The sequence below is a fragment of the Nicotiana sylvestris genome, chromosome 11, assembly GCF_000393655.2.
Source record: "Nicotiana sylvestris chromosome 11, ASM39365v2, whole genome shotgun sequence".
In the NCBI taxonomy this organism is placed as follows: Eukaryota; Viridiplantae; Streptophyta; class Magnoliopsida; order Solanales; family Solanaceae; genus Nicotiana; species Nicotiana sylvestris.
Window position 1 is genome coordinate 31,208,740 of NC_091067.1, and position 72,089 is coordinate 31,280,828.

Sequence of the window (72,089 nt, forward strand, 5' to 3'; positions counted from 1 at the left end):
CAACGGACGGATTCTGTTGATTCAAAAGTTAGGAGAAATCTGAATGTTGTGCGTTGAACGAGGTCTTTAAGTCGAGGTGGCAACATGATGCTTCAGTGGTATCATCGGACCGTTACGTTTGTTCAGAGCTGAATCGTTGCATCGATTCGAGGTATCATGGATACACATTATGCATCATTATGGAGCACATTTCCCAGGCATCATATCATTTCCTGTGCCATTTCAGTTTTTTGATTAGCGGCTCTTGGGTTTCCCGCTCAAGACATTTATGTTCCTATAAATAGGGTGAACCCACCATTCGATTGTTATGCTTTTCGATTTACCTGAGGAATTTTGCAAACTTCCACCTTCTTCAGTATTTCATACTTCTGCTTTCATCAGAATTTGACGTGACCATCCTCTCTTTTCCTTCATCACTCTTGTTTATTTCGATCAAGTTAGACAAATGGCTGGTACTTCTTCCCAGACTGACAGATTCGTCGAAGCTCCGGTGCCGGACACTGACGTATCTCCTCTTGGAGAGGGAGTAGAGGTGACGGAAGATGAGGAAGTTTCGACAGTGGCTGAGATACTACCCTGTCCGGGGAAATTATGAACTGACTTTAACAGCCCTGGCGGAGAATAACCGAAACATGTCCCTTCTACCATGGATAAAGCGGCGATTATGGCGCTCAAGACTAAGTGGGGAATTCCAAACCATATCGAAATGGTGCCGGCGACGGGGACAGACATTGTACACTTGCACCGCCTGAGGTATTGCGCATTTTACGAGTATCCTTTTATTGTCGAATATACGCTTCCTCTCCCCTCTCTAGTGGTAGACTTCTGCCGCTTCTATGAAGTGTGCCCGCCTCAGCTCTCACCGTACGCATACAAGCTTTTACTCATGCTCATCAAGTATGCGGAGCTCGCCGGTCGAGGGATTACTTTGGGGCACATGCTTCATATTTTTGCCCCACAATTTATTCGGGGCACAATGATCCACATGCGCCATCGAGGAACCAAGAGTTTGGTGGGGAATAAAGACGATAAGGCTAATTGCCACTTCTGGGAAACCTATGTTTATATGCGAACAGAGCACCTTGTGGAGGACTCGGAAGGGTTCCCTGAGACATGGAACTTCGCTTGTAAGTTTTCCTTTGTTTATTTTATGATTCCTCTCGAGGCGGTCGTTGATCGTTCTTCTTTAGGTGACATTGCTAATGACTTGTTTTTGCTTTTGCATCTAAGAGACTGCCTCCCCCGCCAACTGACGACATCCGTGAGTGGGTGAATGCAATTCTTCCCCATATAATGGGGTTCGCGAATGGGCATCCTTCTACGAGAAATATGGGCGTAAGCCTCTCACAGGTGAGTCGGCCCGCTGCAGTTCTCTTTTCTTTGCCTTACGGTTTGATCTTGTCATTATATGATCGTATTTCTTTGTACACAGTGAGGGTACGAAGGACGAGGGCTCCTCTATTCGCGTTTTGTCAACTAGCACCCCCTACCCGGCCTGCGTGAGGGCCACTACCCAGCCTGCATCGAGAACTACTACTCAATCTACGCCTGCGGCCGGAGCCGTGTGCGCGGAGGCTACTCCTCAACCCGAGACTCCGGTTTCTACCGTCCACTCAACGGGCGAATATTCCCCGGATGATAGTGGAGAGGCCTCATCAAAGAGACGACCAATGGTGTTAGAAGTGGATCCTCAAGCCAAAACATCTTCGATGGGCGACCTTCCCTTGGCGGTGCTCAAAATTGACGGTGGTGCCAACCCGACCGCAGAGGCTACGCCTGTTGTGAGCAGTCAACAGACTGATGTGGCGGAGAGATAGAGTCCCGAGGCTGTCGTTACTATCTTGGGAGGCCCTTCATCATCTCGGCCGAACCACACCTCTTCTTCGGTCGCAGAGAGGGAAAACGGCATCATGGCTGATGATTATGAGTCTGACTCCGATATCAATCCTGATGATGTTAGGATGTTCGAGGAGGGCTTTACCCGAACTGTGGTGAGAGCGGGAGGTCCTTCCCGAATACTCGAAATTCCATTGGACCTCAATCTTCTACGAGACACGGTGGATTTTGTGCCATAGTTCGACCTTCTATGCTCTGTCGCAGAAAATGGAGCTCTTCAGGACGTCAGTGATGCCGAATTATCGCGTGGTGTGGCCGCAATGGGCTTGAGGGTAAGTTTCTTTTCCTTGTTTGTTTTCCCCCCATTTTTCTTTTTGCGGTGTTGGCCTTTATCGACCTTTTTCTTTGTTTTTAGTCTTACATGCTGGAGATCGAGAGTGCTCGCAGGACCTAGACTTGGTCCAAGATTTTTCTGATGATGCTTAAAAAGTATCAGCGGTATCGCAACAAATGCCATGATATGCATGAGCAGCTCAGGCGCCCAATCCCTCGAAGAGGAGTTGGAGAAAAGGAACCAGGAGCTGATGCAGTCCATTCCAGGTGTAGTGAGATCGAGGAGCTACTCTGTGCCAAGGATGAGGAGCTTGAGTTGGGAAAGGGGGTCGCTGCAGAGTGTGAGCATCTTCAGGCGAAGGTGATGTCGTTGCAAGCCAAACTTGATCAGAATGTAGCCAGAGTTGAAGCTTTGAGTGCAGAATGGATAGGCAAGTTAGCCGAGCTGGAGAGAAAAGTAGTTAAGTTGGAGAATGCCGAGAACGCTTGGGTGTTGGCTTTGGCAAGAGCGGCGGCATTAGAGGACACTATCCACGTCATCCAATTTGAGTAGGAATCCGAGAGGGCAACGACAATGTTGAGGGAGGCGCGGCTCGATGAGTACATTGGCGAGATTGATCGGGAGGCTTCGAGCCTAGGTGATCGGGTCGTGGCGCTCGAGGCTGAGAGGGTGCAGTTGTTAGCTCAAGTTGAATCTGCCTCTGCCGCCGTTCCTCATCGCTTAAATGAGCTTTGGGTTCATGTCGAGGCTCAACGAGGCATATACAAGGGTTTGTGGGAGGCGAGCAATGTCTCTGAGGCTGCTTTTGAAGAAGCCCGGGCGAAGGCACGCGACGCTCGTATCAATTGCGGCTATAACCCTGTGACACCAGAGGCTGGCGAGGACGCTGATGTTGAGAAGGGGTTTCCTGAAGACAATGATGGGGAGAACGGTGGTAATGACGCCAAGTGAAAAGTTGTTGCTGCTTTAGTACTCTCTTTTCTGTGTTGTTCATTTTCATCTTCTTTTTTTTAGGCCTGTTTTGTCCTTTTGTAAGGTGCAGCTGTTGCGCGCGTATATTTAAGTAAAATAGTTGCTTTGCCTTTGTGTATTTTTCGATTCTCTTTTTCTTTTTCTGTGATGAGTCTCTAATCTTTTAGATCGGGATCCGGGCGAGGTTGACTTCCGACTCGCCGACTTAGGTGGAATCATCTTTGGTTCAAACGAGGTTGAATTTAGACCCATCATTTGGACGAAGTCATTTTTTATTTGAACACTCGAGTGGGATTGAATTTAGACTTACCTAGTTAGGCGGAGTCAACTTTTTCATACGCATTCGAGCGGGGTTGAACTTGGAATCGCCATCTCGGGCGAAGTTAATTTCTGACTTGTATTTGAACGAGGTCGAACTTGAAGTTGTAGTCTTGGGCGAAATCAGTTTTTGACTTGCGTTCGAACGAGGTCGAACTTGGAGTTACTGTTTTGGGCAATGCCAATTTCTGACTCGTATTTGAACGAGTTCGAACTCTCTACATTTTTTCTCCTCCTTTTGACGCTAGACGGCCGCCGTAAAGGTGTTATTCTGAGCGAGGTTGAATTGTATCCTGCTTGATTTGACGATAGCCAGCAGCCGTAAAGGTGTCAATTCGAGCAAGATCGAATTGTGACCTATTATGAGTTCGAGTGAGGTCGAACCCTTCTTCTAGCGACGGTCGTTGGTCGTAAGGGTGTTATTTCGAGCAAGATCAAAATAGTAACCCATTATAAGTTCGAGCAAGGTTGAACTCTTCTTTTGGCGATAGTCATTAGCCGTAGGGGTGTTATTTCGAGCAAGGTCGAAATAGTAACCCATTTGTAAATTCGAGCGAGGTCGAACCTTTCTTTTGGCGATGGTCGTTGGCCGTAGGGGTGTTATTTCGAGCAAGGTCGAAATAGTAACCCATTTGTAAGTTCGAGCGAGGTCGAACCCTTCTTCTGGCGACGGTCGTTTGCCATAGGGGTGTTATTTCGAGCAAGGTCGTAAATTTGAGCGAGGTCGAACCTTTCTTTTGGTGATGGCCATTGGCCGTAGGGGTGTTATTTCGAGCAAGATCGAAAGAGTAAACCATTATAAGTTCGAGCGAGGTCGAACTCTTCTTTTGGCGACGGTCGTTGGACATAAGGGTGTTATTTCGAGCAAGGTCAAAATAGTAACCCATTTGTAAGTTCGAGCAAGGTCGAACCCTTCTTCTGACGACAGTTGTTTGCCGTAGGGGTGTTATTTCGAGCAAGGTCGAAATAGCAACATATTTGTAAATTTGAGCGAGGTCGAACCTTTCTTTTGCCAATGGTCATTGGCCACAGGGTTGTTATTTCGAGCAAGGTTGAAATAGTAACCCGTTGTAAGTTCGAGCGAGGTCGAACTCTTCTTTTGGCGACGGTCATTGATCATAGGGGTGTTATTTCAAGCAAGGTCGAAATAGTAACCCGTTTGTAAGTTCGAGTGAGGTTGAACCCTTCTTCTAGAGACGGCCGTTTGTCGTAAGGGTGTTATTTTGAGCAAGGTCGAAATAGTAACCCGTTTGTAAATTCGAGCGAGGTCGAACTCTTCTTTTGGCGACGGTCGTTGGCCATAGGGGTGTTATTTCGAGCAAGGTCGAAATAGTAACCCATTTGTAAGTTCAAGTGAGGTCGAACCTTTCTTCTGGCAACGGCTGGTTGTTATTTCGATCAACGTCAAAATAGTAAACCGTTTGTAAATTTGAGCAAGGTCGAACCCTTCTTCTGGCAATGGCCGTTTGCTGTAGGGTGTTATTTTGAGCAAGGTTGAAATAGTAACCCGTTGTCAGTTCGAGCGAGGTCGAACTCTTTTTCTTGGTGACGGTCGTTGGCCGTAGGGGTGTTATTTCGAGCAAGGTCGAAATAGTAACCCATTGTATTATTATGTATATTTTTTGGAGAACTTTACGCATTGTCATATTGTTTATGCATATGTCGGGGTGAGCCCCGGTGTGCTCGGCTTTGTTTTTACTGAAGAATACAGGGCATTCCCTAGGTGAATCCTGGTTTGCTTAACTTCGCTTTCATTCGAGTATATTGTGCAATTTCTGGGTGAGTCCTAGTTCTCTTAACTTCGCTTTCATTGGAGTTTTTTTTATATTTTTTTATAGTTGTTCTGTATCGAGCCATTTTTATTATTCGTGATATGCTGCGGTTTGGGGGGTTTTTTGCTCGGTCATTACTTGCGGGGTGGTATGCTACGGAACCATCTCAGGGGTGTTTTGGAGGCGTTGGTCCCTCACTTGCTTACCCATGCGAGTGCTCGCATTCCTGTTTGAACCAATAAAAGAGTGAAGATAAACCAAAATGAAATTTTATGTTACCTCGACCCAACAAGTCAGTGAAAGAAGGAGTGACGTTGTAGGGTTACTCGCTCCGCCTGGTGATCGAATGGTGGTTTTAGATTTGGCGGCTGTGTTCGGCTCCATCATTAACAACGTCTAAGCTTCTCATGTGTTGGGCCCACCTCACTCGCTGAAGTGTTAAAATCGAGTCGCGGTCTGATCTCGTCCGATTTGCACCAACAACAAAGGAAACATGTCACACTTCATTCATAGACCATCCAATGTGTGGGGGAATGTGAAAATAGGGTAGGATGTGCCCACTCTTTCAAAAGATCGCATAATAAGCTGTCGTTCCCTCCCAAGGGGTGGGAATACGGGTCAATATATAAGGTAGATACGTCAAATAGGGATGTGGTCATGCCAGATGATCGTGATCCTATTTTGAACGTGCATATGTCGTGCCAAACCTATCATTACAGGTGAGACGTGGGTTTTGCATAAACATTGGTTATAACTTCTATTTTATGTAGCAGCCTGACCTAGATTGGTACGGTTGTCTCGAAGGCTTACCTACTGCTTTTTCGAGTAGGTGTTCGTGTCGAGATGGTGAGGCCATGATAGCCTGGTAGTGACGTTTCGCTGGTTCTAGATCTAAAGGAAACTAAAACAATTGGTTAAGAAATTCCCACAGACGACACCAAATTGTTTTACCAAAAAAGTATTAAACCCTTTTGTTAAACTAATTAACAGAGATATAGAAGGTAAATCTTAGCCAAACATAATTAACTCTAGATCCAAATATACTGAGTACAAAAATCGAAGAAGATCAAGAACATGTAATATTTCTTAAGATAATTATCGTACATCAAATGTGAATGATAGGCTTACATTTATGACAGGTTTGCACCATAATTGTGGAAGCAAAAGAGGAAAAGAGAGGGAACTGTTGATGACTAAGAGATTCCCCTTATAGATTCCATAGTGATAACTATCAAAAAAAAACCTTTTTAGATCCGGGCTCAGCTCCCCATATATATATTAACGATTTTCCCTTTTATCCAATGGTCTTTGACCAGCGTACTTTCTTATGATTGTATCCTTCATCACTTGCCCAAACCTTACGCTTGTTCTGCGATGTAAGCTTTCTGACGGTTTGGCCCTGGCAATGGCCGAGGTGCTCTTTGCTATCACGCCCCGTGGGCATGATTACGGCCTGGTCGACTCCTTATCGTTCCTTTTAAGAACAATCATCTTATGGTCAGATTTTGACCCATACAGCACTCATGTTAAAAAAATCCTAGATTCGTCTCTGATCATACACACACTTATACCTTGAATTTTTCTCTATTTTGCGGGAAACATTTGTTCAATGATTAAGCATGCCTTATTTTGGTTATGATAATATTACTCCAGTTTTAAACGGGCTTGCTTGCCTTTACAGGGGCCATCGAGTTTCACTTTTTAATATATTTACTTGTGAGATTATGGAGCTTTTTCCTTCTGGTGTATATATTAAAGGTCCTGGAATTTGGTATGCACTTGGTTTCGATCGTGTGGATAATGTGTACAAATTGCTTAAAGTTAGTCCGCAACTAGATTACAAGATCCTCACTCTGAATGCAAGTTCAAAATCGACATGGAAATGGAGAAGGAAAGATGTTCCACAAATAGTATCCATAATTTCTGCCAAGGATCAACGTTACTTTTGGAAATGTTGTAACTGGCGAGAAGAATTTATTATAGCTTTTGATGTCCACAAAGAAAATTTCACCACTATAAACCCTCCAACAAGCTTACCAATTAGAAGATTAGGTCAATTTGAGGGGCACCTAACACTATCTTATACACAGTGGAAGAACACTAATTCTTGGGTTTTAGACATTTGGGTGTTACAAAATCATCAAAATTCTATTTGGAATAAAATCACTATTGATTTGCTAGCTGAAGTAGATAAACACTTTTATATGGCTACATCTATTGGAAACTCCCCTCTGGTGAGTTGTTACTCTCTTGCTTTTGCTTTGCAAGTGTAATAATGGAGATGGACTACTTATTTTATACTTATGATCCTATCAAGAAAAAATTCACCAATTTGATGATCGAGCTTCCTGCATATGTGGATCGTCTATGTCCATATTGGGTTGGTCCGTAACCGGACTGGCCAATACCGGAAAAAACCTGACCGGCCCGGTACATAGGGGCTGGGTAGGAGGGGTAGAGGGGGTTGGTCCGTTTATTTTTTGGTAACGGTTAACCAAACCGGTCAAACCTGGTCCATGTGAACAGTATCGTGTACCGGTTTAACCGACCAGACCGGACCGGTACAACGGCTATAACTTTTTTTTTGTTTTTTTTAAATTTTTTGAATTAAGTGGGGCCCATTAATCATTGGCAACGGTCAGACCTGGAATTGATCCCTTGGCCAACGGGTCAATTGCATAAATAGCCTCTTTTTTAAAAGAAATTTAACCTTTTTTCAATTTACAAAATTAACCTTCTCTAAAACTATAAATACCCCCCCCCCTTCTTCATTTCTTCACTCAACTCTCATTTCTCAATCTCAATTTCTCTCATTCTCCAATTTTCAAGTCTTTAATTCATCTTCTAATTTTATTTGGCTCTTTTCTCTTGAATTTAATTTATCGTGTTTTATCATTCGGATTTTGAATTTTGAACAATTGAACTTCAAAATTGAAATACTTGCTTGACATTTGTTCGTGGTAACATCGGAATTGTGTAATCAAGTGCTCAATTTATTGTCGAATTCTGTGCACTCCCTCCAACTCTTTCTCTTATTTACTATTTTAATTGCATATTTAATTTTAGCTTATACTTTAACTTTTACAATATGTTTAATGCTGCTAAAAGAGCATGTAGAAAATTTATCGGTAGGAAAAATAAAAAAAGAGGTAGTCCTTCAGCATCTGGTAATAATAGTAATACCACATTAACATTTACACATGTTTCTGAAACATCGCCTAATGATAATATAGATTATGAACAATTACAAGAAGATTTTGGAATAAAAAATAATGAATTAGGAATGGAAGATGAGATACCAGCAACACCTACTAGTGTTGGAGCTAGTAGTGCTGGAGTTGCTACAAGGGGTGGTGGTCGTGGCACTAGTCGTAGACCACCTGTGGCTCCGACTACTAATCGTAGAAAAAGAAGTAAGGTTTGGAATTTTTTTTAAATAATAGAAGGTACTGATAGAGTTAAATGCAAACTTTGTAAAGGTGATTTTAAACATTTGACTAGAGGAAATTTAGGGGGACTGAGACGCTTAGTAGACATATGAGAACTGAGCATCCCATAGAATGGGGCGCTGATGGTGATGGAAATCAAACAACTCTTAACCCTACTACTGGAGGTCTTGTGAAATATGATAAAATGAAGGATCGTGAGGAGTTAGCAAAAATAATTGCTTTGGGTTGTCTACCTTTTTCTTTTGCTTCTTCATTATATCTTATTATGTATATTCAAAGGATTTACAATCTTTTATTTAAAAGTATCCCTAGAAGTACTTGTAGAGTTGATATCTTTAGACTTCATGGACAATATCAAACATACATACGTTATTTGTTTAGCCACCTTCCTTGTAGAGTTTCTCTAACTTCTGATATTGTCCATGTTGTTAATGGAGATTATTTGATAATTACATGTCATTGGATAGATGATACTACTTGTATGCAAAAATGTATTATCGCTTTTAGATATGATGAAGATCAGAGTCACACTGCTGCGTTTATAAGTAGTACTATTTGTGAAGTTGTTGAATTTTATAATCTCAAGCAAAAAGTTTTGTGTATGTCTTTTGATAATGCTTCTAACAATAATGCCGCAATTTCAATATTAAAACTGCATTTGCAACCACCTCTTGATGAAATTTTTCATGTTAGGTGTGCATGTCATGTTTATAATTTAATTGTTAAAAGTGGCATTGATTTATTTTCAACTGAGATTACTCATGTTAGAAGAGCAGTTGGTGTTATTCAAGGAAATAATAGATAATCTAGAATAAAGGAATTTAAGAATAAGTGTGTCTAGTATAACCTTAAACCCAGATTCATGCCAGACGAAATTGTTACTAGATGGAATTATACATATATATTTTTAAAATGTTGCTACAAATATAGATTCTCAATAACTGAAGTTGCTAATGCACATTGTACTGATCCAAACTGTATGTTAACAACTACTACTTGGGAGGTCATTAATGATGTTGTTAAATTTTTACATAAATTTTATACAGGTACCGTTGAGTTTTCTAGAGCATATTACCCTACTGTTACTATGGTTTTAGTACATATAGCTGAAATTTCTTTTCTACTCTTTGAATTTAAGAAGAAAGAAAAATATAGGGATGTTGTTGAAAAAATGCAAGCAAAGTTCAAAAAATATTTCTTTTCAATTCCTCCGATTTACTTAATTGGTGTCGTTTTAAATTCTTCTATAAAGATGTTTGATTGTCACCAATTAATGAATGTTTTATATATTTATATGGAGATTGGACCAACTGAAACCCCAGATTTATATGTTTGTATGAACAAGCTAAATGAATATTTACAACAATTATATAATTATTATGCAATGTAATTGATGATGTTGCTCGTATTGTAGGCAATGTTAATCCCACTATGCATTGTACCACTTCTGCTACTGTGGATGATGAAGAAGGCCTTGATAGTTTTAATATTTTTTCTACATTTTCTAACACTCAAACTAGTAGCAGGAACATTGATGAACTTCAATTCTACTTGCAGAAGCAAAAAGAGCCTCGCACAAAGGAATTTTCACCGTTGGGATGGTGGCATGAGAATGGAAAGCAATTTCCTGTTCTTTTCACTATGGCTTGGGACGTGCTGAATGTGCCAATTTCTACTGTTGCATCGGAGAGTGCATTTAGCCAAGCAAGACAACAACTTGGAGACACCCGTCACTCATTGGGAAGCAATGCTTTGGAAGTTTTAGTATGTTTCAGAGATTGGATTAGATCGGAACGAAGAAATCAAGGACGTGAAGATGTTGATAGCCCAGAAGACGAGGAACTTGGAGATATATTAACACATGGTAACCCATCCGAATTTAACACTCCAGAAGAAGGTCACTCAGTTCATATTGACTATGAAGAACTTACTAAGGAAATGCAAAACCTTTGAATTTACTCTTTTTTGGTTAATTTACTTGTTGTTAAATGTAAACCATTCAATTTGTAAGTTTGAATTTTGAAATAAATGTAGCACTTACAATTTATAAGTGCAATTTTTTCTCATCTTCCTTGTATTCTTTATGTTAATACTTTGTATTAATATAACTTACAACAGTTATATAAAATACAAAAAAAAAAAAAAATACACTAAACCCAGTCCGGCCCGACCCTCTCAACCCGTAACCCTTACGGTTCAATTTTTACCCGGATGAACTCGAACCCGTTAAGCCCCAACCCGTAACCGGCCCGGATCATAACCCGTACGGGTCCAAAAAATCTCAATCCAGCCCGGCCCAGCCCACCCGTTTAACACCCTTAGTCCATATCATGTTGATCATATGTCTCTTCTTTTGGGGAAGATCACCACACTCGATAATTTACTTGGATTTAGAAAAAAGGTTGATGAAAGATGATTAGGAGATGTGCAGTTAGAGATGGATTTATTATTTATACTTGATTTTGTTCGGTCTTTAAGTTTTTTAGTATTAGATTCATTGTACTTTTAAAATTTATGTCTGAATTTAATATTCGTTTAATCATTTTTTACATATGTGTGTGTGTTCCATATATGTGTTAGAAAATCTCCACCGTCTTTTTCATATTATGGAAATGATACATATATGGATGTTATTTGTTAGTTAGATCTTCTCTATTACTACTAATTTTAGTGGTCAATTTTCATCTTTTTCATCATTATATCTTTGCGTTGAGTATAGAAATGTTTAAGTTTCTCGTTTTGCCCTTTATATTTGCTTTTCTGCATTTTGATTATGGAAGGTTTTGTGGAGCATAATATTTCGAGATAAATATAACTTTCTTTCCCTCAAATGTTGGAAAAACCAACACTTTCAATTGAGACAAGAGGTATAAGATACCTTTTGAATATTGTATATATTTTTATTACACATATTTCAGTGAGTTTTAAAAAAATTGAACCAAAATTTTTTTTAAACTAAGTGTCATTGATTAGGCTAAAACTCTACTTTTAGCTATCTGTGTATAGGTTCCTAATCACAATTTGCAGTACCTCTAGTCTTGAAGTTGCAGAATCTTTTGCGTCTGAGGATTCATTGCATTAATACTAAAATTTGAAAAGACAACAATAACTCATCAGACTATTCGACAAATTTAGGAGATAAATCATCCATCAACATCTTAATTAGTATTACTTTTTATCCGAGGACTCTGATAAAATCCTCTCTTCAATCATCAGACTACTGTACAACGATGATGGCACTAATTGCCATGTTCCATTTTGGATGGGCGCATTGTACTCATATGTTATGTGCTAATTGTCCCTTATAGATTTAAAAGAGAAATGCTAAGGGATCCTTAAGCAAATATTCAATCGGATTCACTGTTTATATTTCCTAACTGGTATACATAAGTTATACACTGATTATATACATATTAAACATATTAAACACAGTATATTATTTTTAGTTTAGGTGATTGGGTGAGTGGCGATTTAGGTTAATTCTTCAAATATGTTGTTAATGGGTTTATACGCCTAATGAATTTTCCCCCCTAATAGACTAGTCTTCTGGGTTGGGCTTTTCTTGTTTGGTCTATAAATGAATTTTACTGTATCTTAAAAAGAAAGGGATAAATTCAAAAATAGTCAGATTTACAAGTGGTCATTCAAAAATAACTACAGTTTCAAAAGTCATCGAAATTTAGGGTTAATTTCACTGATGATCACTTAACTATGTTTTAATTTCACTTAAGTCACTCAACTATTTTTGCCACTTAAAAGTAACTAAACTTTCACATTGTCACTTAAAAGTTTTGGTTCAAACTCCTACTATAAATATGACATGACATAAAATTTAATGAGAAAAATCCAAAAATAAATGTCACATAAACTTAAATAGATCATACTCACTTTAGATTCATTTCTTGATTGACCAATACGCAAATGCACTCTAAAATAAGAAGGACTTACTTCTTTTAAAGTAAAACTTTCACATGAATCCAATACCTTTGTGTTATAAATTTTTACTACGGAGAAGTAGGTAATCATATTTGCTGATTTTAGAGTGGAATCTTTTACGAGTAGTTTGATTCTCGGATAAGTTAATGCCGAGATTTTAAAACAAAGATGGTAATATATGAATTATTAATTCATGTAGTGTTTAGTGTATATATATTTCTTTTAATATGGATATTCGAGTTTGTGGATGCTAATATAGATTTTTGAAAATGTTTAGACGCTTCTTTAACCAACAATTGAGTAATTATGCTGTTATTAGTGCTCTTCCACCAAAGCATTTGCGTTATGAGTCAAATCACATTAAGAGAGAAATGAATTTAAAATGGGTATAGCCCATTTAAGCTTATGTGACATTTATTTTTGGAATTTTCTCATTAAATTTTATGTCATGTCATATTTATGGTAGGGGTTTGAGCCAAAATGATTTTTAAGTGACAATGTGAAAATTTAGTTACTTTTAAGTGACAAAAAATAGTTGAGTGACTTTAGTGAAATTGAAACATAGTTGAGTGACCATCAGTTAAATCAACCCCGAAATTTAGCCATTTTTCATATAAAGATAAATATGAACGAACACACTGTTCAAAATCCGAAAAATACTCCAGCATAATATACTGGAACTCCAGTATATTATACTGGAACCAGCAAAGTATACTGGAATTCCAATATAATATACTGGAACTCCAATATATTATACTGGAGAAAGCAAAGTATACCGATCCAGCATAATATGCTGGAAGTTCATACACGGGTGCACCAAACTCCAGTATATTATACTAGACCAGTCTGTTGCAGTAAAATTATGATTATTTTTCAATGACTTGACAAATGCTGACTATTTTTGAATGACCAGTCCAAAAACTAGCTAGCCCGTGCTATTTTGACAAAAAAGAAGCATGGTTTAGATCGAGAGGAGGTTATAAAGGACATTGCAACTTTGTGCAAGCTTTCTTCAGTATCAGTAGAGCCTAATTGACTAAGTTCTTTACATACGTTTAATTTTTTCCTATTTATTGTTCGTTCTAATTTAGAGAGAAGAGTTGTAATCAAAGCTCACAAATGAACAATTACTCTTGCCTTCTATACTCCCAACAAAGTACCAACTTTGTGTTTTATTAAATGTGACTTAGGGATTGTTGCTATATGCCTTTGTATGTGTCTAGGATTTCATTAAATGATTTAAATGCATTAAGATGATTCGGTAGATAGTTGGCTCCTCTTCAGAGATTTTGAAGTATGAGAAAAATATCATGACCAAATAATGGTTTTAGTAAACAAATAAGTCTTATAATTTCACCGTCAAGAAAAACAACGTTTGTTTTCTTGAGAATGATTTTATGAATATCAAAATGTATTTTCAGCATTGTCTTAGACGTGAGATTCCCACTCGGATAAAGATTTTTTACCAAAAAATAAATTAGAGAGACTGAAAAATATAATAGTATATTATTTATTCGAGAGAAATCTTAAATTTGCAAACAAACTTTTAACCTACTTTATTTGCTCGTCACTAGTTAGTATTATTAAATCAAGCTTATCGATTAGGTGAGTGAATAAAGGTATGCCTAATCAAGCATACTGATTAGTGATTAGGTGGGTGAATAAAGATATGCGTGGCACATTACATGTTGTAAGACTAATTAAAATAGTATAAATCATATTTTGTCTCTCAACCTTTCATTTATCAAATGACCAAATAATACAAAATTGGAAGCTAATATATGCCTAATGTCCTTTTCTTAACAAACGTGGAAAAGCAAGTGTTAGAAATGTTGTGATGAGACAAGAACTTCATAAGATTAATCATAATAGTTTATGAAGTTGACCCAGAAAGAACCGTTGTATAGTTAAAAGCTTGTTTAGATGGTTGTTACGCATCGTTTTATAATGTATCGTATCGTACTGTATTATATTTGTACTGTATCGTTTGATAAAAATAATATTTGGGTAGATTATGTCGTTTGCCAACGTTTTATGATATCACGCACCATCAATATGAAGAATAAACTTGTAATATTATAAAGAAAAATTATGATACAGGGTAAAATTACTATATAAAAAGGTAAGGTAAATGATAAAATAAAATCATTTTATAATAATAAAGGGTGAGATTGAGAGAAAAAACAACACAAGGTAACGATGCGACCACACCAAATCGGTCGTTACATAAAATGGTACATTTCGTCGTTATGTAACGACGGATTTAACGATACGATATAATAAAATTTAAGTAATAATCAAAACAAACATTGTATTTAAAGTAACAATACAATACAATCTAATGGGTAACAACCATCCAAACAAGCTGTAACCGGATCTTTACATAAATAGTCGATCGAATTTATCGTTTATTTTTATAGCTGGTATATATAAATGATATACTGATTATATATATATATATATATATAATTTTCTTAGCTAATTTAATAATATATTAAAAACGGGTCCATTTTGTGGCTCTCCTCGAGTGAACTTTGCTCTATTTTGGTCATACTCCTCTATCTTGATTAGACAGAGTGGACACGCAACAAACATTAATTGTATCATATCCTGTTTCGACCAAACAAAAATTGAATGTCTTAATCGCCATAATTGATGATTCCATTTGTTTGTTATTATATCACATTTCTTTGTCAAAAATTCTAGAGACCCACATTCACAAACAAAGAGATTTGACGGATCTATCTTTCTCTTATTATTCATCTTTTTCTTGGTGGAGCAAAATCCCAAAGTTTAGTTTCCTGTTTTTTTTCATATTTTGTCTTTTTCTCCTTCATTTCCTGATTAATTTTTATTTTCTTTCTATTATTTTGTCTTAATTTTATTATCAAGCGGATGAATAACCTTAATATTGTTCCTTGTTTCCTTTTTGAGGAATTACGCTCTTTGTCACTTGGCCCAAGAGTCCATCAAAAAATGACTCACGTTTGAAGCCCTTATCTGATATGGCCTAGGTTGTACATAATCTGAAAATTATTTTTCACCAGTTAGCTCACCCTATTTTTTTCTTTTCTTCGTTCTTCTTCTTCCTCTTTCACGACTTTGCACCCCAAAGTTTCTCTATCATTATATATATTCTTCAATTCTCCTTCCAGATTCAAAGTTGATAATCACTATTAAGATGAGAAGAAAAAATATCACTTAAGAGAATTATTATTTTTGGAGTCACCATTAAAGGTCATTCGAAGCTTCAATTTCAGAAATTGAATTTTTCGATTTTGTTAGTTGTTTGGATTGGGTGTTGGCCCAATTGATTGGGATCATCAAGGGAAGTTCAAAACTCAAATTTGAAGTGATTTGGAGCAGATTTGAGGTAGATTTGAGTTAAATTTCAAAAATTAAATTTTTCGTTTTTGTTAGTTGTTTGGATTGGGTGTTGGCCCAATTGATTGGGATCGTCAAGGGAAGTTCAAAACTCAAATTTGAATATTTGGAGCAGATTTGAGGTAGATTTGAGTTGAATTTCAGAAGATGCCCAAAGAAGAAGAAGAACTAGTGAATTATAAGTAATGTATAATACTGTATAAACACATCTTATACATTATTATATACAAGGCTGATACATTATTTACAGGTATTTGGTGGATTTCTCACATTTCTTCTTCTTCTTCTTCTTCTTCAACTGCTACACCTATATACATGGTGTATCACTAACATTTTCACTACTGTGCTTATATATTTTTATACACTTTTATACAACTATATATATATATATATATATATATATATATATATATATATATATATATATATAATATAACTCTTTGTATAAAAGTGTATAATATTGTATAAAAGTGTATAAGCATCTCTGACGAATTTTTTGTACGATTTTCACTTGCAATTCTTGATTAAGACTATTCCAAATCTCCACTAAATGACTTTAAACTTTGTATACAATCTACTTAGACTAATTTTAATAAGTTCAAACAATACCCACTTCAAATTTCTCATAAAATCATATTCAAAAACTAACAAGATTAGCATTAAAGAAGATGAGATTTTACATTTCTCACGTCTGTTTGTGAATTTTCGTAGTTGTGATAGGTATGTAGAAACTTGAGGAAAAAGGAGAATGGAAATATTTCACGCTTGAAGATATAGAGAATAAAAAAACTGGAAAAAAAATTCAGATCTAAGCTTATTGATATTTGGCTACACATTTGCAAACTTGTAAGTGAGCTAAAATAATGTAAGGTCAACTTATGGAGTGTATTATTATGTAATTTTGTCTTTCCTTTTCTATTATCCCCACTATTAGGGGTATGGTTGGTGGGATAGAAGCGGAGCTTTCGAGCAACAGTAAAATTGTCTATGTGTGACCTATAGGTTAGGGGTTCGAGTCATGGAAGCAGCCACTAATGCTTGCATTAGGATAACATATCTACATCGCACCATTGGGATGCAGCTTTTTTCCGGGTCCTACATGAACGCGGGATGCCTTATACACCGGATTGTCATGTCCTTTTAGTTGGTGGGATAAGGGATAATAATTCTGAGAGTCTATGCAAAATTATTTTATCTCACATTTAGTTAAATGTTTAAATTCAAAATTAGTAATCTCAGGATTAGTTTATACTACAATTATGATATTATTTTATCCCGCATTAAGGATGAAAATATAATTTTGGGATTACTTTATCCTGGGATAAAATATTACAATGATAAAAATGCTCTTTTTCAAGGCTCTTCCCTAAAAATCTTTTAAAAAGTCTAAGGTTACAATTAAAATAAAAGTGTATCCCAACTTATCTAGTATACACAAAACATATTTTTTATATTATATCTCGGATATCCCACATTAGTCCAATAAATAAATATTTTTCAATAAAAATATATCCACTAAATAATCATGTTATTATTTAATTCTATTATTATAATTCTAACATTATAATTTTGAGATAACTTATTCCCAACCAAATGACTCATTAATGTATCCTTTGAACTCTCTTCACATAATGTCGAATGCAGTGAATGACAAAATATAATAATAAATTAACATGCAAAATTTTATGACCAAAAGTAAGATTTTCTCCTTTAAAAATATTTTTTTATATTTGCTATTCGGTGTTCGGTATCCTCAATTGAGGGGCTCAATGATCAAATTTGTACTGTTAAGGTCCATTAAATGGAAAAATACTCTTTATCAAGATTTCCTCATTCGACACGAGTTTTAATTAAAAATAAAGAATTCTTATCTATCCCACCATAATGACGGTAACATTTATAAAGTCTAAATATCTCTTTATGCTCTTTTCGTTCACTTTCAATTGTACATAATTACAAAAACTAACTAGTAGAAACCTATACTTGTACCATCCATAGTCACAAAGAAGCAAAATAAAATTAAAAGATGCGGCATTTCCACCCTGTATTTTATATTGACCAAAATAAAAATGTGACTTGAACAAAGGCCACCCATTGCGATTTATGCAAGTTATAATTGGCTTCTACTTTTTTAGTTCTTAGAATTTATGGGAGACCGAATCATAATCTTGTACAACAAAGACGTAGAAAGGAGAACCTAGTTCTTTAGACTTGTCGTTAGTTGGTTGTTAAACAAGATTTGCATGAATTACATTAGAGTTGTAATATAGCTATGCTCAAAATAATAAATAAGATGCAATATAGAAGTAAAAAACTTAATAGATATTGTTTCATAGAGTAAGAAGGGGAGCCATGGTACGTTAATAAAAATTATTATTTGTGACCTGGAAGCCACGAATTGATCAAGTTGTGTAAACAACTTCTTACAAAAATATAAAGTAAGGTTGTATAGTTGATTTGATTCTACCTTTTCTGCACTCTGTGCACAACCAAAGCTCTCTGCATTGAACTATCTTTTTTTATTTTATTATAGAGAAATATTTTGTAGCTCCATTTTAAGAAAACAATCTGATACATAATAAATATGACATTTTAAAGATAAAATAATAAATAATGCCTACGTTTTCTGATGAAATGAATACTAAATATTATTAGAAACTTATAAAAAAATGTAAGCAATCAAAACAAACAAACATATATGAAATAAATAACCACAGATAAATTTGATAAGTCATCTATCTACAATTAGCTGAAAAATTAAAATCCACAAAACTTGGATAACAAAAGGCCTGTGACATGATCATTTTGGGGGAAGTTTAGCAAATACCCATGCGCAGTAAATTATATATCCGTCCCTACCCATTGCTTTTTCTCCCTACCCATTTATCAGCCAAATGAAGTCAAACTACGCTACTATGAACCAAGTCAATTCAAGTCAAATAAAGCCAATTTAAGACAAACCAAATTACTTCAAGCCAAGCCAAGTGAAACCAAACAAAGCTCGGCCAAATCAAGCTAAGCTAAGTTAAATGGGTAAAAAAAAGTTGGGATGGGTGTGGTATTATTATTATTATTATTATTATTATCTAAAAATACACTCAATCACGAGCTTATTAAAAAAATGAACTTTTAGACTTCTTTTCCATATTTAATTTTCATGCCTTATTACGTGTGGTTTCGAACTTCTATCTTTATGGTCATGTTTTGTCAAGTTTTCACTATGGAAGTTTCCAAAATAAATAGATAATGAAATCAAGATTATGTCGTCTTCCTACTTCACACCTTATTTTAAGTCGCAGAACCACAAGTTTCTTTCAACTTGCAAACCAATATGTTGTCAAGATACTTACGAAGGTGATTTAAACAGCAACCACAAATGATTTTTTTTTTTTTTTTTTTGGGTTCAATTTATAAAAGCTTCTTATATAAGTTCTCAAGTTTAAGAAAATAGAACAAACAAACTCGTAATATAAAAGGAATTTTGAGTTGGCAATAGAAAATAACTACGATACGAACTCTGTAGCACGCATTTTTTTTAATAACAATACTGTTGGGACCAACTTGCGTATACCTCGGTTAATTTAGAGACGCATGCTACCCTCCCGCCAGTAAGATATTAGGTAACTCAGCAGAACGCATTTTGAAGTGACATTATTTGTAAACTGAAAAACTTTTCTTTCTTAACGTTTTCAAAAGAAATCTGAGTTTTCTATAAAAAAAATTTAAGTAATCTTTTGACAAATTAACTCTCCTGAAAATAGGCACGGTGATATATATAATTGGGCCAGCTCCAGCTCCAGCCCAAAGTGAATGGAGTAGCTGACTTGTGTTTGTTATCTTGAATTTGTTGTGAATTTGGCCCATTTACTTATTGATGAACCCAATAAGAGATCCGGAAAAACCCCAACAAGAGATCAGCGACGCAATGTGCCTAGTACGTGTTGTAGTATTTAACTATTTTCTTCCCTCCTTTCCGAATACACAAAAAAATTGCAGAAATATTATAGTATTTTTTAGGGTAGCTATTAACTTTTGACTCCCACTTAAAATTTTAAGACCAAAAGTTAAAAATATTAACCATACGATAAAGGAGGGCAAAAATCGAAAAAAATAAAAAATAATCTGATCTACAATTGCTAATTGAAAAATAATCACAATTTTAAAAGTATTTGAGATTTAGCCTTTTTTCATGTACAAAATAAAATCTGAATAAAAAAAATCTTTGAAATCCGAAAAAATTCCATCATAATATGCTCGAGTTCGAGTTTTTACATGTGAGATTCCAGCATAATGTGCTGGAGTTTTAACATAACATGTTAGAAATTTATATGCAAGAGCTCAATAATCAAACATATTATGCTAGAACTTTCCGTATTTTAGCTAGTTATTTTTGTTCAAATTTTATATTCGTATAAAATAGTAGCTATTTTTTAATAACTTTATAAATATCCACTATTTTTCAACTACCAATCTGAAAATTGGCTAGCACATACTATTTATACCAAAAATTCAATACCATGGAAGACTACTTGTGTACTTGATGATAGGCTATAATTACGTATTTTAGTCGATTATTACACTCTAATTTACTGCACTTTAGTTGAGTTTGCGCTTTAATCGCTAGTGTTTTGCACTAATTGTGTGTTTTATGCCTTGTAGGTGTGATTCCGAGCTATATAGATGTTATGAAATAAATTTAAGTGGTTTGGAGCTTTGAAGTCTGAGTAATAGCTCAAGGAATTAAGCCGGGATCGTGTTCGGGGATCAACGGATGATAAAACAACAAAATGAAAACTCGAAGAGGCATATTGTGCACTATCTAGTACAATAGACATAACTTTTTACTCAGAACTCCATTTGAGCTCCACAATATATAGTTGGAAAGCTAACTCAAATTGCTACAACCTTCATGTTTTACATTTTTCCAAATTCCAAACGGAAAAGGGTCAAAAACTGCGACTTCGGCAGAACCGCGGCAGAACCGCGACAGAGGGCAGTCGCGGACAACTGAAGAATCTGAGAGGGTGTTTGGCCGCGGTTCCGGCGCGACCGCGGTGGAACCGCGGCAGGATGCATAAATTTCAGGGACCAAAGTTCAAAACACGGGATTTTAAGCCCTAAACCCTATATTAAACCAAGGAAGCCGGCCAAGAATTGAAAAACGACATATTTTTGACATAGATTTGACCTAAGGAGGAGAGACACAATAGGAGCAAGGCTTGGGAATTCTTCTACAAGTTTTTTCTTTCCTCTTCCTATTTTCATTGTTGGTTATGACTTTTAGTATTGTAGTTTTACATACTATTATGAATAGCTAATTTGTTATCTAGAGTTTTGATAGAACCTTTTGTAAGATAAATTCTTGTTATGTTTTTATATAATTGAGCCGTAGTATAATCTCTATTTGTTCAACTACGTTCTTATTGTAGTTAATTGAAGAGCTCTCAATTAGCTGTGCCTATTTAGTATGCATAACTCGGGAGAGAGTGCATATTTAGGTAATTGTTGAACAACACCACTCCCAGAGTATATGAGGGATCAATAACCGAGGGTTTAAAGGCGGGATTAGGGATAACGAAGCCTTGGGTGCGATCTGAAGTGAGCTGTATCAAAAGCCAGCTAGCGTAGCTCGGGAGAGTGCGTCTAGTAAATTGTCGTGATTACTCGGGAGAGATTTACGGTAATAAGAGTGCTCATGATCGGTAGAGAATACTTAGGCGAAATTATAGAAGACATAGCGGGAAGGATTCCGACAATTGGGGAAATCATAACTCTAGACCTCCTTAATCTTGTCTCTAACTCTTAGTATCTTTAGTTGTTAATTTATTATTTTAATTTGTTAATCAATTAGTTAAACACAAGAATCTAAATATCTATAAGTTAGGAATTGTTCAAGCTTGTCTTCTTGGTGATAGTGAACAACTGTAGCTAAGCCTTAGTTCTCTGTGGGATTCGACTCCGGACTTGTAAACCGGATTATATTTGCAACGACCGCATTGTCTTTTTTATAAGGCATAGTTGGGCGTGATCAAATTTTGGCGCCGTTGCCGGGGAACTAACGGTGTAGCTGTAGGTGTACATATTGCTAGGTTTCAAGTTTGAACTTTTATTTTTATTTTTTGTATTTGATTTTTTTTGTTTTACTTGTTGATTTAAAAAAAACATGGCATCGTGGAATTATGAAAGTTTTGATGTTGGTAATTCTACTTTTAATCCTCCTTATGCATATTGTGATGAAAACCACCCTTGGCAAAATTATCAAAATATTTTCGAGAGCGAGTTTTGTGCACCAACTCAATCTTATGTGTGGAATGTGTGTGATATGTGTGGTGGTCAAGATGGTCACTTTCATGGTTGTGCTTATATTTCCTGTCTTCCCCCAACCCCTTATTATGATGATTTTACATTTTCTTGTGAGGATAACAGGAACAAAGAACCTAGGGAAGCTGACCTAAAGAAGATCGAAGATATGTTAAAGTGCATTATAGAACAACAAAGTAAAATAGAGCTGCAGATAGAAAGGCAAGATGAAACTATTCACAACTTAGAGGCTCAAGTGAGTCAATTAGTTGAAGCTTTTAATGCTCAATATGTTAATATTATGGATAGTAGCCAAGAGCAGTTTGCATTAGAGACGGAAATTGAAGGGCCAATTGAGGGGTCCAAAGTAGAACCCCAACACTCTAACCATCTAGAATTTGAGGATGCCGATGTTGAAGAAGTAATACTAGAGTCAACCAGGGACGTTGAAGATACAAATCTAGTTGACTCTAGTGTTTTGGGTGTTGAGGAGGTCGAAAATCTTGAAGTTCATGTATTGGAGCGTGTTGGACCTCATTCCAAACACTTCTCTACATTATGTTCGGACGGTGAAATGGGAATGGATCTTTACGAGCATAAAAAGGAGTCCAAGGAAGAGGTAGATGGGCCTTATATTTTGAAATTCTCAAGGCCGTCTAGGCAAGGTGACACTCCTCGATTGAGAGCCAAAAAGTGCATAAGACTCTATCTATTTCTCAGCACGCAAGAATTTGTACCGCCCCAAGACCATAATCATAAGCTTGAAGCAGAACTTGGGGTGCGATTCATAAGTTCGAAGTGGAGGTAGAAAGTGATTCACGTCGTGCCGCGACGTTAAATCAAGCGATTGTTGGGAGGCAACCCAGCTTTACTGCTTTCTTTTATTTTTTGTATTAATTTTTTTTAATTGTATTATTTTTGTAGTGTCAATTTTTTATTTTCTAGGAGCATGGAAAGTAAAGGTATTGGAAGGATACAATAATAAACCAAATGGTTGGAACTAAGTGTGAGGTACCCGCACGAAAGACCAAGCTTGGGAGAAGTCTGAGTATCCCATGAGATGTTAGTGTTTCGGCCTTTGGCCTACCAGAGAGTCTCTTTTACCTTTTTTATTAGTTATGGTGTGCATTGGGGACAATGCACAATTTTAAGTGTGGGGTGATGAGATTGTCTGGGGGACTTTCTATGCTATTTTAATTGTGTTAGTTTAATTGAACAATTTTTTTTTAATAGAAAAGATTGGACTTTTCCCTACGATGGATCTATTAGACAATTTTCTTGAGGGATTTAAGTCTAAAAAAAAGTACAAAAAGATTTTCTTTTGTTAGGTAGTGTAATAATTACCCCTTGGTTTTTCTTTAAACTACGGTTCTTTTCCAAGAGTTTTGTTTGAACCGGGTGTAGTTAGTTTTATTTTTTTAAGAGTAAGAGCCATTGTGAGATGAATTGAATTGAAGCAATATCTCTTGACTTTGTTATGCCTTGAGAATAGTGAGTACTTTGGTTGTGACGCTTAAGCTCAGTTTTTGACTCTTGTAGAAGTACCTTAAATTGTATGATCTTATAATTGCTTAACTGCTTTGACTAGAGTGTCCATGAATCCAATCCTGAGTGAGTTATGTGCCATGTGTGTGTGAGGTTTGTTGTATTCTGTGCATTGCATTTGATGTCTAGAACTTGCCCCGTGTGTTTGCAAAGCAAAATAGTAGTTTTATTAAGTCTAGGAAGTGATATAGGCATTTCTTTGTTGAGCCAGATATGTATATTGTACCCGCATAATTGTTATGTATCGTAGTTAACCTCTTTGAGCCTGTAATCCTGTTTTTTTGGCAACCACATTACAAGCCTTACTCATTTGTTTGAATTAACCATCTATTTGAACCATTGTAATCTCTCATGAGCACTTGAATTGTTATGAACTTTGTAAAAGTTAAAGTGTGGGTTGGTTGGTTTGGCTTTTGAGTGGAACTAATGAAATAAGGAGAAAGGGTGCATTGATTTGAAAAGCAAGAGCCACTTGAATTGAAAAAGAAAAGAATGAAAAAAATAATAATATAGTTGTATTGTTGTGAAAAAAATATATTCTTTGATAGTGGTGACTCTTGATATAATTGTGCTTAAATAATTTGTGAGTTGATGTATATTGATGTGAAGGTGGAGTTTGGCTTGACATAAGTATGAGGTTTGAATGTTAAATTATATGTATTAAAGTTCTTAGGGAGGTGTAGTTACTCTTATATCTAAATGTATCCTACCCGTCCCGTAGCCTACATTACAACCAAATAAAGTCCTAATTGATCCTAGATTGAATGAGCTCCATTAGTAGAGTAGTACACTACAGGCAAGCTTATGGTGCATCTTTTGTGGCATATGAATGTTATTTCTGAGAGTGAGTGAATTCTTTCTATCTTGAGTTCCTAAGTGTTCTTAAATTTTATTGTGTGGAACTACTCTCTTTTGTTGTGTGAGGGCACTTGATTCATGAAGGAAAGGTAATGTCAGTGACCTCTATGTTAGAGTAAGTAGGTGAATTGTGAATAATGCGTGGTACTTATGAGTCAAATCTTGAGGTGAAAATGTTACGCTTTTGTGCTTAGTCTATTTTAAATACTCTTGGTGTGATGAGTTAGGAGAATTGTTTAAAAAGGTCGTGTCTATATAAAAAAAAGTGTAGTTTGATTGCTCGAGGACGAGCAATATTTTAAGTGTGAGGTGTTGATGATAGGATATAATTACGTATTTTAGTCGATTATTACACTCTAATTTACTGCACTTTAGTTGAGTTTGCGCTTTAATCGCTAGTGTTTTGCACTAATTGTGTGTTTTATGCCTTGTAGGTGTGATTCCGAGCTATATGGATGTTATAAAATTAATTTAAGTGGTTTGGAGCTTTGAAGTCTAAGTAATAGCTCAAGGAATTAAGCCGGGATCGTGTTCGGGGATCAACTGATGATAAAACAACAAAACGAAAACTCGAAGAGGTATATTGCGCACTGTCTAGTAAAATAGACATAACTTTTTACTCAGAACTCCATTTGAGCTCCGCAATATATAGTTGGAAAGCTAACTCAAAGTGCTACAACTTTCACGTTTTACGTTTTTCCAAATTCCAAACGGAACAGGGTCAAAAACTGCGACCGCGGCAGAACCGCGGCAGAGGGCAGTCGCGGATAACTGAAGAATCTGAGAGGGTGTTTGGCCGCGGTTCCGGCGGAACCGCGGCAGGATGCGTAAATTTCAGGGACCAAAGTGAAAAACACGGGATTTTAAGCCCTAAACCCTATATTAAACCAAGGAAGTCGGCCAAGAATTGAAAAGGGACATATTTTTGACATAGATTTGACCTAAGGAGAAGAGACACAATAGGAGCAAGGCTTGGGGATTCTTCTACAAGTTTTTTCTTTCCTCTTCCTATTTTCATTGTTGGTTATGACTTTTAGTATTGTAGTTTTACATACTATTATGAATAACTAATTTGTTATCTAGAGTTTTGATAGAACCTTTTGTAGGATAAATTCTTGTTATGTTTTTATATAATTGAGCCGTAGTATAATCTCTATTTGTTCAACTACGTTCTTATTGTAGTTAATTGAAGAACTCTCAATTAGCTGTGCCTATTTAGTATGCATAACTCGGGAGAGAGTGCATATTTAGGTAATTGTTGAACAACATCACTCCCAGAGTATATGAGGGATCAATAACCGAGGGTTTAAAGGCGGGATTAGGGATAACGAATTCTTGGGTGCGATCTGAAGTGAGCTGTATCAAAAGCCAGCTAGCGTAGCTCGGGAGAGTGCGTCTAGTAAATTGTCGTGATTACTCGGGAGAGATTTACGGTAATAAGAGTGCTCATGATCGGTAGAGAATACTTAGGCGAAATTATAGAAGACATAGCGGGAAGGATTCCGACAATTGGGGAAATCATAACTCTAGACCTCCTTAATCTTGTCTCTAACTCTTAGTATCTTTAGTTGTTAATTTATTATTTTAATTTGTTAATCAATTAGTTAAACACAAGAATCTAAATATCTATAAGTTAGGAATTGTTCAAGCTTGTCTTCTTGGTGATAGTGAACAACTGTAGCTAAGCCTTAGTTCTCTGTGGGATTCGACTCCGGACTTGTAAACCGGATTATATTTGCAACGACCGCATTGTCCGCATAGTACTTCACCCAAAAACATCATTAAACCCCTGGGAAAATCCAAAAGAAGTCTTGTCGCACCTAAAAGAGAAACTCCAAACATCGTTCAAATTCAATATGCATTAACGACTATTTTGATCACTAGGAGAAAACAACTACTACACCATGAGAGCAAATCTTAGAGCATCACTGAAGCTTGTAACTTCTTCTTCACCTAATAATCATTCACTATGTACTGTTCGATCTTTTTCTACAGCAAAAACAACAACCCATTTGAAAGAGAAGACCTTTTTCGAATCCTCAAACAAAGACCAACTGATTAAGCGGTTATGTAAAGAAAACAAATTCAACGAAGCCCTTCAAATTCTTTGCGAGCAAAGGCGTTTAAAAGAAGCCATTCAATTGCTCGAACGTCACGAAACCCGTCCTTCAGCTACAGCTTTTTCGACCCTTTTGCGAATGTGTACAGAAAATGGGGCTCTTGACGAAGGAAAGAGAGTTCATAGGAGTATGAAATGTTCAGGTTTTAGACCTGGGGTTGTATTATCTAATCGGATTCTTAATTTTTATTGCAAATGTGATAAACCTTATGATGCACACGACCTGTTTGTTGAAATGTCTGAGAGAGATTTGTGTTCTTGGAATATTATGGTCTCTGGGTTTGCTAATTTGGGTTTGATTGATGAAGCTAGGAAGTTGTTCGATGAAATGCCCGAGAAGGATAACTTTTCTTGGACCGCGATGATCTCGGGTTATGTGAGGCATAATAAGCCTGAATGTGCATTGGAATTGTATAGAGTGATGCAGAGGGATGAGGATTTTAAGTGTAATAAATTTACGATCTCGAGTGCTCTTGCTGCTTCTGCTTCTATTCAGTCTTTACGTTTGGGAAAGGAGATTCATGGTCATATTGTGAGAACTGGGTTGGATTCTGATGCAGTTGTTTGGAGTGCGTTGAGTGATATGTATGGAAAATGTGGTAGCGTGGACGAAGCTAGGCATATTTTTGATAGGACTAAAGATAAGGATGTTGTTTCGTGGACAGCTATGATTGATAGGTACTTTGGAGATGGGAGGTGGGAGGAAGGTTATTTGCTGTTTTCACATTTGATGGAGTCGGGGATTAGGCCTAATGATTTTACTTTTGCTGGAGTTTTGAATGCGTGTGCGCACCAAACGACAGAGCATTTGGGAAAACAAGTACATGGGTACATGATGCGTATTGGCTTTGATCCTTGTTCGTTTGCAGCAAGTACCTTAGTTCATATGTACGCCAAATGTGGGAGTGTAGATAGTGCGTATAAGGTATTTAAGCGGCTCCTAAGGCCCGATGTAGTTTCTTGGACCTCATTGATTAATGGTTATGCTCAAAATGGCCAACCTAATGAAGCTCTTCGGTTGTTTGACTTGTTGCTTAAATCTGGTACTCAGCCTGATCATATTACTTTTGTTGGCATTCTTTCTGCTTGCACTCATGCAGGTTTAGTTGATGAAGGGCTTGAATATTTTTACTCAATAAAGAACAAGCATCGTCTAACCCATACTTCAGACCACTATGCTTGTGTGGTTGATCTCCTGAGCCGATTTGGCAGATTTAAGGAGGCTGAAGAGATTATTAGTCAGATGCCAATGAAGCCTGATAAGTTTTTGTGGGCTTCCTTGCTTGGAGGATGCAGAGTCCATGGAAATGTTGAACTAGCAAAGAAAGCTGCTGAAGCATTATTTGAAATTGAGCCCGAGAACGCAGCTACTTATGTTACCATTGCAAACATATATGCCACTGCTGGAAAATGGACTGAAGTGGCAAAAATCAGACAAGTCATGGAAGAGAAAGGTGTGGTGAAGAAGCCAGGTATAAGTTGGATTAATTTGCAGAGAAAAGTCTACGTTTTCTTGGTCGGTGATAAATCACATCCTAGGTCAAAGGAAATATATGACTTTTTAGGGGAGCTGTGGAGGAGAATGAAAGAAGAGGGATATGTCCCTGACATAGACAATGTGCTGCATGATGTGGAAGAGGAACAGAAAGAGCAAAATCTCTCCTATCACAGTGAAAAACTTGCAGTCGCCTTTGGAATTATTGCTACTCCACCTGGGACACAGATAAAGGTTTTTAAGAATCTACGGACTTGCGTTGACTGTCACACTGCGATCAAATATATCTCTCAAATTGAAAAGAGAAGAATTATTGTGCGGGATTCCAGTCGGTTTCACTGTTTTGAGGGTGGGAGTTGTTCGTGCAAGGACTATTGGTGATTTTCTCCTGTTTTTTCTAAAGGAAGCTACAGAAAGCAAAACTATCATGTCTTGCTATTGAACTGGAATGGTTTTGCAACAAATTGTGTTATTCTAAGGAGGTATTCTACTTCATTCTGCATCTTGTCATTATTTTGCCAATGACTTTTGACTACTTGGTCGGTGACGAAGTGGTAGTAAACAATGTGATTCCAGCATACAAATATTGTTTTTCTTCCGTTATAGAGAGAACTTAGTAAAGCTAGCAGTTTGCAGATGATGAGGTTTTCGATAAGACCCTGTATACAGAAACTTTTTGATAGACACTGTATACAATATTTTTGGATATAATTCATGTCATATCAACATTTTTTGAAATGAATTCATGTTATATCAACTTTGTTCTTTGATAGTCCTAGTTGTGAACTTTCCCTTTTGAGGGTGCTATTCTAATATGTAATTACTGTGAAGTAAAAGTAAGTTTTGTTTGGTTTTATTCTTTAGTTTCCTGTGGGTGTTTTGTGTTTACGTTTGAATTTTGTCTTGATGCTACTTTTTTTGCTTCAGTTTTTTGTTTCTTTTTCATTCACGTGAAATCCTGTTGCTCCAGTGTAAGCAGTGGAGTAGACATCGCATCAGCAAGTGAAATTCTCCTTTCTGATGCATGAAATGTGCATTTCCTTTGTTTTTTTTTCTTCTTTTTTCTGTGCATGTTTTGGTTCTTGTCTCCTAGTATTATCTTGCTGAGATTGTTTGCCTTAAAAGCTCTAGTGACTCGTCAGTAATCCCTTGTCCATATCTTTGTATTCCATTATAGCCGTATAGGATCTCCCCTTTGTATAAACAATCCAATTCGTTGTGCGAATAAGATTTGTATTCTCATCTTCTTTTATTGTATTTCTACTTTATGCAGATGCAATTGGTACAAGGATATGGTTGGACTCTTGTATCCCTTGGCATTTGCTTCTGGAAAAAAGTATTCTCTTCAAGTAACTTTCACGAGACAGCTTTTGGGTGCTTTTTCAGTGTAAGACTCATAAATCTTCAATCTCTTGGATTTCTATGAATAAAGTCTGATAATGGTACAACCTGTGTGCAAATTTAATGATCTAGAATTAGTGAACTCCTTAATTTCTTTTATATATTAAGTGCAAGCTTCAAAGCCACACACACACACACACACTGCACTCTCTTTTCCTTCTATACTTATAACCAAGCAGATCGTCTAGCCAAGCTTTTGTTACTGGTTTTCAGCCTGCTTTCTCCTAATGAATAAGTCAAATAATTTATTAGAAAAGAATTTAGGGGATGCAACCTGCCTACAAAATTTGAATGACAGACATCCTTGACTTTGTTACATGTTAGGAATCTGGAATATTAACTCTAGGGAATTTACAGTGACGGTATGTCTGTGTTGATTCATTTATAAATTCAAAGGCTAATATACAAATAACAACCGTCTACATTTTACGGATTAAAAGAGAAACATCACCTGCATTTTATGAAAGACTTAATTATTAAGGCTAAATGTAATTCTTTTGTTTTGGCGGAGAAAATGATAGAAATGAAGGGTCCAAGTTAGGTATGCTTTTGGTGCTGTGTAGTTTACATGCAACTTTTGACATCTAATATCTGAGATAAGCCAAAGGATAGCCAATTTGGCACAACTTATGGCAATGACGTGCTTTTAGCACTTCTTGAATATGGTGGTAATTTTCACTAAAAGGCCCTAAAAGGTGCATGTGCTGTTCAAACAAAAGGACCTTGATTCCCTTTTAAAACAGCATCGAATTTATAAAGTCCAGTAGAGAGATAACATCATATACAAAAGATGAGAATACACTTGAATTTAACATCTGTAAGCATCTGATTTTTACACAAGATTGCAACTTGTAATGTGTGGGTAAGGTGCATGTCACAGGTTTGAACCTTGCCGCAAACAAAAGCCTGATATTTAATTGGAGAAGAATAGAGGAGCGGGCCCATTATCTGCGGAGTTTCTAATCATGCACCACTAGGTCCTCGGGGATTTCTCGGGTTATCAAAATAAAATAAAAAAATCTAGGCATTATATTAAGAAGTAGTTCAGCAGTGTTGGCTTTCTACTCATTGGTTTATCCTTAGAAGAAGCTATAAAACTGGAGATCACAAATTTTTTAGTCTCGAATAGTTCTGAAATTTCCTAAAAGATTTGTAAGAAACTGTATAATTTGAATATATCTACTTGTTAAGTTCAGAATTTCAGGTTGAATTTATTGAAAGATCTTGAACATTTTGTAGGATGTTTGTGACATTGTAGCATGTTCTCTTCGATTAAATGAACTGATTCTCATGAGCTTTACCAATTTGTCCACTGGTACTGTTTGAATATTGAGCTAATTAACAATTTACGCCCTTCAAGAGAATTTTTTTTTATTTTGAAGCGAATATATTAGCAGAATAAGGAAGATATGATTTTAGTCCATCATAAATGTTATTTTTGTTATGGAACCTTTTCCACAGGAGATCAGCGAATAATAACATAAGAGGCAAAAAAGGCAGCCCGTTGTACTAAGCTTCCGCTATGCGCGGGGTCCGGGAAGGGCCGGACCACAAGGGTCTATTGTATGCAGCCTTATCCTTAACATAGGAGGTGTGTAAATAAAACACATGAATTGTAAGTGGCATAGGAGATCATTTATAGGTATTCTAAAATCTTGATCGATGCTAAAAGAATAAAATAAAACATGCCCTTTTTTCCAACGACTTCCTTTGAATGGAATGTAAAAATGAATATTTGAAGTTTCATATTGCTTTTAATAGATGCTTTTTAATTAAACCAAGTTCCATTCTTTCTTAAATATTGCCCATTTGGTGATGCAGGGAAGGAGTTTTGCTCAGATAGCTTTCGTCCAGGCCTTGGTGGTTTTTGCTATTGGAAGAACTGATCCCTGAAATCCGGGCAATTGTTTGTGCACTCCATATAATTCTACGATGTAGTCCCCAGAGCTTTGGTCTTGGTGGTAAGACCACAACACGTGATGTGTCAATTAGGTTGTCGCGAGCTAAAACCCCGTGACAAGGACTTGGTATTTTAGTGGAGAAGGGTAGATGGATCCATTATAAGAGTTGCCATGACTTCTTCGGCTATGTTATGAATGTTTTGACTTAAATGGAGATTTCCTAACATTATGAGAATTTCATGTGAACTCTAAGACTTGTTGGAACACTGGTATCATGTTTTCTGTATATGAATGGCATGTTGAACTTGAATGCCAAGTTCAAAAGTTGTGTTTACAGCCGAAGGTGCCAAATAATGTTCTTAAAGTGTTTCGGGAGTATCATGAACCTTCATGTCAGATCCATACGAGGTTATGATAGAGACGGCAAAACCGGTCGAGCTGATACCCCAGGTAGGATTAATGTCAGATTACAGCGTTATGGTGAGACGGCTATGTCGGTCGAATCGATACCTCCGAGCAGACTCCATGAATGATTTACTATACACGTGATTATGTTCTAATTCAGTGTCCTTAGGTGCTCATTTAAATGTGATAGGTTTCACAAACGTACTATGACTACGAAATGCTTTATTTATGTTATTGCTTCGATACATATATACATTATTACTTTTTAAATTCTCATCCGAACTTGTGGATAATGTATATATGTGGATGCAGGTAGACGTTCATACGAGTTAGGATTAGGGGTATACATAGGTCGGGTTGGTTCGGATTTTGCAATTATCAAACCAAATCAATTATATCGGGTTTTTAAATCTATAGATCAAACCAAACCAATAAAAGTCGGGTTTTTCAATATCGAGTTTCTCGAGTTTTCCGTTCCGATAAACTTGTGCTCCAAACTATATATAGCTGCCACCATAAAATTCTAATAAATTCCTGCAGCTATCTTGGAGTACAAAAAAGAACAGGAGGACCATGCAAATATAAAAGTCTAAAATTATACACCAAAAAAGGATCATGACAATAACACCTTGTGGGGTCAGGATCAATCTTATACGAGGCATTTTCTTGAATGAGCATGTTGTAACATGTTGCTTGAGTACAACAGGTCTACTTGAATGACAACCATGGTGGCTATTGTGTTAACCAAACAATGAATGGCAATAGGTGTTAAGGAAAAATTACTCCTTACACAATGCAAATGTCTTTTTTCCAGTAAATATTAGAAAAATACTATATATCAGGTATTGGATCTTGATATGTCAACACACTGTGTTCTAATAAAACATTAACAAGCCAATGAACTATTCCTGAAGGCTACAACTCCATACATTTCCATATCAGTTCTACTAAGTCAAGAGAAAGATTGAATTAGATTTAAACAATATCTGACCATTAGGAAGTAGGCAGAATGAGAAAATTATCTCCAAAAATATAAACTGCATATCATATTGCACTCTACATAAGAATTATCACCAACTTTTTAAGAGTAGACATTACACCCAAAATAACTAAAAGATAAACAAAAAGAGAATATATTAAACTCTAAGAAGTTGGGCATCTTAGTAGATATTACAACTAGAGGAGCATGTTTCCAAAATACTTGTAAAGGCATAATGACCTCACTTCCAAAAATAGCCATGAAGCAAATTGTAGTTAATCATCCCTCTAATCAATCCTCAAAGGTGAGTTTACATATTCTGGAAAAAAAGAAGAAAAAACAATTAACATATTTAAATATTAATTAATGTAAAAAATAACTATACTCATTAACAACTGAATATAAATTATTACCTTCTTCAATTTGCTCAATTTTCTGGACTTCCTCTAACATGTCTTCAAACTTATATTCCTTGGAAGGTGATCGTATCCATTGTTGAGTACAAATAAGTGCTTCCACTGTTTTTGGTGATAAAGAACTCCTATAAGAATCTAAAATTCGACCACCTGTACTAAAAGCAGACTCCGATGCAACTGTAGAAATAGGAATAGAAAGAACATCCCTTGCAATCTTTGAAACAATTGGATATTTACTAGATGAAACTTTCCACCATGCCAAGATATTAAGATCCTTGATCTTCACCACATCATCCATCAAATATATCTCAAGATCAGATTTTTTTTAATATTTCCCTCATCTTCCAAAAGTTTCTCCCACTTTGATTGCAACAAATCACCAACTTCACTCATGCTAGTATCGCCTCCAATATTGTCACTAGAAGCCTCAAAAAAAGAATCATTGTAGTTATCATACAAGCGAGTTAAAATGCTTACCACATCTTCGGACTTCAATCTTCCCAACAAAGAACCAAATGCATCAGTAAGAATGAAGTTCACATACTTCATCTTGTATCTAGGATCCAACATAACAGCAACAAGCAATAACATATTCATATCCTCAAACTTACCCCAATATTTCTCAAGTTTACTTTTCATTCTTCCTGCCATATCATTCAAAGTACGATCATCGCTTTTGGTATGCTTTATAATAGCATTTCGAAGATTGAAAAATTCATGGAAGAAAGAGTTGGAAGTAGCATATAAACTGCCTGAAAATTTTAAAGTTGTCTGATAGAAAATGTTAAGAAACTTGATAAAAGCTTTCACATTCTTCCAGTCGTCTGCAGATGGATTTCCTCTTAAAGTGCTTATTTCTTGACAATACTTTTGATACTTATGGTCATCCATATACATTTTTGTAAAGGCTTTTTCAAATTTTAGAGCTGTATCTAACATTGTATATGTGGAATTCTATCTTGTTTCAATATCAAGACTTACAAGATCATGAGTATCTATCTTATCTTTCTCAACAAATGACTTGAAAGAAGCAAATCTTGAAGGAGAAGACCTAACATATTTTACCGCATTTCTTACACGAGTAATAGGCTCAATTTGTTCATCTAACCCATCTTTTACAATCAAGTTCAAAATATGAGCATTGCATCTAACATGCAAAAACTCATTTCCAAGTATTGCCCCTTTCCAATCATCAATACGCAACTTCAAATGCTTAATGACAACATCATTAGCACTTGCATTATCCAAAGTCACTGTAAACAAGTTCTCAGTGCCCCAACCAAATAAACATGCTTCAATTCCCTTTGCAATAGTCTCACCTTTGTGATCCGGTGTTGGAAAAAAGTTCAAAATTTTCTTTTGTAGATTCCATTGATCATCTGTCCAATGTGCAGTAACAACCATATAAGTTAAGTTTTGTATTGATGTCCATGTATCACTAGTGAGACATACGCGTTGGTTCTTAATAAGTTTTTTAATTTTTTCCTTCTCTTCATGATAAATCCTCAAACAATGTCTAGCAACAGTTACACGAGAAGGTAATTCGAAATTAGGTAAGGCTTTAGCCATTAATTTCTTAAATCCTTCTCCTTCAACAACTCTAAAAGGTTGCTCATCAAGAATTACAAATTCGACAATTTCCCTCCTAATGTCATCCACATTATACACTACCCTTTCAGTAGCACCCGAACCACCTTCTAGCTACCCTTCCTTGATAGATTTTAATGTTGATTTTCTCTTATCAATGGCTCTAAAGGGAGATTTGTGACATGTAGAAGTTAAATGCGACCATAATGTAGTAGTCCCATTATTTCTACCTGTAGCAAATGTTTTAGGACAATAATTGTATTTTGCCCTAAATTTACCTCCTTTAGCAGTAAATTTGGAGAAGTGATTCCAAATCTCGGACGTCTCTCTGCCACTATTCCCAGATTTAGATTTTTCTGATGGAGTCGTTCTTTTTTGCTTCTTAGGAGGAGTGCGTCGATGAGGAGTGTCTGCACTTTGTTTTTGAGCTGCCACTGGCGAAGGATTATTGACAACCACCTCAGCATCTGCTCCAGAAGTTGTAGTTTCCATTCTTAGAAAGAGTTCCTGCAAATAGAACATATCCAGTTACTATTTAACTCATGGAATTTACCTTCGCACTGTGACATCAAATGACAGATCACTGGACTATATTTATAGAGGTCATTTTATGTTGAAGTGAAGCCAAAGAAGGTGCAATATATTTATAGAGGTCATGGACTAAGCAATATAAACAGAAGGCTAGATTGTTCAGAATTAGCTAGATTGCGAAACTTCTGGGGCAATAACAGGATCACTGTCTAATCTTTCTACATTTTTTAATATGTGGGGGGGTGTTATATTGAAAGCATAAAGCAGGGAGGGTCCAGAATATGAGTTTTTAGATTCACCCCAATCATAAATTTGGGGCTAAAGTAAAATTAAGGCTGTTATAAAAGAATCCAACTAGGATGAATTAAAGGTATTGGAACAACATTCTTGAGAAGCTAAGCATCTTTTTTTACTTGTTTCCCTTATATCTGTATCATTACTTCTACTTTGATCATCTGATAAAGGACCAATGTAACCACTTGGACTTGAAGCTAGCTTGCCACATCTTAGTTAATTGGGGAAAAGCAAGGTATATGTATGCAGCTAAAAGAAAACATGTAAAATGAGAGCAAAAGAGCTTTACCGATGAGAGATTTACAAGCGTAGGTTTTTTGCCTTTGGAGAAGAGGCAAGATGATTTCAATTGTTTATGTGTTTCAGAACACCTTTTGGACAATCTATCTGCTTTTAAGATTAGGTTTTGGTTTGGGCTCAATTATTCTTTATGGGCCAAACAAAAACAAATATTTACATGGGCTATAATACCAATTTAAAATATTATGCTACATAAAGAAATTATAATAAAAATTAAGAAATAATTATAACTTACATTCTAATAAATATTTTTATTTATCTAATATATAAAATATGTATACATGTAATGTCGGGTTGGTTTGGTTTCGGTTTGACTTTTTTTAGTTAATACCAAACCAACCCTATTGTGGTCGGGTTTTATTTTCCAATACCAAACCAAGTCAAACCAAACCACTAGCCGGGTTTTTTTTTCGGGTTGACTCGGATTTTTGGGTTGGTGCGGGTTATCGGTTTGGTTTGTACACCCCTAGGAGTAGGGTAGTATTGTGTAAACTAACTTAAGATGATGGGTGTATATGTCATTTGTAGAAGTTAGTAACTAACTTAGTGGTTAGTCGTTATGTTAGCTCTATAACAGTAGTTTAGGAAGTTAAATGTACTGTAACTCATTTTTCTCTTTCAGTAAGAAGATGAAGCTCTTAGCTCAATCCTTCATGAATGATCTTCCTCACTAAACTTGACATGGTATCAGAGCAATCAACCATAAGTATGGTCGCTTAGAGTAATCGTCCTACTAGCTAGCTCTTCATCAGAGAATTTTGATAGAGCTCAGCCATGGCGACTGTTGATAATGAACTACCAGAGAAATTGTGTCACAATCATCCACTTTTTCTCAATCGATTGACAATTCCGGAGATGTGTTGATTTCTCTTTAGTTACGAGGACCAGAAAACTATTCCGTATGGAGTCGAGCGATGAGAATTGCAATCCTAGGACGGAACAAACTAGGGTTCATCTACGGCGCTTGTAAAAAGGAAAGTTTTGGTACAAATCTCGTAGATCTTTGGGAGGGATGCAACACAATCGTTTTGCTATGGATTATGAATTATGTTTCACCAGAATTACTCAGTGGGATCGTTGTTACACCTCCTTTTTCCGCACCCGCGAGGGTACAGGGGAGTTTTTCCAATTAAAGGACAATCGAAACGGGATTTATTTATTTATTTCAGAGTCGCCACTTGGGAGATTTAGGGTGTCCCAAGTCACCAATTTTAATCCCGAATCGAGGAAAAGAATGACTCCATATTACAGTCTGCGTACCAGAAATCCGGATAAGGAATTATGTTAACCCAGGAGAAGGTGTTAGGCATTCCCAAGTTCCGTGGTTCTAGCACGGTCGCTCAATTGTCATATTTAACTTATTTATCTGATTTTAATACAATTGTGAACCGATGTGCCAATCTTAACTTTTTACCACTTTATTATTATAATTATTATTTAAAAAAAAAATTAAAAATTGTGAACATCGTTTAAAAACATGTCTTTGGATTACGTCACATGAAATGCACCCGCAATCCGGAACATATTTTATTCAATGTTTTAGGATTTAGATTTGGGTCGCATGAAATGCGCATCCGAGTTTAAGAAGGTAAAATTAATTAAATCGCGCCTAAAGAGTCTAGCGCGTCATTATCTTTGGGGAAGGAAGTGAAATTCACTAAACAATCCATCCCAAATTCTAAGTAATTTTTTTTAAAAATAATTAAATAAATAAATGAGATTAGAGAATTATGTAAATTTGTATTATTTACATCTATTTATTTTTAGCGAAATCCTTCCTTATTTTAAGAATATCCTTTAATGACTACCTTTTTATTATTACTAAGTTTGTCTATAAATATAAAATCAATATCTACATTCTTGAAAATAACATATTAAATAGAAGAGAAAAACAAATATTAACAGAAAGTAATAAAAATTATAATCATAAATACAACATGGAATTATCGAAAAATAAAATAAAAAAATAAAAAAAAAACTAATTATCCCATAGTTTGATTAAAGTTTAAATTGTTAGTAAGACTTAAGCTTATTGAAACTAATTATTTATAAATACTGAAAATTGAAAGAAAGAAAAAAAAACTTGATTACTAAACCATATTTCTAAAAAATTTAAACAATTTAACCTTAACTAACTTTGTTTTAATTCACATCATGTCCTAATACTTGTTCGCAAACTAATTCATGTTTTAACTGAAATTGACTACATGATTCCGATTAACTTATCGTTGACGAAAAACCTTATGAATAAGGAACTTAGTTAACTTTTGCCAAACTGATTCAATAACGCCATTTTTTACGTTATTTCTTCTATTTTTTTATTAAACAGTTTTAATTAATAATCAGGCTTAAATATATTTCCTAATAATCTGGTTAAGGCGTTATTTAATATGCCGCTATAATATGCCTAGTTATGCCAAATGATAGTGATTTACAGAATAATAATACATAAATAACCTAAATACAATACAAAAACTAAATTAAACTAAATTAAAAATTTAACACTCCATTCTTCATTTCAGCTTACAAAATGCCAAAATTACAGTTGTGTACCTGATATTGTTAATATAAGAAGAAGAAAGTCAGCAACGTAATACGTAACACAGCAACAACAACAATAACCAGCAATAACCAGTCAACGAAAATCCCAGTGACAGCTTTGAAAAATTCAAAAATAAAATCCAGGAATGCCGAAAATAACGGACAGAAACCAAGAGAAATTTTCAGATTTTTGAAAGTCTAGTTAATCTTCAACCCTTAATTTCTACACCTGTATACCAGAATATTTATCAGGTGTGTACTACTTTCTCTTCTAATTTTCACCTTTTTTTTTATTTTTCTTTGTATGTTTTTCTTTTTCTTGAGAGTTTCAATGTTTTTTTCAGAATAAATGTTCAGCTCTTTTTTTTTCTAATCTCTCTTTTTTCTGTCTCTCCTCTTCTGATTTTTCAGACCTCTCTATATATAATCCCCACCCTTTAATCAATTAAAATCAATCCCTTTCTCTACCAAACTCATTATCTTCCCACTCATCCCCATTACATTAAATAAATATATCACACCACCCCATTATATTTTGTCCCCCATGCCTAACATAAAATAATGCAAGATTCCCCTTTAAATTAAATCTTGTCCCCCCTTTATATTAAATAATCATATCACAACCCACCCCATTTCAATTTGTCCCCCATGCTTCAAATAAACAATTACAAAATGTACAATTCCTAAACTACCCCTTCCGACCTTACTGAAATTACCAAACTACCCCTGAACGTATTACAAATTTACCAAACTACCCATCAACTATAACACATCAATTAATCAAACTTAACCAAAATATAGACAATATGATCAATTTCTAACAATGTTCAAACAACAATATGAACACGGATGAACATCATAACAACAATATCATATGAACATGATTTTAACAACATTTCAACAACAAATCACATGAACACAAATTGAACAACCAAGAACAACTAAAATTTGATTGAACAATATTTTAGCAACAAACAATCCTATTTTCGGATTCAACACCAACAACAAACAAAGTATGAAGATTTCTAAATTCAATCATATTGAACTTAAAATCAACTCTAACAACATTACAACAAACAATTCTTATATTAAACTTAAACAAGATTATGAGACAAATTAAAAAAAATAATCATAAGTGATAAACAAGAAATCAAACTATACAAATTTCGGATTCAAGAACAATCAAACAAAGTATGAACATGAATGAGTCTATTTTAAAACAACAAACATGACAAATTAAATGATTAAACCAACATTAATAATTTCTGGAAAATATATAACAACATGAAACAAATTGAAGAAATAATCAATTAAATTTCAATTTGAATCTAACAAACAATCAAACTAACAAATTCTTACCTAAACCATAAAACAAACATGAAATAAACATGAAAAACCACTAATTAAATTTCCATTTGAAATCTGAAAATTAATTCAACAAAACATATGAACATGAACAAAACCAAAAATCAAATATCTACCGATTTTAGATTCGAGAAATATCAAAACGAAACACGGAAAAAATAAAACTCAAAATCTACTAACCGGATCGACACGAAATATGTACGGACTGTTTCGACAAACTTCGACCAAACAACTCATCATGTAAAGCTCGACGAAGGATTTCGATTCGACGATAAACCTTCGAACTTTGCCAGACTTTAACCGGACTGCCTTGCGTCGTCAACAAGAATACGATGGTGAGCAACAAACATGACTCATGGAGTCGTCAATGACAATACGCAGCAGTGAAGCGCCGCCGCGTCCATGGCTGGAGCTCGGGAGCTCGACCACCTAATTCGGAGTCGACGAAACAAAGAAGATAAAACAGTAACAGTAGCGCGAGCCGTGAAGCGTCTGAAGCAGACGCAGCTTGACGCCGAAACAGGAGCAGTAGCGCGAGCAGCATCCATGGCTGGAGCTCGGATCTTCGACCACCCAATTCGAAGTCAACGAAACAAAGAAGATGAAACAGTAGCAGTAGCGCGAGCCGTGAAGCGTCTGAAGCAGCGCATCTTGACGCCGAAACAGGAGCAGTAGCGCGAGCAGCATCCATGGCTGGAGCTCGGATCTTCGACCACCCAATTCGAAGTCGACGAAACAAAGAAGATAAAACAGTAGCAGTAGCGCGAGCAGCAGGTGGACTGTTGGGACGTGAAGTTGAGGACTGGTTCTGCAGTGGAAACGATGATGGTGAAAGGGAGTCGACGGACTGGTCGTTGATGATGAAGACGCAGCAATGGCGACCATGGTTGTCGAGTTCGAGCTTGAAGGTGGTTGTGTGGTTTTAATGGATGACGGAGGGGGGTCGTTTGGACGCGAGGGTGTTTGTGTGGACGAAGAAGAAAGTAAAGGGAAGCCATGGGAGGTGTTTTTGAGTTTGGGGAAGAAGAAGGAGAATAGGGGGGGCGGATGCTTTAGGCATTTTTTAGGGTTTTCTTACTATTTTTTTTGTTTTTCTTTGTTTTATTTTTTGAAATGCAAGATAATAGGGTGTTGGGTTATGGACCGGGTTGACCCAGTTCGAAATGGACTGGGTCGTAGGGAAGATTGGGCCATTTTTTGGGCCTGTGGCTTGAAATTGAAGAAGAGGCCCAATTCCGACTTTCTTTATATTTTCGCTCTCTTTTCTTCTTTTATTTTTCTAAAACTAAATTATAAAAATACTTAAACTATTATTAAGAACTAAATTAAGTTATAAAAGCGCAAATTAACTCCCAATAACAATTAACGCACAATTAAGTATTAATTAAGCATAAAATTGTATATTTGGACATTAAATGCTAAAAATGCAAACGATGCTTATTTTTGTAATTTTTTAATTTTTTTGTAAAACAAATTTAATTACTAACAACTATAGAATTAAATCCTACATGCAAAATGCGACATATTTTTGTATTTTTTATTAATTTATCAAATAAACACGCACAGACAAATACAAATAATTATTCAAAATATCACAAAATTGCACACCAAAGAAAAATCATTTTATTTTTGGATTTTTTGGGAGTAATTCTCATATTGGGCAAAAATCACGTGCTTACAGCTGCCCCTCTTTGCCCGAAGACACGAAGGGTTTTCGTGCAAAGATAAAGCGAGCGATTTTTTGCCCATCCGAGTACTCCGTGTGAAGCATTTTTTGAAAAAGATTTGACCGAACCTTTGCTTCAAAGGTTTCCTACATATCCTGGGCTAAACAGGAATCAGGTCAATGTAGTTCGGGAAGTCTTGGTAGCTGGGACTACCATGGGACTGCAATGTTACTGCTGTTGCATGCTACTTTTACTGTTTGCTGACCTCCTTATTACACCATGCTTAAAAAATAAGAAGCTAGACTAAGCTAGAAATTACAGAATCTTATCTGTTTTCCCCCTTGCTCCGGTTGCCTTGCTTTTTGTCGGTTTGTGTTTCCTCTGGTGCCTTTTTACCAAGACTTCTAGCCCTTGGCTTTTTTTTTTTTTTTAATACCAGTTTTCGTCATTTTGTTCGGTCCGCTGGGGACATGGCTTTCTTCATTAAGCTTTTTGGCGGTTCCTCTGGGGACACGATTATCTTCATCAGATTCATCAAGACGCGTCTTTTCTTTCTTTTGACTCATGCGCTTGAATTTGCGCTGGGACTTCTTGTTGCCACCTTCTGCCTTCCGGTGTTGGGATTTTTATTGTTTCCTGCTGGGGATTCTTGTTGTAACCTTCTGCCTTCCGGTGGGGTTACTGACTTCAAAATCTGCAGTATAAGACTGAAAAGTATTCCTCTCGTTATACAGGTGGGCGCCTGGACATGAAATGAAAATGTATACCCGCATTATACTGGTGGGCGACCTGGAAATGGAAAACTGAAATGTATGCCCGCATTATACTGGTGGGCGACCTGGAAATGGAAAACTGAAATGTATGCCCGCATTATACTGGTGGGCGACCTAGAATATGGAATGAACAGACAAAATGTATTCCCTCATTATACTGGTGGGCGACCTAGAACTGAAATGTATTCCCGCATTATACTGGTGGGCGACCTAGAACTTAAATGTATTCCCGCATTTTACTGGTGGGCGACCTAGAACTTAAATGTATTCCCGCATTTTACTGGTGGGCGACCTGGAAATGGAAAACTGAAATGTATGCCCGCATTATACTGGTGGGCGACCTAGAATATGGAATGAACAGACAAAATGTATTCCCTCATTATACTGGTGGGCGACCTAGAACTGAAATGTATTCCCGCATTATACTGGTGGGCGACCTAGAACTTAAATGTATTCCCGCATTATACTGGTGGGCGACCTAGAACTTAAATGTATTCCCGCATTTTACTGGTGGGCGACCTAGAACTTAAATGTATTCCCGCATTTTACTGGTGGGCGACCTAGAACTTAAAAGTATTCCCGCATTATACTGGTGGGCGACCTAGAACTTAAATGTATTCCCGCATTTTACTGGTGGGCGACCTAGAACTGAAAAGTATTCCCGCATTATACTGGTGGGCGACCTAGAACTGAAATGTATTCCCGCATTATACTGGTGGGCGACCTAGAACTGAAATGTATTCCCGCATTATACTGGTGGGCGACCTAGAACTGAAATGTATTCCCGCATTTTACTGGTGGGCGACCTAGAACTTAAATGTATTCCCGCATTTATACTGGTGGGCGCCTAATTGGTAAAGAATAATTTGAATTTGTTTCCTCGATTCTCCGAGAAAATTTCCACTTGTGGCAGAAAATTTTCTGCCCCAATTCTGGCGATCTTTCTTATGGCGTATCTTTAGGCCATCATCAACACTTTATTTTCCTGTTCAAATCAAAGAAAATTTAGTTAGTTTTTTTTTTTTTTTGAAATATGGCGAGTGGTCATGTCACTCCTGATGGGGATGATTGTTCCCTTTCCCTTATTCCTGTTCGGCGTTCTCAAAACTTGTTGGGGATGATGTTATTTGCTGGGGATAACATTCTGCTGGGGATGGTTTTTCCATTTATCCCTTCACCATTTTGTATCTCAAAAATTTCTGGAGGTTATTTTGCCGAAGATGGATTTTCCTTTCTTCCCTTCCACCTTCTGTGTTGTCCGACCACCTCGGAGCTTGGTCGATATTCGGTCGGAGTACTCTGGGGATCGTCTTGGAACTTGGCTTACAATTTCCTCAACATGTAAGCCATGTTGGGGATCGTCTTGGGGATCGTTTTTCTGCTTGTTCGTTTTTTTTTCCGGCTCTTCCCCGTACTTTCCTTGCCATTTTAGGACAGTATTATTCGGCCTGGCAATCAACGTCTTTTGTCTTATTGCCTTGTCTCTGGATTGCCCTTTTCACCTTTTATGTTGTACCATTTTGGCAACTGGTAGTAAGCTCTGAAAGACCTTTCTTAAAACATAAATTTCTAGAAAAATTCTTTTAAACAAAGAAATGAAAAGATAGAAAAATGAGAAAATCTTTCTGAACAAAAAAAAATGAACTTATCTGGGTGATACAACCGATTCCAATGATCATGTTGTGCATTCCGGATTAATCAACCCAGTCTATTTGTGTCGATCAAACTTTCTGATGTCTTCACTTGCTGGGGATAAATAGGTGCCCAATTCTTCGCAAAATACGGATCTTTTCCGTCAATCTATCTTGTCGCCTTATAGTGCCCTTCGCGGGGTTTTCACTAACAAGGCTCTCTCATTTCTCACAACTCCCGTCGCCTTATGGTGCCTGTGAAGGTTTTCACCGATAAGACTCTCTCATTTTGTATTTCTCAGCTTACGTCGCCTTATGGCGCCTGTGAAGGTTTTCGCCGATAAGACTCTCTCATCTTATTTTCTCAGCTTGGGATTGGAGTGTTGCCGATAAGATTTTTCTCTGCCGGGAATTCTTTTGGCTATCAATTCTTTCAATTCATGATCCTCATTCAGTCAGGGACCGACGTTTTATTCTTGGTTTTCATTTGCCTATCTTAACACCTCTCGGATACTGATCGAGAGGTCTTTTTTATGGATATCAATATAGGTTTTAGAAGAAAAGGATATAAAATTCAAAATAACTTTGATGGGTAAAGTATTACAACTCTTGGAATCAAACTCTTTTTTTTTCAAAATTTAGAAACATAATTTCTGCCCCAGTTTTCTTACTTGGGGATTTTTCTTTTGATTTTTTTTTTGTTACCTTATGACCGAGCCGTGAGGCGCCTACGTATCCTCTTTGAGGAATCAGGTCGAACGTAGTTCACTGACTCCTTTGTTTTCTTGCGACCTTCAAAAAGTTTTTTTTTCATACATTTTTTCATTAATGATTCCAAGAGAGGGGTATAAAAAGATAAGTATGGCTCAAAGGGGTAAAGCAAAGGTTAAAAGTGTTTGGATAGAAGAAAGAATTGCCTCCGTCATTTCATTATCCGATAAGCACTAAGTACAAACAAACAAATAAACAACAAAAGAAATTACACATAATATCTTTTGACTGCATCAGAATTGATAGCCATGTCGACGCATCTTCCTTCAACATCCGTCAGACGTAAAGCGCCATTGGATAATACTCTGGTCACAATATACGGCCCTTGCCAATTCGGGGCGAACTTGCCTTTTGCCTCAATCTGATGTGGGAGGATCCGTTTCAATACTTGTTGCCCTACTTCAAATTTTCTGGGGCGCACCTTCTTATTGTATGCTCTTGCCATTCTCTTTTGATACAACTGGCCATGACATACTGCTGCCAATCTTTTTTCATCCATTAAACTCAGCTGCTCTAGTCGGGTTTTGACCCATTCATCATCGTCAATCCCGGCCTCAGCGATAATTCGAAGGGAAGGAATTTCAACTTCCGCTGGTATTACTGCTTCGGTTCCGTATACCAACAAATAAGGAGTCGCACCTATTGAAGTACGAACAGTAGTGCGGTATCCTAACAACGCAAATGGTAGCTTTTCATGCCATTGTCTGGATCCTTCAATCATTTTCCTCAATATCTTCTTTATATTTTTGTTGGCTGCCTCAACTGCTCCATTCGCCTTGGGCCGATACGGGGTGGAATTACGGTGTGTAATCTTAAACTGTTCACATACTTCTCTCATCAAGTTGCTGTTAAGATTAGCACCATTGTCCGTGATTATTATTTTTGGGATCCCAAATCTACAAATGATATGGGAATGGACGAAATCCACCACTGCCTTCTTGGTTACAGACTTGAAAGTTTTGGCTTCAACCCACTTAGTGAAATAATCGATGGCTACCAGAATGAACCTGTGACCGTTCGAAGCTGCCGGCTCGATAGGCCCAATGACATCCATGCCCCATGCTACAAATGGCCATGGTGCGGACATTGTGTGCAATTCCATTGGTGGAGAATGAATCAGATCTCCGTGTATCTGACACTGATGGCATTTTCGTACGAAACTGATACAATCATGCTCCATAGTGAGCCAATAATATCCCGCTCGCAGAATCTTCTTTGCCAACACATATCCGCTCATATGGGGCCCACAGACTCCAGCATGTACCTCTGTCATCACTATCGTGGCTTGACCTGCATCAATACATCTCAGCAATCCCAGATCTGGGGTTCTTTTGTACAACATTCCTCCACTGAGGAAAAATCCATTTGCCAGTCGTCGAATGGCTCTCTTTTGATCTCCGGTTGCCTGCTCCGGGTATATCCCCATCCTGAGGTATTCCTTGATATCATAAAACCATGGCTCGCCATCCATTTCTTCTTCTATTATGTTGCAGTAGGCATGCTGATCACGAACCTGAATATACAATGGGTCAACATGGATTTTGTCTGGATGGTGCAACATCGATGCTAAAGTGGCCAAAGCATCGGCAACCTCATTGTGAACTCTCGGGATGTGTCTGAACTCCACTGATCGAAATCGCTTGCTCAGATCGTGCAAACATTGTCGATATGGTATAAGCTTCAAATCTCGTGTTTCCCATTCACCCTGGATCTGATGTACTAGGAGGTCCGAGTCTCCCAAGACCAAGACGTCCTGAACATCCATGTCTGCAGCCAATCGTAGGCCCAAAATACATGCCTCATATTCAGCCATGTTGTTGGTACAATAGAAACGTAGCTGAGCTGTAACAGGATAGTGATGTCCTGTTTCTGAAATAAGTACTGCTCCTACTCCAACTCCTTTTGCATTAGCAGCCCCGTCAAAGAAAAGCTTCCACCCTGGTTCCTCATTCAGTTCTAACTCCTCTATATGTATCACTTCTTCATCAGGAAAATACGTCCTCAAAGGCTCGTATTCTTCATCAATAGGATTCTCAGCCAAGTGATCGGCCAATGCTTGAGCTTTCATGGCCGTCCTCGTCACATAGACAATGTCGAACTCTGTGAGTAATATCTGCCATTTTGCCAATCTTCCTGTGGGCATAGGCTTCTGGAAAATATACTTTAATGGATCCAGACGTGAAATAAGGTAAGTAGTATGTGACGACAGATAATGCTTAAACTTCTGTGCTACCCAAGTTAGAGCACAACATGTCTTCTCAAGTTGAGTGTACTTATTCTCATAGACTGTAAACTTCTTGCTGAGATAATAGATGGCTTGCTCTTTTCTTCCTGTGATGTCGTGTTGACCCAACACGCAACCAAACGAATGATCCAGGACCGTTAGATAAAGGATTAATGGCCTCCCCGACTCAGGTGGAACCAATACAGGTGGATTGGATAAATAACCTTTGATCTGGTCAAATGCCTCCTGACATTCTGCCGTCCATTCTATCGCGGCATCTTTCCTCAGCAATCGAAAGATGGGTTCACAAGTTGTTGTGAGCTGAGCGATGAATCTGCTGATATAGTTCAACCTTCCCAACAGACTCATTACTTCTGTTTTGTTCCTCGGTGGCGGCAATTCCTGGATGGATTTGATCTTTGACGGATCCAACTCAATGCCTCGCCGACTGACGATAAATCCTAACAGCTTTCCAGATGGAACACCAAATGCACATTTGGCTGGGTTGAGCTTAATGTCGTACCTTCGAAGTCTTTGGAAAAACTTCCTAAGGTCTGCTACGTGGTCTTCCTGACGCTTGGATTTGATGATCACATCATCTACGTACACTTCGATCTCTTTGTGTATCATATCATGGAACACAGTAGTCATTGCTCTCATGTACGTTGCCCCAGCGTTCTTCAAACCGAATGGCATTACCCGATAACAATAAGTCCCCCATGGCGTAATGAAAGCTGTTTTCTCTGCATCTTCTTCATCCATCAAAATCTGATGATACCCAGCGTAGCAATCCACAAAGGAGCCGATTTCTCGCCCGGCGCAATTGTCGATCAAGATATGGATATTGGGCAATGGAAAGTTATCCTTTGGGCTTGCCCTGTTCAGATTACGGTAGTCGACGCATACCCTGATCTTCCCATCTTTCTTTGGTACTGGCACCACATTAGCCAACCAATCAGGATATCGAGAGACCCGAATAACCTTTGCTTGCAGCTGCTTGGTTACTTCTTCTTTAATCTTCACACTCATATCTGTCTTGAACTTCCTCAGTTTCTGCTTGACGGGAAGGCATGCCGGGTCAATGGGCAATTTGTGAACCACTAGCTTGGTGCTTAAACCCGGCATGTCGTCATACGACCATGCAAAAATATCTTTAAACTCAATGAGTGCTTTGATTAATTCTTCCCTGATGCCAGGCTCAATGTGGATGCTGATTTTGGTTTCTCGGACATTATCCGCATCCCCTAGATTTACAGCCTCGGTGTCATTCAGATTAGGCTTGGGTTTCTCTTCAAATTGGCATAGTTCTCGGTTTATTTCTTCGAAGGCTTTATCCTCATCATATTCAGACTCATCGTCATAATCGATCTCTTGTATCATTAAATCAGAGTCAGATTGATTTATTAGACTAGGTCGAAGATCCGTCGTGCATGCCATGTCATTAGAACCAGTAAAAAGAGAACTGTTCAGAAAGAGAAAAGAATAAAACAAAATTAAAATGAGACAAGAAAAGAATTTTATTAAAATGCGGGGTAACAGGGTTCACACTTTTACAAGACAAAATAAGATTTGGATTACACCCTGAATAATCCGAAAAATAAGAAAGCAAAAATCAAAGCCTACTACCAGGACTCTCCCCGAGTAGGAAGAGGAGTAACCGTCCAATTGTTGGTTTTGGCCTCAGGCCCCATAAACTGTATGTCTGTTCCGCTGGAACCCTCTCCGACTTCTACCATATTGACATCAGTGAACAATCTTTCGAAGCTCTGATTCAGATCCCCGTCAATCCCAATCAATGGCCCGAGAACTTTCGGGACCGGTGACCCCTTGGCGCTTGCTCTAACAAAAGATCTTGAGAGACGTGGCACAGGTTTGGGAAGAAACCAAACTTTCTTCTTCATTTTCCGCGCTCGTTTTACATCTGCCGCAGTCGGTTTGAACCCCAACCCAAAGGTCTCCAAATTCTTGGGCAAGGAAACAGGTTGAACAATTCCCTGAAGTTCAGCTCCCAAGCCTTTTCCTGGCATAAACCCATTACCCAGCATTTCTGAAACCATCATAACCGTTGCGGAAGCTATCCTAGGATGCTGAATGATTTCACCCTCGGGGATCTTGTTTGCCGACACTGCATCAAAAATCTGGTAGACCCAGGGACCTTTGTCATCATTGGTCTCTATGAAGGGTACAATGGCGCCTCCTACGGTGCACGCAGTGTCCTCGCCGTGCAACACGACCTCTTGTCTATCCCACTCGAACTTGACCATCTGATGCAAGGTGGATGGCACTGCTTTGGCTGCATGGATCCACGGTCGTCCCAACAGAAAGTTATAAGATACCGTAGCATCTAATACCTGGAATTCCATGGTAAACTGGACTGGACCGATGGTCAACTCAAGTACAATATCCCCCACGGTGGCTGTTCCATTTCCGTCAAATCCTCGGACGCAAATGCTATTCTTTTGGATTCTTCCGTGGTCGATCTTCAATTGGTTCAGGGTGGATAATGGACAAATATTGGCACTTGAGCCGTTATCCACCAATGCCCGAGTAACTGCCGAATCTTCACATTTGACAGTTAGGTAGAGAGCTTTATTATGCTCTGTGCCCTCCACTGGCAGATCATCATCTGAAAATGTTACCCTGTTCACCTCGAAAATTTTGTTGGCAATCGTTTCCAGGTGATTTACAGAAATCTCATTGGGCACATGAGCTTCATTCAGTATCTTCATCAGGGCCCGACGATGTTCATCCGAATGGATTAATAATGATAGCAGTGAGATCTGGGCCGGTGTTTTCTTCAACTGTTCGACCACGGAGTAATCCTGCACTTTCATCTTCTTTAAGAAATCCTCAGCTTCTTCTTCTGACACAGGTTTCTTTATTGCAGCTGGATTGGGTCTTCTCAACTCCGCCGGAGCAAAACACCGTCCTGATCGAGTCAGTCCCTGCGCCTCACAACTATTCTCCTCCACTTGTTGTCCCTTGTACATCACCACTGCCTTCTCATACTTCCAAGGCACAGCCTTGCTATCAATCACTGGTGTTTGGACTACTGGTTTTATGATGACCGGTTCCCTGCAGACCCCCTTCACAACAACCACGGGTGCAGATGATGCTCCCGTTATTACCAACTTGGCTGGTTCTGGTTTCCTTGTAGCGGCAGATGGATTCTTCCCCAATATCACCACTGGCTTGACATCTTCCCCCTTCAACTGTACCCCTGCTTCCTCATTGATCGATTTTTCTTTCGGAGTGGCACGGATCATCATCACTGTCTGTGAGGGTTTCTTCGGCTCCCTCCTTCGTGCACAAGTTCGATCATGTGGGCTTCAGGGTGCTTTGGCAATGAGTTCTGGTTAATGTTGGGTGCCTCCGGTGCCTGTACCTCGATCTTGTTGGTATCAATAAGATCTTGTATTGCATGTTTCAGCCTCCAACATTTCTCGGTATCATGTCCGGGAGCTCCCGAACAATATTCACATCTTACCGAGTGATCCATATTTTGGGGTAAGGGATTTGGTAATCTAGGCTCAACAGGATTTAATAAACCCAACTGCCTCAATTTGTGGAACAAGGCAATATAAGTTTCCCCCAACTCAGTAAAAGTTCTTTGCCTCTGCAATCTTTCATTTCTGGCGGCCGGATTTCCCCTGAAACCCATCCCTGGAGGGTTCCTGTAGGCTCTTGGTGGTGGATAGGTGTTTTGTGGTGGTGGGTATGTGTTATGTGGAGGTGGGTATGTATTGTGGGGAACCGGCGTGCGCCATTGTGGGCGAACCGGAGGTTGGGTGTATGTCTGGGCTTGATGGACGGTGAAATGTTGTTCTTGTGGTTGGTAGTAGGGTTGTGGAGGGTAATTTGGAATGTGTGGGTAGTTTAGACGATGGGGTCTGGGTTGGTAATGAGGGGAAGGACCTCTAGATCTGGACCAATTGTCGGCCTCTAATGTCGTGACCTCCTCTCTCCTTTTCTTCCCTAGCGCACCTCCCGTGCCGCTCTGAATGGCCTGAGTTGTTGCCTTAATTGCCGAATAACTCAGGATCTTATTGGACTTAAGTCCCTCTTCTATCATACCTCCCATTTTCACCACTTCATTAAATGATTTGCCAACTGACGTCACCAAGTGACCAAAGTAAGTTGGCTCGAGAGTTTGTAAGAAGTAATCCACCATTTCTCCTTCTCTCATTGGGGGATCAACTCTGGCTGCCTGTTCTCTCCATCGGAACCCAAATTCCCGGAAGCTCTCTCCGGGTTTCTTCTCGAGCTTTAGCAATGTGAGACGGTCTGGGACTATCTCAAGGTTGTATTGGAAATGTCCTGCGAAAGCCTGTGCCAAGTCATCCCAGGTGTACCACCTGCTCGGATCTTGTCTTGTATACCACTCTAATGCCGACCCGCTCAAACTCTGGCCAAAGTAAGCTATCAATAGCTCATCTTTGCCCCCTGCTCCCCTCATTTTGCTACAAAAACCCCGTAGATGTGCCATAGGATCACCATGCCCTTCGTATAAATCGAACTTGGGCATCTTGAACCCTGCTGGTAATTGAACGTCAGGGAAAGGGCATAGATCCTTGTAAGCCACGCTGACCTGGTTACCTAACCCGTGTATGTTCCTGAAGGATTGCTCCAGGCTTTTAAATTTCCGCATCACCTCGTCCTGCTCTGGGCTCTTAGCCGGCTTTTCAATCTCCGCCGGGACCTCAAAGTGGGGATTATAGGTATGTGGCTCGGGTGCTTTGAATGTGAGTTCAGGGGGGTAATATTGTGTATCGTGAGCCTGAAACAGTGGCTCACTAGATGATCTGTGCAATGGGGCTGGGGGAGGTGCCACAAAGACGGGAACATTTGGTGGAGGAGGGTTTTGAGTGGGTGGTGGAGCTTGGGAATCATAAGCCTCTCTTCCCTGATAATAGTGATGGCTTGGGAAACTTGTTGAAGGACCGGGAGAGGGGTATTCCGGCGTGTGTACTGGTTGGAGGGTAGGAGTAACGGGTAGTTCTTGCCCCTTCTGGGCTCTAGCTAAGGCTATCTGCATTTCATTCATTTCTAGCCTCATTTTTTCCATTTTCTCCAGGGCTTCCTTCAGCATCTGATTGGCCGTTTTTTCTGACTCAACGCTGTTGTCTGACCCAGTCATGCTTTCTGGTATAGGACCTTTTGATCTTGTTTGATAATGGTACGGTGCCAGTACGCTCTAACAACTAACTGATATTGATTGGAAAAACAACAAACTTGTCAGTGTTAGAGTCTTAACAGATATTGTAATTGCACGTTAGGGGGATGCAATGCTCCTAGGCAGTTAATCATTTCTAACATGCTTTTGCTCTGACCGCATGCATCATCCCGGCTTATTTTTGCTCTGACAAATATATATTCTTCCTTTTTTTTTCTTTTTTTTTTAATTACGGTCGAATCCTATAGAGATTGCCTACGTATCGTGACTCCGCACGAATCAGACCAAGCGTAGTTCGTGCCATAAGAATTTTTTTTTTATTATTATTTTTTTTATTACTCAAGATAATGCTATTACAAGCCATCACAAAAAAACAAAAATACAGACTTTATATATATATATATATATATATATATATATATATATATTTGAGAATGTTTGAAGAAAAAAAACATATGGGTAGACAACAGACTCGAAAAAAACAAACAAGTGCAAGATTGAACTAAGGATACATTAAAGCTTTGAATTTTGGTGCCCGCGAGGCATCATTCGGCCTTTCCGCGGGCTTGGGGGCCAGGCTTCTTTGCAAGCTTTTTAGTTCCTCCATGATCTGATGGACATAACCCATGACTGAGGCAAAAAGGATATCACGAGGCATCTCTTCACATGTTAGGCACTTCGTGGTGATATAGCGCCCTATATCATTGATCCTACCCCTGATTCTATCCCTCTCTATGCACAGCTGTTCTATCCGTTGATTCTTTAGTCCCAATATTCGAGTATTGTCAATGAGCTGCTCTTGGAACCTCTCCATTTGTTCTTCCATCCGGGCTATCGACTCATAGCAGCGTTCTCTATCTGTTCTAGCATCCTGGGCTTGTTTGAGGACCCGATTATTGAGAATGGAGTTTATCTCTCTCAATGTCGCAACACTCATTTCGTAGTCCCTTTTTACTTGCCATAGGTGCTCTCTCCGTGATGTTGTAACTGTGGCCCACCTGACCCGCATTCTTGTTATACAAGCCTGGGATCTCTCCAAGTCTTCTCGGCTTTGGCTGACTTGATCTTTCAATTCCGCTATCAACCTTTCATCAGAGCGACGTTTCTGTCGGTCGCTATCACTCTTACCGACTTGGCGAATTCGGGCTTTCAGTGCCTGGTTTTCTTTGGCTAATTTGTTCTTCTCACCCTGCTCTGAGGCTACTTGAACGTTGTTTTCAAACATAAGCCTTTCAATTTGTCGCTTCAGCTTCCCGATTTCAACCCGGTAGCCTTCCTCTCTCACTAACCAGCCCCACTGTTCCTGCGAATCATCCGTAAATTGTTGGACGTGAGCTCTTTTGGCAGGCCTCTGACGAATCTGGAACCTTTTCCCGAACCAAACATCGTATTTTGGGTCTACCTCACCCTTAGCCAGCTCTCGAACCATAGTCTTGGGTTCAAGGAATCTACATTCGTGCCACAACTTTCTAATTTTTCCTTCGGGGAACACGACTCCTGGACTCAACTCAATGGCGTGCTTGCTTAGATCCTCATCAGTGGGAATTACCTGAAATCTTCCTAGTTGGCGCAGTACCCGATGAGGAGCATATGGCTGGATGCTACGAAGTCCCATCAAAAGAACATGACATTCCTCGGCCGCCATGTATATTACCTCAGTATCATTCAACCACCCAAATGCCCATTCAACTTGGTCGGCTGTTGTTGACCTCAATTGTGCAAGCCATGCTTCGACGCCTTCGGGAAATATGACGCCTGTCATTCGTTTCTCAAAGCCGCTAATGCAGTTTCTCTCAGTCAACCCGTGGTTCATGTATCCCACTCGGTGATGGAGGTGTTCTTGCATCCACAGCTGGAGTAACAGATTGCATCCCTGAAAGAACTTGCCTCCTTCTCGGCATATAGTTAAAGCTCGGTAGATTTCGGACAAAATCAAAGGAACCACAGTACTGTCGGTTCTTTTGATTGCAACATCGGCCATCCCTACAAGGCCTATCTCTATTTTTTTATCTTTGCGGGGACAGACCACAACTCCCAGAAATGCTGTGATAAATGCCAAAGTACGTCTTGCTTCCCACTTGATTCTGTTCCCAGTGTGAATTAATCCGAGGTTTGGTTCTTCCAAACCCTGAGGAATTCCGTACCGTTGATACAAGAATTGGAGAGTACAACATCCCTTCGACAAATCATCATTCTGCACCTTCCGACTAATGCTTAGCAAATCCAAGAACGCGTGCGGAGATACTGGTCTTGGTGAAAGTAAATACTGCCCTCTTAGTTTCCCATTCAACCCCGCATATCCGGCGACTTCCTCTAGTGTAGGTGAAAGTTCAAAGTCAGCAAAACGAAACACGTTGCGTGTTGGGTCCCAGAACGGTATTAGAGCCTCGATGATATCTGTCCTTGGCTTGATATTCAACAGATCGACAAAACCTCCCAAAACTCTTTCCACTATCTTTATACTATCCTTTCCCATATCATTCCACCACATGTGGAGTTGCGAAGGGACCTCGCTACACACTGAGAATGGTTCATTTTGACTTGTGCTCATCCTGCACATTTATTATAGTGATTAAAGAAGGAAAAACTTTTATTTGACTTAAAAACTATCTATATTCTAAAGAAATATTTTTTGGATTTTAATTTATTTTTTTTTTGTTTTTTTTTTTGAAAAAAAAAACTTTTAAGGAGAAAGGAAATATTTTTGAACTATTATTCTGAATTTATGAAAGAAATACTACAGAAAAAAAATATTTTTGAATTTTCTTTTGAATATCTTTTAAACAAATAATTGGGATTTTGAGATTAAAAGGAAATATTATTATTATTTTTTTAAAAAAAAATTGAGGTCTAAAAGAAAAACTTTCTAAAGAAGTGAGTAATGTTAAATATTTTTGGATTTTGTTTTTTTAATACGGTGAGCCGAAACCAAAGAGGTTTGCTTCTGATCTCACATCCGGTGAGAATCAGACCCGCGTAGTTCAGGCTATAAACTAACTAATTTTTGACAACAAACAAATTTTCCTTTTTCTTTTATAGCAAAAAAAACTATTTTCCTTTTTCATTTTTTTTTTTGAAAATAAAGCAAATTAAAATAAAAGACTTATTCCTACACACTTTCTGCTTTCTAGGCAAACAAACAATTCTAAAAGTAAAAATATATATGTTTTTTTTAAAAAAAAAATTCGGCAGCATTTCGACAGTACTTGGACACTGATTTTTCTAAATTAATCATCTAACTTTCCACTTGCTAATTTTTATTTTATTTTATTTTTTACACTCCCGAGACTCAAAAACCGGTCAACATGCAAGACCGAGCAAATAAATGCACATAAAACAAATAAGATGCATCAGGATGGTTTTTTTTTCCAGGTTGCTAGCCCTAGACGGACTCAACCCCTGTGTTGAGTCCCCTAAGTCAAAATGCACATGATGCAAATAAGCGTTCCTATTAGGGATCCGGCATGAAGCTGAGTTATTCTAGGTTCAGAACTTAGGTGTTTGTTCTAGACCTGGCTTACCCGAGCGGACAGCTCGAGCCGAGGGGGAGGCAGCGTACCGGGAATACAGAAGTTTCACCGGCTTTGCAACTTATCCAACCTCGTTCTAAATTGGGAATTTAGACACTATACAGAAAAGAAGTCACACGAAGTGCACCCTTCTTCATGATTTAGAAGACTCAGAGAGGAGATGGGTTTCGGCACAGCTTATATACAGTTCACATAAGATCAAAGCGGTAAAAGCAGTTAATTAGCACATTAAGCACAGATCATGTAACAAAATCAAACGAAGCCAAATACAACAATTATTCCAAGCTCGAATTCTGAACCCTGAACCAGAGATTCTGGGTCCTATTCATCCCCAGCGGAGTCGCCAGAGCTGTCACACCTCCTTTTTCCGCACTCGCGAGGGTACAGGGGAGTTTTTCCAATTAAAGGACAATCGAAACGGGATTTATTTATTTATTTCAGAGTCGCCACTTGGGAGATTTAGGGTGTCCCAAGTCACCAATTTTAATCCCGAATCGAGGAAAAGAATGACTCCATATTACAGTCTGCGTACCAGAAATCCGGATAAGGAATTCTGTTAACCCGGGAGAAGGTGTTAGGCATTCCCGAGTTCCGTGGTTCTAGCACGGTCGCTCAATTGTCATATTTAACTTATTTATCTGATTTTAATACAATTGTGAACCGATGTGCCAATCTTAACTTTTTACCACTTTATTATTATAATTATTATTTAAAAAAAAAATTAAAAATTGTGAACATCGTTTAAAAACATGTCTTTGGATTACGTCACATGAAATGCACCCGCAATCCGGAACATATTTTATTCAATGTTTTAGGATTTAGATTTGGGTCGCATGAAATGCGCATCCGAGTTTAAGAAGGTAAAATTAATTAAATCGCGCCTAAAGAGTCTAGCGCGTCATTATCATTGGGGAAGGAAGTGAAATTCACTAAACAATCCATCCCAAATTCTAAGTAATTTTTTTTAAAAATAATTAAATAAATAAATGAGATTAGAGAATCCTGTAAATTTGTATTATTTACATCTATTTATTTTTAGCGAAATCCTTCCTTATTTTAAGAAAATTCTTTAATGACTACCTTTTTATTATTACTAAGTTTGTCTATAAATATAAAATCAATATCTACATTCTTGAAAATAACATATTAAATAGAAGAGAAAAACAAATATTAACAAAAAGTAATAAAAATTATAATCATAAATACAACATGGAATTATCGAAAAATAAAATAAAAAAATAAAAAAAAACTAATTATCCCATAGTTTGATTAAAATTTAAATTGTTAGTAAGACTTAAGCTTATTGAAACTAATTATTTATAAATACTGAAAATTGAAAGAAAGAAAAAAAACTTGATTACTAAACCATATTTCTAAAAAATTTAAACAATTTAACCTTAACTAACTTTGTTTTAATTCACATCATGTCCTAATACTTGTTCGCAAACTAATTCATGTTTTAACTGAAATTGACTACATGATTCCGATTAACTTATCGTTGACGAAAAACCTTATGAATAAGGAACTTAGTTAACTTTTGCCAAACTGATTCAATAACGCCATTTTTTACGTTATTTCTTCTATTTTTTTTATTAAACAGTTTTAATTAATAATCAGGCTTAAATATATTTCCTAATAATCTGGTTAAGGCGTTATTTAATATGTCGCTATAATATGCCTAGTTATGCCAAATGACAGTGATTTACAGAATAATAATACATGAATAACCTAAATACAATACAAAAAATAAATTAAACTAAATTAAAAATTTAACACTCCATTCTTCATTTCAGCTTACAAAATGCCAAAATTACAGTTGTGTACCTGATATTGTCAATATAAGAAGAAGAAAGTCAGCAACGTAATACGTAACACAGCAACAGCAACAATAACCAGCAATAACCAGTCAACGAAAATCCCAGTGACAGCTTTGAAAAATTCAAAATAAAATCCAGGAATGCCGAAAATAACGGACAGAAACCAAGGGAAATTTTCAGATTTTTGAAAGGCTAGTTAATCTTCAACCCTTAATTTCTACACCTGTATACCAGAATATTTATCAGGTGTGTACTACTTTCTCTTCTAATTTTCACCTTTTTTTTTATTTTTCTTTGTATGTTTTTCTTTTTCTTGAGAGTTTCAATGTTTTTTTCAGAATAAATGTTCAGCTCTTTTTTTTTCTAATCTCTCTTTTTTCTGTCTCTCCTCTTCTGATTTTTCAGACCTCTCTATATATAATCCCCACCCTTTAATCAATTAAAATCAATCCCTTTCTCTACCAAACCCATTATCTTCCCACTCATCCCCATTACATTAAATAAATATATCACACCACCCCATTATATTTTGTCCCCCATGCCTAACATAAAATAATGCAAGATTCCCCTTTAAATTAAATCTTGTCCCCCCTTTATATTAAATAATCATATCACAACCCACCCCATTTCAATTTGTCCCCCATGCTTCAAATAAACAATTACAAAATGTACAATTCCTAAACTACCCCTTCCGACCTTACTGAAATTACCAAACTACCCCTGAACGTATTACAAATTTACCAAACTACCCATCAGCTATAACACATCAATTAATCAAACTTAACCAAAATATAGACAATATGATCAATTTCTAACAATGTTCAAACAACAATATGAACACGGATGAACATCATAACAACAATATCATATGAACATGATTTTAACAACATTTCAACAACAAATCACATGAACACAAATTGAACAACCAAGAACAACTAAAATTTGATTGAACAATATTTTAGCAACAAACAATCCTATTTTCGGATTCAACACCAACAACAAACAAAGTATGAAGATTTCTAAATTCAATCATATTGAACTTAAAATCAACTCTAACAACATTACAACAAACAATTCTTATATTAAACTTAAAACAAGATTATGAGACAAATTCAAGAAAAAATAATCATAAGTGATAAACAAGAAATCAAACTATACAAATTTCGGATTCAAGAACAATCAAACAAAGTATGAACATGAATGAGTCTATTTTAAAACAACAAACATGACAAATTAAATGATTAAACCAACATTAATAATTTCTGGAAAATATATAACAACATGAAACAAATTGAAGAAATAATCAATTAAATTTCAATTTGAATCTAACAAACAATCAAACTAACAAATTCTTACCTAAACCATAAAACAAACATGAAATAAACATGAAAAACCACTAATTAAATTTCCATTTGAAATCTGAAAATTAATTCAACAAAACATATGAACATGAACAAAACCAAAAATCAAATATCTACCGATTTTAGATTCGAGAAATATCAAAACGAAACACGGAAAAAATAAAACTCAAAATCTACTAACCGGATCGACACGAAATATGTACGGACTGTTTCGACAAACTTCGACCAAACAACTCATCATGTAAAGCTCGACGAAGGATTTCGATTCGACGATAAACCTTCGAACTTTGCCAGACTTTAACCGGACTGCCTTGCGTCGTCAACAAGAATACGATGGTGAGCAACAAACATGACTCATGGAGTCGTCAATGACAATACGCAGCAGTGAAGCGCCGCCGCGTCCATGGCTGGAGCTCGGGAGCTCGACCACCTAATTCGGAGTCGACGAAACAAAGAAGATAAAACAGTAACAGTAGCGCGAGCCGTGAAGCGTCTGAAGCAGACGCAGCTTGACGCCGAAACAGGAGCAGTAGCGCGAGCAGCATCCATGGCTGGAGCTCGGATCTTCGACCACCCAATTCGAAGTCGACGAAACAAAGAAGATGAAATAGTAGCAGTAGCGCGAGCCGTGAAGCGTCTGAAGCAGACGCAGCTTGACGCCGAAACAGGAGCAGTAGCGCGAGCAGCATCCATGGCTGGAGCTCGGATCTTCGACCACCCAATTCGAAGTCGACGAAACAAAGAAGATGAAATAGTAGCAGTAGCGCGAGCAGCAGGTGGACTGTTGGGACGTGAAGTTGAGGACTGGTTCTGCAGTGGAAACGATGATGGTGAAAGGGAGTCGACGGACTGGTCGTTGATGATGAAGACGCAGCAATGGCGACCATGGTTGTCGAGTTCGAGCTTGAAGGTGGTTGTGTGGTTTTAATGGATGACGGAGGGGGGTCGTTTGGACGCGAGGGTGTTTGTGTGGACGAAGAAGAAAGTAAAGGGAAGCCATGGGAGGTGTTTTTGAGTTTGGGGAAGAAGAAGGAGAATAGGGGGAGCGGATGCTTTAGGCATTTTTTAGGGTTTTCTTACTATTTTTTTTTGTTTTTCTTTGTTTTATTTTTTGAAATGCAAGATAATAGGGTGTTGGGTTATGGACCGGGTTGACCCAGTTCGAAATGGACTGGGTCGTAGGGAAGATTGGGCCATTTTTTGGGCCTGTGGCTTGAAATTGAAGAAGAGGCCCAATTCCGACTTTCTTTATATTTTCGCTCTCTTTTCTTCTTTTATTTTTCTAAAACTAAATTATAAAAATACTTAAACTATTATTAAGAACTAAATTAAGTTATAAAAGCGCAAATTAACTCCCAATAACAATTAACGCACAATTAAGTATTAATTAAGCATAAAATTGTATATTTGGACATTAAATGCTAAAAATGCAAACGATGCTTATTTTTGTAATTTTTTAATTTTTTTGTAAAACAAATTTAATTACTAACAACTATAGAATTAAATCCTACATGCAAAATGCGACATATTTTTGTATTTTTTATTAATTTATCAAATAAACACGCACAGACAAATACAAATAATTATTCAAAATATCACAAAATTGCACACCAAAGAAAAATCATTTTATTTTTGGATTTTTTGGGAGTAATTCTCATATTGGGCAAAAATCACGTGCTTACAATCGTTTACTCTTCGAATGCCAGTGAAGTTTGGAAGGACTTGAAGGAGCGATTTGATAAGACAGATTGCTCGAGAATCTTTCAAATTCATAGAGAAATTGCAAGGATTAATCAAGGTACTGACTCGATATCCTCATACTTCTCGAAGATACGAGTACTTTGGGCAGAATTTGATAGTTTGGCCCCAGCTTTGGGATGTGATTGTGCAAAATCTGGTGAATCTGTGGCCTTTATGGAACGTTTGAAGCTGCTACAATTTCTGATGGGACTTAACGAGTCATATGAGCAAGCTCGTAGTGAAATACCTATGATGATTCCAGTGTCTACAGTAAATAAGGCCTACTCAATGTTGATGGAACGTGAGAGTCAAAGAGCTATGTCCAATGCTCATGATTCAACTGAGAGAAGTGAAGTTGCTGCACTAATGACTAATAGAACTACTGGTGGTCAGTTTTGACCTAAGAAGAACTACAATCTCCAATGTGATTTTTGCAAAATGAAAGGGCACACTAGGGAGAATTATTATAAGATAGTAGGATATCCAACTGATTTCAAGCCTAAAAGGAGAGGAGGATATGGTTCAGCTAACTCTGCATTGTTGGGAGAAGGTGACTCACATATGCAGGGGAACAAGAATGTACCAAACAAACATGCTGAGAATGGGAACTCATCAGGATGTGGAATGGGACCTATGTTCACAGAGGAGCAATTCAATCAGATTCTGAGGTTGCTCAACAAAGAGGAGATGCAGGAAACCACAGCCAAAATGGCAGGTATATCTTAATCCATTATCTGCTTAGTAGACAAGGGAGATTGTACTCATGAGTGGATCATAGATACAGGTGCGACTGATCACATGACCTCGAACCTTAGTTCACTTTTTGCATTATACAATATAACATCTCAAAATGGAAAAACAGTACGATTACCTAATGGAACTAAAGCAACAGTTTCACATATTGGTAAATGCAAGATAGGAGAAGGACAAGAAATTAAGAATGTTCTGTACATCCCAGATTTTAAGTATAGCCTATTGTCTGTGTCTAAGCTAACTAGAGAGCTAAGATGTATGGCTGCATTCTTTCCTGGTTTTTGTATACTACAGGACCTCTTCACTGGGAAGCTGAAGGGGATTGGTAAGGAAACTAATGGACTCTATCTACTGACTTCTGCAATTCCAAATAAAGGACAAGAGTTAATTCCAAAGTCCATGAATGTGCGGTTGGATCAAAATACTTTACAACTTTGGCACAAAAGGATGGGCCACCCATCACCAAAGGTTATGAAACATATGTTGAATGTTAGTGAAGAATTATGTTGAAATATAGTAAGTAGCTGTGATGTTTGTCCCTTGGCTAAGCAGGCCAAATTGCCTTTCCCTGTTAGTAGAGATAGAGTAAAGAATGTGTTTGAACTTTTACATATGGATGTATGGGGTCCATTTAGAATTGCAACACATGATGGAAATAAATACTTCCTAACAATAGTGGATGACCATTCTAGAGTGACATGGATTTATCTTTTGAAGTTGAAGTCTGATGTAATTGTTGTCATTAGAGATTTTCTCTTAATGGTTTAAACACAATTTGACACTAAGGTTAAAGTGATTAGAACAGATAATGGGACAGAGTTCATTAACTCTGAACTTGCAAGCATGTTCAGCAAATTTGGGATAGTTCATAAGAAGTCTTGTCCATCCACACCCCAACAAAATGGGGTGGTAGAAAGGAAACACAGACACATACTAGAGGTAGCTAGGGCAATCAAATTTCAAGGATGCATCCCATTAAAGTTCTGGGATAAATATGTGTTGTTAGCTGTCTATTCGATAAACAGAATGCCTACACCAGTGCTTGCAGGGAAGTCTTCTTATGAATTGTTTCATAAGAAAAGTCCATCTATGAAACATATAAGGGTTCCAGGATGTCTTTGCTATGCTACATCATCAATCATTGGTGACAAATTCCAACCAAGAGCTGTGAGGAGTATTCTGATGGGGTATTCAGCTGTGCAAAAGGGATACTTGTTATTTTATTTAACTCACAAAAAAAAATTTGTTAGTAGAAATGTGACTTTCAGGGAATCAGTTTTTCCTTTCAAAGATCTACAGATCACATGACCTGCAATCTTTCAAGCTGATCCATACTTGATCACTCAAGCTGTGCCAAATTCCAACATCACTGATCCTGCACCTACAACTACATCTGATCCCCAACTTGATGACCAAAGCACAGGACAAGAAGTTGTCATGGAGGATATTCACTCAGGAGAGAATTCTTCAAGTGGACTTGAAGATATAAGTCCTGCAGTAGCAAGTAAAGATGTTGACATGCCTAGAGATGCAAATATGGACCAAGATGTTGTAGATACTGACCACAGTCATGAAGCAGTTGCAGTTCCTCTGAGAAAGTCAGCTAGAGATAAAGGGCCTCCATTATGGCTGCATGACTATGTGACTGCTCAAGCCAGTAGCTCATGCTCTTATCCTTTGAGCAACTACCTGGATTATAGCAACTTGTCACATCACTATCAGGCCAATTTAGCAGCCTTCTCTGTAACAGTTGAACCTGCATCCTTTGATGAAGTTTGCAAAGATCCCAAGTGGGTAGATGCCATGAAGGCTGAGCTCACTACTCTTGCAGACAACAAAACCTGGGAGATTGTGCCTTTGCCACCAAACAAAAGAGCCATTGGTTGAACATGGGTATATAAGATCAAGTACAAGGCAAATGATGAAATTGAGAGGTACAAGGCAAGGCTAGTAGCAAAGGGGTACAACCAGAGGGAAGGTCTTGACTATCAGGACACTTTTTCACCAGTTGTGAAGATGGTGACAGTGAGGATAGTGTTATCTATTGCAGCAGCTCAAAACTGGCATATCCATCAAATGGATGTCTATAATGCCTTCTTACAAGGAGATCTCCATGATGAAGTCTACATGCAAATTCCCCAAGGTTTTCACAGCAAGGGGGAGACAGGCCTAGTGTGTAAGCTTGTTAAGTCTTTATATGGGCTTAAACAAGCATCTCGACAATGGAATGTGAAGCTGGTAGATGCATTGGTGAAGTCTGGTTTTCTACAAAGCCAACTGGATCACTCCTTATTAATCAAGAAGATTGGATCCAAAATTGTTGTTGTGTTAGTATATGTTGATGATTTACTTATCACGGGGAATGATGATGAGTTGATGTGTGACACTAAGAGTGTACTACAACAAGCCTTCAAAATAAAGGATCTGGGGGAGCTGAAGTTTTTCTTAGGAATAGAATTTGTAAGGTCTAGACATGGCATACTTATGAATCAGAGGAAGTATGCTTTACAACTGATTTCAGACTCAGGCTTAGGGGGAGCAAAACCTGCCTGGACTCCTTTAGAAAGCAATCAGAAGTTGATCAGTGTAGAATATGATGATCATGTTGGACTCAAAGGTAATAGACCACTAGAAGATATAACAGCTTATCAAAGATTAATAGGGAAGCTGTTGTATCTTACAATGACTAGGCCAGATATAAGCTTTGCTGTCCAAACCTTGAGCCAATTCTTGCAGCATCCAAAGAGATCTCACATGGAAGCAGCCATGAGAATTGTTAGATACATCAAGGGAGAACCTGGATTGGGAGTATTGTTATCAAGCAAGCCAGCAGAAGAAATCAAGGCATACTGTGATGCAGACTGGGCTTCTTGTCCAAACACCAGAAGATCAGTGATAGGATACTTAGTGAAATATGGGGAATATTTGATATCCTGGAAGTCCAAGAAGCAAACTACAGTGTCTAAGAGCTCAACTGAAGCTGAGTACAAAAGCATGGCTTCAGTTATATCAGAAATAACATGGGTGATCAGATTATATGAAGAACTGGGGACAAAGTTGAAGCTTCCAGTTGAGTTGTTATGTGATAACAGAGCAGCAATCCAAATTACTGAGAATCTAGTCTATCATGAACGAACTAAACATATCGAGATAGACTGCCATTTCATAAGGGAGAAAGTGCAAAAAGGAGATGTAATGCCTCAGTACATACAATCTGAAGAACAACAAGCAGATATTTTGACTAAAGGGCTTGGAAGACAGCAACTTGAATATCTAGTGTCCAAGATGGGTCTGTTGAATGTGTTCACACCCTCCAGCTTGAGGGGGAGTGTTGAGAGTAGTAAAAGTGGAGTAGGGTAGTATTGTGTAAACTAACTTAAGATGATGGGTGTATATGTCATTTGTAGAAGTTAGTAACTAACTTAGTGGTTAGTCGGTATGTTAGCTCTATAACAGTAGTTTAGGAATTTAAATGTACTGTAAATCATTTTTCTCTTTCAGTAAGAAGATGAAGCTCTTAGCTCAATCCTCCATGAATGCCCCGCTAAACTTGACACTTTGTTTTGTAAAGTTATTATGGGTAACTCAAGTCGTAGTTTCTAATTGGCATGTTTAAATTATTATGGATGATGCAGAAAGCAATATGAACCTATGAAGTACATTATCAAAAATTAATAAATTTCAAATTAAAAAAGATAATATAAAATTAGAATAATAGAACCTAATTCTACAGTAGAAGTTGATAGTTTGATAATAAAACAAATTTCCATTGCCTCAATTTTCTTGTTTAAAACCCAAGGAAAAGAAAAAGAATGTTCAGTTTAATTTATCCAATTCCCTTCAACCATTATTTTTTAGATACTGAATAGCTTACTCCGTAGGAGGAAGAACAGAGAGTACATAAAATGCAAAATGTCTTATGATAATAGGGGGGAAAAGAAGAAGAAAAATATGGGTATATCCCAAAGATATAGGATGTAAATTAATCAGAAGGTATATATATACTTTCACATGTAAGGAAGTGAAAGTATTTCCATTTTCCATTTTGCTCGACGATCAATCACATAGGTAATAGTTCTCTTTTATCAATATCTTTCATGTATATACTCAAATTAATGTCTATCCCAATTGATCGCTGATAATAGGCGAAATCTAGGTGATTTAGCTATTGTTTATGCTTCCGCTTGATTATATTCCGATGTCATATTATGGTCAATTGATGAAAAATAGGCTCTAATTGTGATATGTATACATTGCAGAATGAGGAGCCTAAATTATGCTTTCAAGAGGAGATTGGAATGATTTATGAGCAAGAACAACCCCTAGAAGTCGAGTGTGCGCGAGGACGAGACGGAAAAATGGACAAAATCGAGCTACTGAAGCGCGCGAACTATTGCGCTAACTTCCAAACTTCGCGCAATAGTTTGCGAGTTTTTCTGCCTGGAAGCCAAGAGAAGCGCGCGAACTCCATACTTCGCGCGATAGTTCGCGCGTGTCCTATCCGGAGAGACTTTATTTAGGGGTAAAATTGGAATTCCTTCTTAATCCCACTCAATTTATATAAAGCAAAAACTCCATTATTGGATAGATCAGATTGGAGAGGAAGAAATAATTTTAGAGAGAGAAAGTGAAGGAAAGACTCAATCTTGAAGTGAAGAAAAGAAGGGGATTACAATCTTGAAGCAAGAACTTAAAGAGTTTTTCTACTTCTTGTATTTACTTATATTATGTTTAAGACTTTTATTGTTGATAGTTGTATAATTATGAGTAGCTAAAAACCCAAGTATTCTGGGTGTTAGATGATTATGTTGTTTGAAGCTTAAATTGATGATCTTGAATTTATCATTATGGGTTGTTTATTTGATTCTGCTGTTAATTATTTTACTGCGTAGCTAACAGTGAAATACTATTTACGAATCTTGAGTTAAACTTTAAAAAGGAAATTCTTGATTGCATATAGAATCAAATAGAGCAAGATCCGGATCCTGGGCATCGGGTGAAAGATTCGCAATTAAGATAGAACTATACTTAATTGCTTTGCTTGGTTGAGAAATAGGATTTGTAAATGCATTTGAGTTAATATTAATACCATAGAAATATAGGTATTAATTTAACTTGAATAGGCACATAAGAAATTGACAGATTCTTATGGGTATTATTAACCCTATAATCAATAACCTAGATAATTCAATAAATCATCTTTAAGCTAAAAGTGTAGCATGATCTCTAGCAAGCCCATGACCCCGGAATATCTCTCTTATTAATTGTTAAAAGAAAAATTGTATAAGTGGTGTAGTATTATTGTTAAATTACCAGTCAAGTTTTAAGTTGGTTATTTATGTATTTTGTAATAAATTAGCTTAAATCAATAATTGTTTGAGTTTATATCAGTTGACAAGTTAATCACAAGTCCTCGTGGGAACGATACTTTACTTGTTACTATATTACTTGTCGATCGCGTACACTTGCGTGAGTGTTTAGGTCGCAACAAATTTTTGGCGGCGTTGACTGGGACTTGGAAATTAGTTACTTGACTGAGTTAAGCTATCAGCTATTGGTTTAAACATTAATTTTCAGTTCACTTTGTTTGTGTCACGCAGGCTCTTCTCTTGAATGGAAGGAGTAGAAGCACAAGCAATCTCTTCCCTCTTGATCCTGAAATTGAAAGGACACTTCATAAGGCAAGAAAAGAGTTGGAAGCTAAATACAAAACAGAAAGAGCGTTAGACATATTAGTTCAACCACAACCAACAGTGATAGCAGGTAATGGAGGGCGTCCGGTGATAGAAGCTGCAAGGCCAAATCTTGCTAATATGACTCAGGCAATTGTGAAGCCTGATATCACTGGTCACTTTGAGCTTAAACAGTACATGGTACAACTGATTCAGTCCACAGGGCAATATGTAGGTCTATCTCATGAAGACCCGCAAAGGCACATTCAGAATTTTTTGGAAATCACTGATACTTACAACTATCCAAATGTTTCCAAGGACTATGTCAGGCTGACCTTGTTTCCGTTTTCATTGCTGGGGGAAGCTAAATAATGGTTGCAGAAGGAGCTTGTTAATTCAATCCATACTTGGGATGATTTAGCAAAGAAATTCTTAATCAAGTTTTTCCCCACTAAAAATACAAAGTCTTTGCGGAGTCAGATTCTTGGGTTTCAACAACGGGATGGTGAAACTCTTCGCCAAGCTTGGGAAACATACAAGAAATTACTTCGAGACTGCCCACATCGGTGTCAAACTGATGATGTATTAGGCCATACTTTTGTTGATGGATTAGATGAGACTTCAAAAATGAATCTTGATTCAGCTTGTGGAGGTAGTTGCATGGCGAGGCCATATAGTGAAATACAACTTCTGCTAAACAACTTCACTGCTAATGATCATAATTGGCAAGGTGAGGGAGAACCAAGGAAAGCAATGAAACAGAAAGCAGCAGGGGTACTTGAACTTGATGACTTTTCCGCCATGAGAGCAGATATAGCAAAATTGGCGAATCAAATGAATAGAATGACAATGAACCAAACACAACAAATACAACATGTTCAACAAATGTCGATTTGTTGTGAAATGTGTGGTGATAATCACACAAGTGACATGTGCCCAACGAATCCTGAATCTATTTATTATGTGGGGCAACAAAGCAGAGGTCCGATGAACCAACAGGCACAATATGGGAACACTTACAATTCAAATTAGAGGAATCATCCTAATTTCTCTTGTGGTGGAAATCAATCAAATCAGAATCAATATAGACCCCAAGGAAATTTCAATCAACCACAAAGGCCACCCCATCAGGTAGAAGAAAATACAAATGATTTGTTGAAGAAATTGTTGCAAGACAACCAACAACTCGGAACTGATTAGAAATCTTGAAAGACAATTGGGACAACTAGCTTCAAATCAAAATACTAGGCCTGCAGGTGCTCTTCCAAGTGATACAGAGAAAAATCCGCAAGTTAGTGCAATTACACTTAGAACTGGAAGGGAATTAGAAGAAGTTCCAAAGAAGAGAAAAGACAAGTCTGTACCTGAGGGTGAATTGATTCCCAAAGCAACACAGGAAGTAAAGAAAGATGATACAATTTCAGCACCTGTGAATGTTCCAAGGTCACCACCACCTTTTCCACAAAGATTGCAGAAAAAGAATGACGATCGCATGTTCAACAAATTTCTCTCTATGTTGAGTCAGATTCAATTGAATATTCCGTTGGTAGATGCGATTCGTGATATTCCAAAATATGCCAAATACATAAAAGACATTGTGGCTAACAAGAGGAGACTGACTGAATTTGAAACAGTTGCACTTACTGAAGAGTGCACTTCAAGGGTCCAAAATAAGCTTCCTCAAAAGCTTAAGGACCCTGGCAGCTTTACTATCCCTGTGAGAATAGGCAATGTTGATGTAGGCCATGCACTTTGTGATTTGGGAGCAAGCATAAATTTGATGCCATTGTCTTTGTACAAACAATTGGGTTTGGGAGCTCCAAAACCCACCACGGTGATGTTGCAACTAGCAGACAGGTCCATAGCTTACCCGGAAGGGGTGATTGAAGATGTGCTACTGAAAATTGGGAAATTTATTTTCCCGGCTGATTTCATTATCTTGGATTTTCAGGCCGATGAAAAAGTTCCTATTATATTGGGAAGACCTCTCTTGGCTACAGGTGATGCTATAATTAAAGTAAGAGAAGGAAAAATGATCATGAGAGTTGACAACGAGGAAGCTGTTTTTAATGTATATAAAGCAATTCAACTTCCTCGGCAGTATGAAGAATTGTCTATGATATCTGTCATGGAGATTGATGAACAACTTATTACCCCAAGCGTATATTTGCAGGATTCTTAGAAAAAGCAATTGTGTTGTTTGAGAGTTTGGAGATTAATGATGAGGTTGAGGAGATGAAACATACTTTGAATGCAACATGTGAATATATAAAAGGTTTAAATCCCTTTGAACCTTTGAACAGGCCAGATGGTCCTCCTCTGAAGCCCTCAGTTGAAGAAGCTCCCAAATTGGAATTAAAGCCTTTACCTTCTCACCTTCATTATGCTTATTTGGGTAGTTCTGAAACGTTACCTGTTATTATTTCTGCTGACTTGTCTGAATTGCAGGAGGAGAAATTGTTAAGAGTACTATGTGTGCATAAAAGAGCAATTGGGTGGAAAATGTCTGACATAAGAGGTATTAGTCCAACTTTTTGCATGCATAAAATTCTCATGAAGGAAGGGCACAAGCCAAGCATAGAACAACAACGCCGCCTAAATCCGAACATGAAAGAGGTGGTAAGAAAAGAAGTGATTAAATGGCTTGATGCAGGTATTGTATTTCCAATATCTGATAGCAAATGGGTAAGTCCAATCCAATGTGTTCCAAAGAAAGGAGGAATGACCGTGGTGACAAATGAAAATAATGATTTGATTCCCATTAGAACTATTACTGGGTGGAGGATTTGCATAGATTATAGAAAATTGAATAATGCCACCCGAAAAGACCATTTTCCCCTTCCCTTTATTGACCAAATGCTTGATAGATTAGCCGGGCAAGAATACTATTGTTTTTTGGATGGCTACTCGGGATATAATCAAATTGTTATAGCCCCAGAAGACCATATTTACATGTCCGTATGGGACATATGCATTTAAAAGAATGCCATTTGGTCTTTGCAATGCACCTGCGACTTTTCAAAGGTGTATTATGACTATTTTTACTGATATGGTTGAAAGATTTGTGGAAGTATTTATGGATGATTTTTCTGTATTTGGATGTTCTTTGATGAATGTTTAATGAATCTTGATAAGGTCCTTGCTAGGTGTGAAGAAACAAATTTGGTACTAAATTGGAAAAAATGTCATTTCATGGTACGAGAAGGCATAGTCCTAGGGCATAAAGTGACCAAGAATGGATTGCAGGTGGATAAAGCAAAGGTGGAAGCAATTGAAAAATTACCTCCACCGACATCAGTTAGAGGCATTCGCAGTTTCTTAGGCCATACGGGTTTTTACCGTCGTTTCATTAAGGATTTTTCAAAAATTTCATCTCCTTTGTGCAGGCTTCTTGAGAAAGATACATCTTTCAAGTTTGATGATGCTTGTCTGAAAGCATTTGATGAGCTGAAACGAAGATTAGTTACTGCACCGATTATCATTGCTCCAGATTGGAAACTTCCATTTGAATTGATGTGTGATGCAAGTGATATAGCCATTGGAGTTGTTTTGGGGCAGCGGAAAGAGAAAATATTTTGTTCCATTCACTATGCGAGTAGAACTCTTAATCCATCTCAAATGAATTACACTGTTACTGAAAAAGAGTTGCTCGCAGTAGTATGGGCATTTGATAAGTTTAGATCCTATCTAGTGGGGACCAAAGTCATAGTTTACACAGATCACTCAGCTATAAGGTATTTATTTGCAAAGAAAGATGTCAAGCCAAGGTTAATTCGATGGGTTCTTCTTTTGCAGGAATTTGATTTGGAGATTCGAGATCGAAAGGGAACAGAGAATCAGGTTGCATATCATTTATCCAGGCTGGAAAATAGAGGCCATGTCACTGAAGGAGAATCAATCAAAGAAACATTCCCTGACGAACATTTGCTAGCCATCACTTCGGATGAAACCTCGTGGTATGCTGATTATGTGAATTTCATTGCAAGTGGGGTGACTCCACCAAAATTCACAGCTGACCATAGAAGAAGGTTCTTACATGATGTGAGATTCTACATGTGGGACGAGCCTTTTCTATACAAGCAATGCGCAGATCAATTGGTAAGAATGTGTGTCCCTGAGAAGGAGATGAATGCAATATTGCATGACTGTCATTCTTCTCTTTATGGAGGTCATCATGGTGGAGACAAAACTGCACAAAAGGTTTTGCAATCAGGTTTTTACTGGCCAAAATTATTTAAAGATGCACATGCTTTTGTTAAAAATTGTGACAGGTGCCAAAGAACCGGAACGATCGCGAAGAAGCACGAGATGCCTTTACAAAATATTTTGGTAGTAGAGCTCTTTGATGTCTGGGGAATAGATTTCATGGGACCATTTCCGTATTCTAATGGGCACAGATATATTTTGGTTGCAGTGGATTATGTGTCTAAGTGGGTTGAGGCCATTGCTCTTCCTACTAATGATGCGAAGGTAGGTGGTAAGTTTTGTGAAGAAGCACATTTTCACACGCTTTGGAACTCCAAGGGTGTTGATAAGTGATGGAGGAACACACTTTTGCAACAAATTGTTGAAAAATGTTCTAGCAAAATATGGTGTAAGACACAAGGTTGCTACTGCATATCACCCTCAAACGAGTGGTCAAGTTGAAGTGTCAAACAGGGAGGTAAAACAGATTTTGGAGAAAACTGTGAGCGCAAATAGGAAAGATTGGTCCGGTAAGTTAGAAGATGCATTGTGGGCTTACCGAACTGCATACAAGACTCCAATAGGTACTTCTCCATACAGGTTGGTTTATGGAAAAGCATGTCATTTGCCTGTTGAGATAGAACATAAAGCTTATTGGGCTATCAAAAAGCTAAATATGAATATGGACTTAGCTGGAGAAAAAAGAATGCTACAACTCAATGAACTTGATGAGTTTCGGTTGCATGCTTATGAA

General features: G+C 37.5%; 2 protein-coding genes across 2 annotated transcripts; one reads left to right on the plus strand and one right to left on the minus strand.

Annotated features, from left to right (window-relative positions):
• The first annotated feature begins 26,379 nt into the window (after window positions 1–26,379).
• On the plus strand, window positions 26,380–31,930 carry LOC104246765 (pentatricopeptide repeat-containing protein At4g37170). The gene is made up of 3 exons (XM_009802646.2): window positions 26,380–28,800; window positions 29,592–29,705; window positions 31,541–31,930. The coding sequence occupies exon 1, from the start codon at window positions 26,609–26,611 to the stop codon at window positions 28,697–28,699; it is 2,091 nt and encodes a 696-aa protein (XP_009800948.1). The 5' UTR covers window positions 26,380–26,608; the 3' UTR covers window positions 28,700–28,800; window positions 29,592–29,705; window positions 31,541–31,930.
• Window positions 31,931–33,717: 1,787 nt separating this feature from the next.
• On the minus strand, window positions 33,718–34,317 carry LOC138880891 (zinc finger BED domain-containing protein RICESLEEPER 1-like). The gene has a single exon (XM_070161075.1). The coding sequence runs from the start codon at window positions 34,315–34,317 to the stop codon at window positions 33,718–33,720; it is 600 nt and encodes a 199-aa protein (XP_070017176.1).
• Between the last annotated feature and the right edge of the window lie 37,772 nt (window positions 34,318–72,089).

Excerpts from the sequence above, each read along its gene's own strand:
- LOC104246765 (XM_009802646.2), top strand. The coding sequence starts at position 26,609 with ATGAGAGCAAATCTTAGAGCATCACTGAAGCTTGTAACTTCTTCTTCA.
- LOC138880891 (XM_070161075.1), bottom strand. The coding sequence starts at position 34,317 with ATGTATATGGATGACCATAAGTATCAAAAGTATTGTCAAGAAATAAGC.